Raw genomic sequence first — 56964 nt, 5'->3', positions numbered from 1 at the left:
GAGAGAAGGAAGTCTCTTTCCCCCAATCCTCAGTGTATGTGTATTGCATTTGAATCTTCATTTCCCCCACTAATGACCTCCATTTTCCTCTCTCCCCTCAGAGTGCTCATCTCTAGGAGGGAAGGTGGGGAGCCCAGGGGGTAGGAAGGACTCCTCTAACCAGTGTATTTAAAAACCAGGATCCCTCACCATGGTGGGTCCAACCCCTAGAAGTGCAGTTGATATAGCAGCTATGGTATCCTGCTGGAGGAGACTGGGGCTCTCAAATTGGGGGGGCGAGGGGCTCCAGGCTCATGCCACATGACCGTACAGTTTCTCAAAGACTGATTTGCACCTGAGCCTGAAATCATAGGCTTTAGAGAGGGAAGAGATGTTTAAGGCCACCTAAGCTACTCCTCTCAGATGGGAAATGAAATTTCAAATGGAAGCTCCCTGAGGGCAGGCTTTCACCATTAGCTCCAGATGTTCTTAACCCAGAAGAGTTTGTTTTTGAGTAGCTTGGTTGGCCTCATGACTCAAAATGAGCATTCCCTTCTCAGGGATAGAAGTTGGCCACACCATGGAGTGAGGGAGGCAGTAAAATTCCCCCTCCATCCCTACCCTCCCTCCTTTCTTCCATCAGCCCCTGTGACCTCAGGACTCAGATTCAAGAGGCCAGAATTGAGATTTCATTCTTACTTAGGACCTACCTGGACACTGAGGAACTCTCCAAGAAGGAAGGACAGTAGCATGCAAGACCCTCCTCCCCCACCCCAGCATCCTGGGGTAGGGGTAAATAAAGGGGTAAGTGAGAGGCAGAGGCAATGATTATGGGCCTTGAGAGCAACCCAGCTCCTCCATCCCCCACCACCATCTTGAATTTTAAAGGGCTATTCCAACCCTTATTTTACAGAAAACTGTAAACTAAGTTCCAGAGAGATTGGGTGAGTTGCCCAAGAGCAAAGCTCTGACCCCTGACCAGGGTCCTTCCCACTGTGCCATGCTGCTCTCCCAGGCAGAAGGCATTAGTCCTCAGGTCAAACCTAGCCAAAAACCAAGTCTCGGAGTAGGCTAGGGAGAATAGGAATTCCTTAGAATAGGAAAGGAAGAGAGGGGCACAGGACAAGTGAGTTGAGGGAATAATAAGATCCTAGATTTGGAGTTGGAAGGGACTATGTCCCTCCTTCTACAAAGAGGAAACTGAGGCAGAGAGAAAGGGAGGGTGATTGGCCCTCCTCATGAGAACTCCTAAGCCAGGTTTATCTGGATCCAAATCCAGGAGACTTTGCATTGTCAATGATGGGTCCTGGGGGAGATGTCGTGACCTGAAGGAACAAAATGACAGGCCAGTGAGATAGTTCTAGCCAAAACCCTCTGCCCATTCTCTCACAGAATATCTGTCACTCAGCGACAATGTGGGACTTTTTTTTCCCCATAGAATATTTATGTCTGTATATAATCAATAGAATGTCAGTTTGGAGAGGGAAAGATCCATTTGGACCCCGGACCCAGGTGAGAGAGCTGAATAAAACTTGGTGATAGATTGATCCACATCTTACACTCTCATTTGGCAAAAGAAAAATTAGGCCAAGAAAAGGACTTGCCCCAGGTGACACTGTGGGTTTCCTGGCTCCCAGACCAAGGCCCTGAATATTAGATCAGCTTAAATAGGGACACATTCACATACCCATGGACACAAGTGTAAATGGATTGAGTGTAATAATGAAGAGCTTGCTGGACTAGATGTCAGGAAGACGGGAGTTCAAATATTAACTCATATACCATGGACCTTGGACAAGTTATTTAACCTCTAGCTGCCTCAGTTTCCTCATCTGTAGAATGAAGATAAAAGCACCTGCCTCAAAGGATTATAGTGAGGAAAATGTGTCTAAGAGCCTGGTACACCCTACAGTCAACTGAATCATAGGCATTTCCCTCCTCCTCTACCAAATAAGGAGGATGAACTCTATGACCAGTGGTTAGATCTTTTCCAGTCCTAAACACAGCTTCCTACACACTAGTATTTCAGCCATGTTCACAGAGGGCCTCTTATGAACAGAGTTGGTGTTCTCCCTCCCATTAGCATCTATTCACGTACATAAACACAAATTTACTTGGCGGGGGGGGGGGGGCGGTGACACAGGGTTGAGGGGGAGAAAGGTTGATTTTTATCCCTGAATAGAGATGACACTTTTTCCCAGGCTCCCCCCACACACAGAGAATGTGATTTAGTCTTAGTTGGAAAGCTTGAGTTGGCAGCGGCTTGCCCAGGATAGAAAGAGTCTAGATGAGAGAGAAAGTTTCATTCTTCACTCTTCCCAGCTTGGAGCCTTTTGCCTGGCCTCTCCTCTCCTTTCCTCTCCTGTCCACCCACTGGGAATTAGAAACCTACATCCTTAAGAGACCCTTTGTTCTGCCCTATCCCCCACAATATCCATCTACAGGATATAGAAGCCCCTTCAAAGAGGATGAACTTTGTGGATTCCCTAAAGGATGACCTTCTGATCTTTAGGGAGAGAACTGGGGTGCTGTATGTTAAGGAGAGAATATATGGAATCCTCCTAGGTGGGAGAGAAATAGAGAATCACAAAAGTTCTAGAGAACTTCCATGGTCACCTAGACCATATAGCCACCATAACTCTCTTCCACCATACTGGCTACGTGGCCATCCAGTTTTACCTTGAGGGTGGAAGCAGTGGGAGGGGCCACCCACTACTCTGGGCTGAAGTCTGGGGTTAAAGTGGACAGAGCATGATCCTTGGAGGCAACAGCCCTGGGGTCCCACCCCAGTTCTGCCACTAATTTCCTCAGGGTATCTGGATCCCAATTTTTGTCATTTATAAAATGAGAACAGTTGGGCTGGGGAGGAGGGGGTCTTAAGCTCAGGATCCATGAACTTAAAATATTTTGGTAATAGCATTTCCATGTAATTAGTTTTCTTTGCAACCCTATGTATTTTATTTAATGACATAAGAGCATGATTCTGAGAAAGGTCTTGTCGGCTTCTCCAGATGGATAGCTCAAGAGGTCCGAGACAGTCCTGACGAGACATTCTTTAAGGTCTCTCAATTCTTGATCTGGGAAGCTTGAAGTTGCCTCTTTGCTACTTCCCTTCCCTGTTTCTTGTCCTGTCCCCTAGAACCAAGCAGAATAAATAAAATATGTCTTCCAGGAGTCAGAGACAGGTATGGCAAAGCCTGCCTTCCCACTAATATTTCGGATGTCAGTTGGACAGTAAGCCAGAGCCACAGGGAATTTGTCCAAGTCCCTCATTTAGCAGATGAAGAAATAGGGAGCCAGAAAGGGACTCGAACTGTCCAAAGTTCTGGTAAAAAAAAAATGTCAAAAGCTTTTCCAGGTTAACAGGGTTGGTTGGGATGGGGATGGAAAAATGAGGGAAGCAGATTCCCACTGCCCACTCTCTCAGAGAAGGCTCTGACCCTAGCATGATATTGGGGGTAGGGGGAGAAACAGGGTTCTGTTGTATATAGGCTAATGTTTCTCTCTAGCCCTCTCCAGGGAAAAGATAACCTTGCAGCATTCACCCCAGCATCCAAGTTCCTACCTGACCCTGTGCAACCCTCCAAGAAACAGATGGGTGATAGTATTCCCCCATTCCCAAAGGTCTCCCCATGTATGCCAATGCCCACCCCAAGGTGGACCACAGAATAAATAAGAGTAAAAAGGCCATAATAGGGCTGTGGTCCAGAAGATGGAGGGTTCCTGCGATCTCTCTAACAGGCCCTCAGGATGAGGAATGAGCCCCAGGTCCTGTTTCCTCTCCCCTACAGTTCCATGTTCCTTTGGAATATAGACTGGGATGGTCTGTGGAGTGGTCCCTGTGTTAATTTCTAGTGGAATGATACACCTCCCCATCCCACCCCCCCACCCCCGACTCCCTGTTCACACCCCTATCCCAAGCTCCCCTTCCCTTCCCTGGTCCCCAGTACTTGCCAGAGCATCTGGTCTTTCCTTCTCCTACTTCTTAGTGATCCCTGCCCAAAGTCAGCTTCCCAGAAGGAACCAAGGGCCACTTGGACTTTCTAGGCCTCTCTCCTGACAAGTGTTAAAAGAACCGTTTCCTATCGTTGTGGGTGTAAAAAGGGCCCACAACTGACTCCAGGTGTTAGCTGCCCACCTGATGCCCAACAGTCCCTTCCTGCCCATCCATTATCCAATATCCAGACTTTTTCCCTCCCTTCTCCCCTGCTGGTCTCTATACCTGCCTTGCCATGGCGGTAGGGAGTGGCAAAGAGAACCATCTACGGCCCTCCATCCTCTGGGGAAAAGTTCGATGTGCAAAACAGAGAGAGAAAAGAAAAGATATCTGTGGGTATCTGTGGGCTCACCTGGGTTGGTATTGGGGACATCCTGGGGGGGGTTCAAAGGTCCCCTTACCCCTGCCCCCTTCCTAAATTCTGATCATGCGGGGCTCCCTCTTTGAGAAGGGAGAGAGGAGGAAAGCAATCAGCTTCAGAAGCCAACTGCACCACCTTATTGCCCCCCCTTCCCTTTCCCAGCCCTCCCCCCCCCAATGAAAATCATGCAGCCTCAGGATGCCATCAGATTTCCCCTGCCTGCGCTGCCCTGGCTGCGGCTCCCTCAGACCCAGTCCCATCACCGTCGATGCCCCTCGTGCCATCCTTTCCGCCCACTGTCCCCTCCGCTTGACGGTAGGGATTGTCCAACAGGTAGTGGAATCGCGGGTAGTTTCTGAGCAGGTACTTGGGGGCATACATGTGTTCGCTGGGGTCGGCGGGAGGGTACACCTGCCTGGTGCCGTCGAACCAGCCGCCAGTGCGGATCAGCTCCCTGATGTAGTTGAGGTCCCTCTTGTCCTCATAGTCGCCCCAGCGGGGGAAGTCTCCGTTCTGGGCCGACACCATCTTGAAGTAGATGCCCTCGGGGGTGAAACACCAAGAGCAGTGCCAGCCTGCGAAGTGCAGCGGGCTGCCCAGGGACCACTGGACCAGGATGTGGCCCGTCCGGTTCTCGTACTGCCTGAAGCCCGGCATGGTGTAGTATTGCCGGCGCCTCAGCAGGATCCCGTCCGTCCCGTAGACGGTCAAGAGCATGTCGATGGTGCAGCCGGACACCACCTCCAGAGTCCCGGGCTGCTTCCAGAAGAAGCCGTAGAGCGACTTGCGCATGTGGAAGGCGAAGGGCTCGGTCCAGCCGTCGTAGAGCTTGAGGAAGAGGACCCCGTCCCGGGCCGGAATCTCGTCCGCGTCGTCGATGATGAAGACGTCGTCGGGCCGAAGGTTGCGCAAACGCGACACCCCGTCCTGGGTCAGGAAGGTCCGCAGGTAGTCGTCGGCGATCCACCCGTCCTGGCGGCCCCCCGGAGGGAAGTGGTCCAGGAAGACGTAGAGGACCTTGTGGCGGATGTACTCGAAGCTGCCGTTCCGCAGCATCTCTCTGAACTTGAGAGGCCGGGGCTCGCCGTAGGCCGTGAAGTTGGACTCGCAGACCACGAAGGCGTCCACCACGTCGCCCAGCTCATGGAACCGCACGTCCAGCAGGTCGAACTCGTGGTTGACGTTGATGGCGTTGATGACCCGCCGCGGGGTCTCCCGGGGCACCAGGCGCTCCTTGGTGGGCAGGTTGGAGTACTGCACCACGGTGGGCACCCCACAGCTCGGCCCGTGCCAGCCGGGCAGGCACACGCATTCCACCCACTTCCGACGTTTCATCCCCTTAGCCTTCCCCCCGGCCAGCCAGTTTCCGATGGTCAGGGGGCGGCGGGCCGTCCCCCCCGAGACAGAGCCGTCTCCGGTCTCCAGGGTCTCCTCGGGTGGGCCCGCCGTGGGCTTCTCCAGCATCTTGGTGCCTGGCTTGAAGCAAACCCCGCCCGCTTTGGTGCGCACAAAATACTCCGCCCTGTCCTCGGGGAGCACAAACTCCAGCCGGTGGAGCTCCTCGGGGGTCCCCACCGGGGGCAGAGGCTGCAGCAGGGGCGAATGGGAGTAGAGCGGAGTTCGCAGCAGCTCGGGCCCCACGTTCCCCCCGGGCTCCGGGCTGGCTTGAGGCGTGATGGGGGCATGGTTCCACAAGAAGTTGGCTACCAGGTTGGGGCTAAGGGAGGCCAGTTCCCGGGGAAAGGTGACATAAGACAAAGCTTTGAGGAAGTGCAGGAAGGAGATGAGGCAGAGGCCGGCCATACAGAGGGTCAGAAAGAGTTTATGACGTCTCATCTTCATCCTGCAGTGGGAAGGCAAACAGAGGAAATGGGATTTAGCAGGCTGAGGAGCTGAGCCGGGCAGGGAGAGCTGGGCCCTTAGGCGGGGAGAAGGTGGCCTGCCCCAGAGGTGAGGGAAGGAGCAGGGCTCTCCCACAGGCTGCCAAGTCTCACTGGTTAGTGGACAGAAAGTATCTGCTCCCCTCTGAAACTCTTTATAATGCAGAGTCCAGCCCCTACCTGTAGGGGAAAGCCTTCTGATTTATGCCATCCCCAACGAATGGCCAAAGGACTTCTTTGAAAGAAACCTGCCCGTGTTTGGAAACTCGTTGCAGGCTATCCTCTGGCACACACACACACACACCAGAAAGGACAGAATTTCTTTCGAAGTTATCTGACCCAACCATCCTCATTTTATCGGGGAGGTTCAGAGTGACTTCCTCAAGGTTTTGTGGGTAGTCCCCTTCCTTTCCTATGTTCAACTTAGCCCAGGAGTCTGATGTTCTGGGAAACTAGCCAGCCTCTTATGGGAAGGAAGACTGACCTTATCAGGCTGCTTCCAGGACTTTGTGACCCCCCCACCCCACCATTCCCCTTTATCTCCTTCAGGTCTCCTCCCCATATCTGCCACACCTCATCTCACCCTATAACTCCCATCTCTCTTTCTTTCCCCTTCCTAAGGCTTTACAAATCATATCCCTGCAGGCTGATGCATTATGGGAAAATCTTAGCTCTGACGATTCTGGGCAGTGAGGCTGTGACAAAGGAGAGCCCCTAAGGATGGCTTGCCTGAGCCAGAAAAGACCTGGAAAGTTCCTCACTTTCCTCATCTATCGAATGAAATAACCCTTTCTCCACCTGCCTCAGAGCTGGTTGCAAGGAAAATTTGCAAATTTGTAAATTGGCAAGTGCTTAAAAAATAATACGAGCCAACTTTCATTTCTATATCTAGAGTTTATATATTGATTGGAAAGCATTTTTACAGCATCATCTCATTTCAGGACTGACAACATCAAAAAGGAAGAATGTAGTACAAGTATAATGACTGTTCTTAGGGGGTGGCTAGGTGGTGCAGTGGCTAGAGCACTGGCCCTGGAGTCAGGAGGACCTGAGTTCAAATCTGACATCAGACACTTAATAATTACCTAGCTGTGTGGCCTTGGGCAAGCCACTTAACCCCTTGCCCAAAAAAAATGACTGTTCTCATTTTGGGGTTGTAGAAACTGAGAGCCCCACAGAGGAAGTTACTTGTCCAGTTTCCTAAATAATAAATATTCAAAGTAGGACTTGAACCTTGAACCAAGGCCCTTCTGGACTTCAAATCCAGAGATCCTGGGGTGGCTAGGTGGCGCAGTGGATAAAGCACCGGCCTTGGAGTCAGGAGTACCTGGGTTCAAATCTGGTCTCAGACACTTAATAATGACCTAGCTGTGTGGCCTTGGGCAAGCCACTGAACCCCATTTGCCTTGCCAAAAAAAAAAACCCTAAAAAAAAATCCAGAGATCTTTATAGGATAACTCCAACATCAGCACTCCCTGCCCTCATCACCCAAGTTCAAAATCTAAGGGTGCTCATCAACTTTCACCTTCACATCCCAAGAGATGGAAAAACTTTCTGATTCCTTCCCTGATATAATCCTATCCCTCTCCTCCTTTCTCCTCACTCCTGCCCCTTCAGGTCCCAATCACCTCTTATTGCACCTCCTTCCTGGTTTCCCTGCTTGCAAAGCTGCCAAAATAAGCTTTTGGAAACACTGATCTGATTGTTATCCCTCACCTCTACTCAAAAAACTTTCAATGGCTCCCCATTGTCACTAAGAAAACACAGACTATTTAACTTATAGGACATTGAAGGGAGTCCCCAGCCAGCATTCCTAGCATCCTTTGCTTCCACCCAAGTTGGACCACATGCTTAGTGGGCTTACTTTCCAGTCTTCCTGTCTGTGCCTTGCCTCTTCCAACTTTTAATCTCTTTCTTTTTGGTCTTGGTGACATCTTTCCCATTGTTCAATATACACAGCCCAGTAGCTACCTCAGAGACCCATACGATCCCAGGATCTCAGAGGTCACTTTGACTGACTTCTCACACAGCGTCCCTGCAGCATTCCCAACAAGAAGTCATCCAGTCTCTGTTTAAATGCTTCCATGGACAAGGAGGTCACTACACAATCACAGAATGTCCAAGTTGGAAAAGGTCCTAGAGGCTAATCAGCACCTGAATGGTTATCTCTTTTGCATTATCTCTTACAAGCTAACCAGCCCCTGGCAGAGCTGGCATAAAGGAAGCCACTCCCTTCCCAGGAAGCCCATTTCGCCTTTGGAAAGAAAGCTCCAACAGATAGAAGTATTTTCATTTTATCCAAGCTTAAATTGCATCTTTGCCATATCAATGCTCTGCTCTTTGGACTGCCTTTTGGTAACAAACAAGTTTAACTGCTGAGTGTCTCTCCCTCCTCAAATTTTCTGAAATTAACTATGTACCTATTGAATCCTCCAGAAGAATCTAAGTTCCCCAAAGAGTTTTTTGTATTGGTACAATACAAAATGATCTGAAAAGACAGAGCTTACTAGTGTTAAATGTTTAGAGAATTCAACTGGATAATCCTTTAGATTCCTGAAGACCACTCTCATGTCCATCTCAATCCTTCTTGTCTCCAGATTAAACATTCCCAATTCCTTCTACAGATCCTCAGACACCAAGATCTCAACCCGTCACTTGGTGGTCTCCAGTTTAGTTGAATGCATGACCATTATACAGAAGAGGCCTAGAGAAATGGAGCCATGTGGCCAAGGTTACTCAGTTGGCAAGTGACAGAGCCAGGACTCAGCCCAGAGTTCTTTACCCTGTCCCACAAGGCCCCGGTCAGCAGGAGCCTTTGGCCAGATGCCTTGGCTGAGAAAAAGGGAGCCAAGGGGCTGTCATTGGCTAAGAGCTCAGTCCATGGGGGTGGTCTTTCCTTCCTTCTGACACCGATGCTTCCTGTCTCCATTCCTCAAGAAAACCATGTAGACCCCAATTGGGTAATACATCTTATCTCGGTGTCTTAAAACAGGAATAGACCTTAACATTCATTTTGTTCAACCTCTTCATTTTACAAAGGAAGAAACTGACCAAGAGGGGAATCGATTTGCTGAACATCCTAAGCTGGGGGGCTAACCCAGATCTCAGGACAGGGTACTTCTGCCTCCTGAATGTTATTACCCTCTCCTGAACACTTGCACTTTATTCCTAAGCTCTCAGGACTAAAGGGGGCATGGGTACCACCAATGAACATCACATTTCTATGTTACTTGCTATCTTTCCCCATTAGAATGTTTCCTTCTGAGCCCTTGTGCTCCCAGGTCCCAGCCTAGAGTCAGTTTCTTAATAAATATGGTCATCCTGATTGATTGATACCAAAGCCCTGGAAACCCAAAGGGATTTGGTCAAGGTCACACAGCAGAGCCTACAACAGGGTTGGGATTCAAATCCAGGTCTCTGTATTTTACATCTGGTGTTTTTGCCCTTTCTAGGCTGCCCCTCTCTGCCTCTCCATACTTCTAGGCCTTTCCCTTCCCCAACCCATTTCTAGACTACTCCCCCACAGATCTCTCCTGCCCATCCCAATACAAAGCACTTCTTCCAAGCTTCCCTATCCCTACCGGCTTTAGCCCCTCTCCTCCTCCCCATCCCCCACAGCATCTTGCTCCAGGGTTGGCAGACTTTTCATTTTCCCACAGTGGGTTCTTATGTTGCTGGGAAAGAGAGTTCCCAGGGCTGTTGCCTGGTCCCTGACCACCCCAGGGCTGCCCCCCACCCCCCCTTTCTCCTACCACTTTAGCCAGAGCCTGCCTCCCCCTCCCTCCCTCCATCTTCTTGGCACTGTTTAGCCTTCCTTAGGACCCAGGAGACGCCCCACCCCAGCAGTGGACTGGGCTCGGCTGGGCTGAAGATACTAACTGGAAAGGTAGAAGTCAAAGGGCCTTAGCAAGAACCTAGACTGAGAAGTCCAAAGAACTACGGTAGAACTCGTTTACTAAGCAAGAAACTTTCTCTCTATGGGTCTCAGTTTCCTCATTTGCAAAAAAAAAAAATTAGGACCAAATGATGTCAACATTTCTTTCTAGCTGTGAAATGTACCTTCCCTAAGAGATCAAGAAGTCAATCTGAAATCCTCCTCAGTCACCAAGTCTATTCATCTTCCTCCACAGCACAGGTCTCACCCTGGGGTTCATGAACTTGCTTTTCAAACATTTTGATGACTGTATTTCATTTTTTGCAAGGCAAATGGGGCTAAGTGACTTGTCCAAGGTCTCACAGCTAGGTCATTATTAAGTGTCTGAGGTTGGATTTGAACTCAGGTCCTCATGTCTCCAGGGACGGTGCTCTATCCACTGTGCCACTTAGCTGCTGCCCCTTAATGACTGTATTTCAATAGAATTGGTTTCCTTAGTGTAATTTATAGCATGCAATTCTGAGGAGGGGGTCCATGGGCTTCATCAGCCTGGCTGTCAGAGGGGATCTATAGTGGATCCCTTCCCAATCTCTACCTCCAACTTGCAAGGACCCTGGCCCTAACTCCCTGGGATAATCTTCATGGACCTTACCAGATTGCCCCAAGAGTCTGGAACACTAGAAAGATAACTTCTACCCTCTTGGAATGGAAACTTCCTGGGCTTTCCTGATATGTTTCCAAGTTTAATGGATTGCTTAGAACAAAATCAGCTTAATAAACAATTTTTTATTTGATCATTTGGCAATATTGAATCTACACAATATTTTGCATATTCCCTCATTTGATCTAATCCATTCAATTAAATTACATTAAATTACATCGTTGCATGTACATATATTCTCTGCCTAGACTATATTATTTTCTTATCTTTTAAGAGTTTCCTCCATTTCATTTCCTTTCAAGTCAACAAATATTTTTAGAGTTCTTTATTTGTGTTAGGAATTACCTAGGAGATGTGGCACAAAGACAAAAAACGCAAACCATCCCCAATTTCATGGAACTTACACTCCAGATGGGGGAGGGGACCGTTCTTACTCCTCAAGGGAGTCCCTGGGGCAAGTGGTGTAGGACCCTGCCACTTCCTGAAGGCAGAGGTGGGGAGGGCCAAAAGAGACCACAGAAAAGGTGATCCATCAAAGGTACAAGATGGGAAGGAACAAAATGTTCCCTCATGCCACCCTTCATGCCACCTCCTCTTCCCAGCTCAGCTCAACACTCAGAGGGAGTGAGTGGTGGGAGAAGCCTCAGAGGACAAGGTGGGGGGGGACACTTAGAACCTATTACAAAGAACTGTCAGAGAAAGGGACCAGGTTCCAAGTAATTCTCCCCCTCTACCAACCCCCCAAAACATAGAACCTAGCTCATATGACCTGATAATAAAAGTTGATTTGGGTTGGGGTACAAAGCCAAGAAGTAAGCATGTTCCATGAAATTTAAACCTTTTGGCTGTCACCCTCCAGGCCCACATCCCACCACTCTGATCAGACCTTCTCTATTCTGCATCATTCACAGTCATATGGGATGTATAATTCTGAAGGGGAAGGAAGGAAAATATTGGGAAGAAGAGGGCTGGTCAGGAAAGACACCTCTGAACCTCCTCTCTCTAAAAAAAAAAGGGAAAATAAGTGATTAATTGATGATCTCAAAGAAATATAGAGAAATTATATTAGGTTCACAGAAGTGTACCTTAGTGACCATCAACCTTCTTATTTGACAGATAAAGAAACTGAGCCTCAGAGAAGTTCAGTGACTTGCCCAAGGTTACCCCATGTCCAATGTATTAAACCATGCCATTACTAAGGTGGTGATACCAAACAAAGAAAACAGAATCAGAACAGCAAGATCCTCTCAGATTCACTTTGTTCTCTCCCTCCTCTGTCCAGTGATGACCTCTGAGGTCCTTCCCAACTGCAGTTATCATCCTATGACATTTCTGGACCTCATATTCTTCCTGATTGTCCCTCTCAGTTCTCTTCTAGATAGGAAGCTATGGGCTGGGATTTCTTCAGTGTGTCCACATCCTTTATCATACAGCTCTCCACTCCTCTATGCTTTTCTTGGCTTCCTCTTATCTTATCTTGATCTCTATATTAATGACCCTGCAACCAGCCAGGTAAGCAACCTTAGCTGGGCTAGGCCCTAGGACAACAGACACGCAATCTATCAGCAAGTCAACAAGAATGACAACAAGAAATAATAGTAACACAATGGAGACGGGGTAGGGGAGGGATTCAGCTGTGACTTTTATGATGATAGATTAAGGAAGGAGGCAAGATTCTAAGATCATAGATTTAAAGCAATTGGAGCCACAGCATCCAATCCTGGAAGAAACTGAGCTCTGAAGATGTTAAGCTATTTCCCCAAGGTGACACAGGTATTAGTGAATGCAGGATTTGAATTCAGCTCCATGGATTGCTAAATTCAAATCTCTTTCACAATCCAATATGTAATCTAATGGGCTCACAATAGTGGTAAGAGCTCTTTACAATTTCAAGACTGGCATCATTCAGGAAGACCTGGGTTCAATTTCTGATGCTCTGATGCATTCCTGGAGTGCCCAACCCTTTCTGTTTATGCCCCATCCATCCCTTATATAGTATGCTGTATGTGTTGTCTCCGTCCACTAAAATGTAAGTTCCTGTCATCTTGATCACTATCTTGTCACCCAGATGGCTCCAAAGGAGAAAGTGAGGCTAGCTTCTCTAAGCCGCCCTCTCTCACTTAATTCTAATTCCCTTACAAGTCATGCCATCAACATCCTGATGATGGTCCTTTTTGAGAGTACTAGGAACTGTCCCCCCTGGGATAGTTCCAGTTGGCCAATGAAGCTCCTTCCCTCCGATGTAGAGGAAATGTTAAGAGAAATATGTTTTATCATTAATTAGACTGTTCCCTCTGAACTGACCATGTAAAGCCCAAGTCATACCATGATTCAAGCTACTGAGATGAAGTCCAAGAACTTTTTAGTAAAGTACCTTGCTACCTCTCAGTCCCGAGGAACAAGACAAGCCTCTCAACAAAACAATGAATTTATGCCCTAGCCTGAAAAGATTAGGTTTTTGAGCTACCACTCCTCATTTGGTTATCTCACCCTCAGCTTCTGAGTTATGGCCTCTATCAATGTATACCTAATCTTCCTGCCCTGTAAAAGCTCACTCAGTCCTCAGGCCAGTGAGTTACTTGTCTTCCTTTGGAAAGCTTAACTGCTACTGGGGAGCAACATTCCCAAACTCTCCTTCCCCATACCTTTCCCTATAGTTTATCCTCTTATGACCCATATAACGATTACTATGGCTACTGCATTTTCTTTCCCTTAGCTTCTGCTAACCACAGCAATATGTACATAAACTTTTTTGTCCCTAAATTCTTCTGGGTCAGTGGGTCTTTTAATTGAATTCTTTCATGTTTGCCTGAACTCCTGAAACCTTTAGCTTGTCACATTTTCCAGCAACACCTCTCTTCTCCTCTACTCTCCTCTTTCTTCTTCCTCTGTCTGCATAGACTAGTATACCCTTTCCCACAGGTGCTTATCCTAAAGGAATGTAAATTTTGATCCCTGAAATGTCACAAGAAAATCTTGGGATTTATGGACTAGATTTCTTTCTTAAGGACCATGTCTTAAACTCAGATCACTTTGGCTCTCATTGCTTGGGCAATAGTAAGTTCCAGCCCAAGTCTCACTTGATCATTACTTGAATTCTGATGGTTTGAATAGCAAGAGTAGATAACTGAGGATGATTTGCTTTTTAAAAAGGAGCTCAGGTCTTTAAGAATGTCATCAAGATATAATGTGAAAAATGATCTGAGGCTAGCTGGGAATGATCACAGATCTAAAGCTGAGAGGGATTTTGGGAGCCCTTGGGCAAGTTACTTAACTCTTATTGCCCCACATCCAGGGCCATCTCCATTTCTGATTCCTATCTGGCCACTGGACCCAGATGGCTCTGGAGGCAAAAATGAGGCTGGTGACTTAGCACAGCCCCCTTCACTCAAATCCAATTCACGTGCTCATCATGGCATCATCTCCATGTCTTTGAAAATGAAGCAGTTGGACCTGAATTCAAATCCAACCTCAGAAATTTAATACTTGCTTAGCTGTGTGGACCTTGTGCAAGTCACTTAACCCCATTGCCTTGCAAAAACAAAAACAAACAAAAAAAGAAAATGAAGGACAAACATTATTAGTCTAACCTCTGTATTTGTAAATTGTAATAAAAGGAGTCATAGGGGGATAAGTGATTTGTCCAAGGTCACAGAGGACTTAAATAGGAAAGTCAGGATTCAAATTTATAACTCCAAGTCAAACTTGTAACTTTAAGTTTGGCCACCACACTTTACTACCAACTGTAGATTTAAAAAAAATCTTTTTAGCTAAAAACAAGAAAGGAATGTTTAATTAAACACCTGTTGGCACCCACAGTGTTGAGCACTTCACTGAACACTTTACATATAGTATCTTATTTAATCCTCACATTGATCCTGGAAGGTGGGTACTAATATTATCCCCATTTTACAGCTGAGAAAATCGAGGCACACAGTGGTTAAGTAGAAGAATCGGACAGCTAAGGTATTGCAATAGAGCACCCAGCCCTGGAGTCAGAAGGATCTGAGTTCAAATCCAGACTCAAATACTTGACTCTTATTAGCTCTATGACCTTGGGCAAGTCACTTCACCCTGTTTGCCTCCTATCCAAGGACATCTACAAGCATCCAGATCCATATCTGACCCCTGGACCCAGATGTTTCTGGAGGAGAAAGTGAGGCTGACGATTTAACACAGTCCTTGTCCCATCCTCCCCCCACTCAAATCCAATTCACCACTTCCCAGAGGTCATTGGTCTTCCGTGAGGACAAAGGACAATCAACAACAGCAGTAAGCACCTGAGGCTATGTTTGCACTCCAGTCTTATGGAATCCAGGCTCAGCACTCAGAATGGGATCAAAAGAGGCAAAACAACTCTGGAGGGTGATTAATCAGGTGACACTTATAGAAACAAATGCAAAGTCAGACACTTAGATTCAAATAGTCAATTGTACAGAAGAATGGAGCAGCTAGATAGCGCCATAGCTCATAGAGTGCCAGACACTGGAGTCAGGAAGATTCATTTTCCTTATTTCAAATCAGACGCTGACCTTGGACAAGTCACTTTACCCTGGGTGCCTCAGTTTCCTCATCTATAAAATGAGCTAGAAAAGGAAATGGCAAGCCACTCCAGTATCTCTGTCAAGAAAACTCCAAATGGGATCTAAAGAGAGGAGATAGGCTAAATATCATTCCTCAAGGAAAAAAACTGGGGGTCTTAGTGGACAAAAAGTCCAAAAATCTGCAGGACTGGTCTTGGAATCAGAAAGACCTAGGTCTCTGATGCATCCTGACTATGGATTTAACTCCTCAGTGGTCCAAGATCCTCTCAAAGGCTTCAAGTTTTATTTCCCCATGGGGGTTCCTTCTACAGGTCTAGTCAGTGCTGTAGTAAGAGAGGCATTGTAGGCACAGCACATAGCAGGAGCCAGAATCCTGTTCTGGTCAGACCACAGCTGGAGGATTAGGTTCATTTCTGGGCATCATATTTTAGGAAAGACATTCCCAAGCTGGAGAGTGTCCAGTGTTACTAGATGAGTAGACAAGAGGGATGCCAGAGACATGGGACTCCAGGACGGCAGCAATGTGAGTAATGATGCTTGCACTATGTGGTTTTTTTTTTTATCCACATGTAAGCTGTGTGGATCCAATGAGAGCACAGTCAAGGTGGGGGAAGGAAGGGATTTCCAAAGTAGCAAGAAAGGATGATGGAGCATGAAGAAGTCAAAGAGGGAGGAGGGATTAAGGAACATATGATAGCCCAGAGGAAAGGGTTCCTCCACTGCTGTCCAACATTTGGGTCTATACTTAGTTTGTCAATTTATCAGGTTGGGAAATGACACAAGTCTGAGAGGGATAGAGTTATTCCATGACAGAATGGGGACTTCTCCCTCCAAAAGACTACTGGCTCCCACCACAGACTGAAGCTAACAATTCAAGTCAATAAGTGGTTAGTAAGCCCTGAAAATACTATGGATATAATTTTCTCACTTTATTTTTCTTAGTTTAATTTTTTTGCAGTATAAATAATATGACACTAATTTGCATGATTTCATATGTATAACTGATTACTTATCTTCTCAGTGGGAAAGGATTGGGAAGGAGGAAGAGAAAATCTAAAAAAAAGAGTGGCAAAAACAAATAATAAATTTGAAGATTAAAATGTGGAATGACCTATTTACAAAAAGGATTCTGGAGCAGGTGCTATGTCATCACAGAGACTACAAAGATAAACTGAAACAATCCTAGCCCTCCAGCCCTTCCTTCCATCAAGGAAATGAGAATAACTAAACACAAACTCTATCCACTGTAAATACAAAGTAATTTAGCAGGAGAGAGTTGGGGTACTAATAAGTGAAAGGATTAGGAGGGGCTTTGTGTGGGAAGAGGGGTCTAAGCTGATTCTTGAACTAAAGTCCCCAAAGGATCTGATCTAGAGATTCCAGGGGGGGAAAGAAGGGGAAGGACCAAAAAAGATTCAGGGCAGGAAGAAGAGCCCAGGCAAAGGTACTGCCCGATTTGTTGTAGTGGCTAGGGAGGTGAGAGCAGGATGATGTAAAATCAGACTAAATGGAGATCCTGGAGCCAGACTGGGAAGGGTTTTAAAAGCCATAAGAAAGAGCTTGCATTTTATCATAAGAATAGTTTCTAGAGTGGCTATTAAGAAGTCAGATCCCTGGGGTGGCTAGGTGGTGCAGTGGATAGAGCACCAGCCCTGGAGTCAGGAGGACCTGAGTTCAAATCCAACCTCAGACACAATAATTACCTAGTTGTGTGACCTTGGGCAAGTCACTTAACCCCATTGCCTTGCAAAAACCTAAAAAAAAAAGTCAGATCCCCAAAGGGTTGAGAAGTGAATGAGAGATGAGATAGTAGAGGCAAGAATAAACATTTCTTTCTAGGAGAAGAAAATAACAATAAAGATAGCCAGTATGGACAAAGTGCTTTGCAAATGATCTCACAATAAAGCTGGGAAGTGGATTGTTGTTATTACATGAGGCAAGAAAGAGATCAATGGAAAGTTCTGGACCCTGGTTCAAAAAATGACCTGCCAAGGGGGAAGGGATGGTTTATGAGAGTCAAAGGAGAAAATATTTGGTACATTGTAGGGGCATCATGGATATTTGTTCCTTTCCCTTTCCTAAGTATTGGATCCTGTATGAAAGCCCCAATGTTTGAGGGGACTTTCAAAAGCAATACAAATCAGCTGAGCAATGTGATTGCTTCAGAAGATGAGGAGACTTTAAAAATCATATAGCAATGTGGATTACCAATGGTCCAAGCACCTGGTTTTGAATCCTGGCTCTGTACAGAAGAGATGAATTCCAAACCTGCCTGTTATTATAACATGGGGAATTCACTTCCTCCCTCTAGGCCTCAGTTTCCACCTCTGTAAAATGAATTGATTGTTCTAAATAACCCCCAGGACCCCTTTTGACACAAAAACTATGACCTAAAAATTTCCCAAGGATTCCAGTTCTCCAGAAATAGAATGGGCTGACCCCAGAAGTAATGAGTTCTCTGTCATTGAATGAATAAAAGAGAAAGGAGATGACTGTTTGATGGGGATTTCTGTTTAGCTATGGGCTGGTCAGAGATGGCTCCATTTTACAGATGGGGAAATTATGGTTGAGATGGATCGTTGAGGTGCCCCCTGACTCTGTGAAGCTATGACATGCTAGGCTTAGTATTTTGGCACTTGGAGAACTTTATAAACTTGTATCATTTTCGTTACCAGGACTTCAGACACCCAATGTCAAGAGGATTTGCCAAAGAGGGGTGGGGTTTGCTCCCCTATGACAGAATCTATCAACATGATTTGGCCGGAATCTTTACAGAACATTTGAAGCATTCGGAAGGACAAGGATCCATTTCTCCTCCTGCCCTAGATACAGAAAAATGTCCACCACACCCAGCCTTTGCCCATGTCCTGCTGATATCAGCACCAGCCTCCCTCCCCTTCCTCCCATCCCTCCCCAGAGGATGCAGTACCAGCCTCTGGAAGATGGGACAATGGACAAAGGGTTCCTTTCAAAAGAGCACAGAGACCCCTCTCCATCTCCATCCTAGCTAGCCCCAGGCCTGTGCCCTCTACTCCTACCCTTGTCATCTCATCTGGTACCACCCTCTGGGGCACTGGAAAGGGTGCAAGAAAAAAGAGAGACATCTGACAGAATAACAAGGGGTGGGGGGGGGGGAGACAGACAGACAGTCAGAGGTACTCTGGAGCCTAGGGGTTATATTGGAAATTTCACCTCATTCTCCAATCTGGGATCCCTGAAGGAGAGAGGGAGGGAGGGAGAGAGAAGAGAGAAAGAGAGGAAAAAGAAGTAGAAGTAGTAAAAGAAAGAACACAATGGGTGCATTCAACCAATTGATCAACATGCATTAATTAGGCACCAACTATATACCTGCAACTGTTCTGGGTGATAGAGAAACAAAGGCAAAAAAAAGGTATAAGTCTCTCCCCTCAGTGATCTTGCACTCTATCAGTAGAGATGATGTTTATAAACATGGACAAGAAAGATCCCAAATAACCATTAGGCCAATCATTTGAGCAGGGGGTACCCTTAGCAACTTTGGAGGATGAGGAGAAGCTTCCTGTAGAAGGTGATGCTGTTCTGAGATTCTAGGCAGGGGAAGGGAGAAGGGAGACCTGTCCAAAGACTGAGTTGGAAAATGGAGTACCCTGTAGAAGGAAAAGCAAGACCAGGCTGACTAAAGCCAAGTGATCCAAGAAGAGAAGTGTATAAGTTTAGATAGGCAGGTTAGGGCTAGACTGTCAACGGAGGTTTATTAAGTGTCTACTTTATGCCAGAATCTCAAGTCCTAGGGATACTAAAAAAAGGTGAAAACAAATTAACAGGGGACAGCTAGATAGAGCAGTGGATTGAGCACTGACACCAATCAGTGGACCTGAATTCCAATCTAGCCTCAGACACTTAAAAATGTCCTAGTTGTGTGACCTTGGGCAAGTCACCTAACCCCATTGCCTTGCAAGAATAAAAAAAAAAAAGGGATATGGATGATCTGCCTAGAAAGAGAAGCCCAAAGGACAGAAACAGACAAGCTTTTTATTCAGACAGTTTTCTGTAGGGAAGATATGAGTTCAAATTTGAACTCAGACTATTTGTTACATGGAAGAATCTGAGCAAATTCCTTTAGTCTCTACCTCAATTTCTTCCCCTGCTCTACGAAGCAAATAATAAAACTTAGGTTCCAGGATTCTATTTGTTGAAGAGGATCATATTTATTAAAGAAAGTGCTTAGCAAATCTTAAAGCATGATATAAATGATGTTTTTATTGTCATGCCCAGAAGAGGGATTACATTTGTTTTCCTTGTCTTCAGGGGGCAGAAGTAGAATTTGGGTTGGGGAAGGGATGGATGGAGTTAGAGGCAGATTTTACCCAGATTTGAAAAGTGAACAATCAGAGTTGTGCCAAAGTAGAATGGAAGCTAATGAGCTCCCTGTCTATTGGACATGTTTCCAGATAGGATCTAGGGCGTTGAAGGAGAGATTCCTGCTTAAGGTTAGGAGAGAAGGCAGTTCTCTGGACAAGCTTGGGCATCGTAGATCAGGAGAGCTGTTTGGTGGAATTTTGTAGGTCAAATCTTATCTTATTTGCAAAAGGGAAGCTAGAGGGTGCAAAGAACCTCAGGGACAAAAAGCTTCACCCACCTAATGCTCAGGAAGTGGGTTTCTTAGGGAGAGCTCTGCCAGACCCCAAGGCAATTACTGTTATTGGTCTGTGTGGTTATGATTTTAAGGGTGATGCATTCAGACACTGTGTGTGTGTGTGTGTGTGTGTCTCCTTCCATCCCTCCCTCCTCCATTTCTCTTCCTTTCCTTCCTCCTTTCCCCTCCCCCTCTTTCCCGCTCTCCTTCCCACCCCCCTTTCCTCCCTCTCTCTCTCCTACTCTCTCTCTAACCTCCCTTTGATGCGGTCACTGACCCAGATCTCCTACTCCAGATGTGCACAGCAGCAAGGGGGGGGGGCAAGGAGAGCCCCACAGAGCTCAGATGCTGGGGCCATGTCTCAAGTGACCCCCTACCTTGTGGAGACCCAAGACAGTCTAGACTCTGGAATGAATTTCCTGCTACCCTTGCGGCTTCTTTGGTTCCAGTTAAAATCCCACCTTCTACAAGACTTTTCCAACCCTAATGTTACTGCCTTCCTGCTAATCGGTTCCTATTTATCCTGCATATTTGTTTCCAGTATACATTGGTTTACTTCTGGCCTCCCCCATTAGAGAGCAAGCCCACTGAGGGCAGGCATTTGCCCACTTTGGGATCTCCAGGGCTTAGCACATTGCTTATTGACTAACACACTCAGTTGTCTACATTTTCCCAACTTTCCCACAAACACACATGTTTACAAATGTCCTGTCCAGCTGAAATACAGAATCAACCAACTACCCAAGCCAGATAGGGCTATGACCACAAAGAAGGAAGCTCTGGGCTTAGACTTACAGAACGGGGTGTGGGGGTGTGGAGGGAAATTTGGGGTTCAGATCAGAGGACGCAGCTGGGAAGATCTTGGACCGGGGTGCACGTGGCAGGGGGGAGAGAACTTAATAACACTGAGAATTATAGAGTGCTTTTAAATTTGCAAATATCTTAATTATGTTATCTCATTTGACCCTTAGAATTTTCAAGGCATAGTATTTTTCAAGAACCCCATTCTAGGAGTCACTGGGGGCACAGTGGAGAGAACACCAGCCCTGGAGTCAGGAGGACCTGAGCTCAAATCCACCCTCAGAAACTTAATAATTGCCTGACTGTGTGACCTTGGGCAAGTCACTTAACCCCATTGCCTTGCCAAAAAAAAGAGAGAGAGAAAGAACCCTAATCTTGGTCAAAGGTTGATTTCTTAGTTATTGTGAGGAATGGAATATTCTCTCTCCATATATTAATTACACACTTTGAAAGACAAATGATTATATGATTAAAAGCCTTTTATGAGTTGTTTTATCAAAGGAAGCTTTTTTAATCCAGGAAAGAATGGGTCCTCTTTTGGACAAGATAGCATTCTAAAAACAATCCTTTTTTGTTTATTTTTAATTTAAGGCAATGGGATTAAGTGACTTGCCCAAGGCCACACAACTAGGTTGGATTTGAACTCAAGTCCTCCTGACTTGAGGCCAGCCCTCTATCCACTGCACCACCTACCTGCCCCAAGATAGCATTCTATAAGGATGATACTCTTTGAGATTTTGTGCAGTCTAATAGAATGGCCTCCAAGGAGGTTGAAAGGAGGCATAAATATTCTGGTCTTCCTCTGCTTGAGATAATGATCTTATATAGACGGCTTCCACCTTCTTGATAAATCTTAGGAGAATAAACTTCATGTCTAACATATTTTCTGTCATTTTATTTTAACCCTATATATTTAAGGTTGACAGAATACAGAAAATCAAAGCTTGGAAGGCTCTTAGAACAAGAAATGTCATAAATGGGAGAGAATTTAGAACACAAAATCTATCTAAAAGAGAAAGTATAGCATAGAATATCAGAGACATGCATATTTGCATCCATTCCTAGGTATAAGCCTAAAGCTCTCTTCCCTTCTGTGACTTCCCTTTCGAGGAATCAACCTACTTTATTTCCTTTCCTCTCAACTCAATTCTTTGCATTTCCTAGATCTGATTGGTACCTAGTTTTTTGAAAGTCATCTCCTCCATAGCACTGAAAGTTCCTTCAGGGCAAAGGTTGGTTTTTTTTTTTGGTCTCCTTTCTATGTATTTAGAGTTTAACATAGTATCACACAAAGTAACTAGTTAACTTGGGAAATGGCATAATCATATTTCATTCTCTCCCCAACTAGGAACAGCAATTGCCTCGACAACACTCCCAACAAGTGGTCACCAGGCCTTTGCTAGAAGACTCCCAGTCACAGACAACTCAGCACCTCTCAATTTCCCTGAACCTCAGTTCCCCATGTATAAAGTGAGACACTGAAGGGCAACTTGGTGTGGAACCCTGAGCAGAAATAAAACCTCTAGGTCTTAAGAAATTCTGTGACTTTGCACAAGTCCACCTGCCATCTCTGGGCCTCAGTTTCCCTATGTGTAAAATGAAGGAGGGAAAGGTCTTGATTAATAGTAAGGCTTCTTCACTCAGACCAACTTGACATAGACCCGGGGAGTCTAATCTCTGACTCTTAAGTAGACTAAAATGTCTTTGAGCAAGCCCCATTTCAGTTTCCCCAGGAGTAAAATGAAAGGGGGAGAGGGGTTGGAGTTGGACACAGCTCTGGGATGAGAGCATTCTTTGAGTCTAACTTCCGTGCCCTCCCCCACTAGATGCTAACCATCTTCCTCTTTTCACAGTCCTCAAAAAGCCTTAACATCCATAAATAACACAGCCTAACCCTATCACCTCCATCCATTAAACCACTGGCCTCCTTGTCTTTCGCTGGCATCCTCGTCTAGAGAGCAATGCCTGTTGATGCCAATCTCTGGTCAGGATGGGAGGAATCCTAGACTGAAAGTGCAAAGAGACCTACTCATTCAGACTCTTCCTACATGTGAGGAAAACAGACTAAAGGAAGGGAAATGTCTGAGTCACAGTAAGTAAATGAACTCAGGTCTCACTTACTTGCAAGTCCAACACTATCCACTATACTAAAAGGTAAGCAGCAGCAGCAGTAGTAGTAGTAGTAGCAGTAGTAGAAGACTGGAAAGGAGATGGTCTACTTACCAGTTATATATCCCTTGCTGTGCAAGTAAATCACTTCTCTGACCCAGTTTCCTCCTTTATAAAATGAAGGAGTTAGAATGAAGAAGCTCTAAAGTCCTCCCAGGTCTGACTTTCTCTACTCTAAGGTGGTGGTCAACCAAACCTGAAGAGAATATGAAGGCTCCTCCTTCCCATTCTACCCCAGTTAAAAGCTGTCTTCCTCTATTTGAATGCAAACTAACCCTCTACCACATAGAGGTCCAAAGAACAGCAAAAAACTAGTTCCTGCCCTTAAGCAAGTCACTGGCCCTCTCTAGAGAGAAATTGCTAAACAGGTAATCACCAGAGAACAGAGAAGGCAATTTGGAAGAAGGCATTGGCTGCTCAGAGGGACTGGAGGTAAATCTGAAAGGGAGCCCAGAAAGTCGGGTGGCAGCTCCTTCCAGGTCCATTGTCCAAGGGGCAACCTTGGGGTTGGTGAGTAGGGGCCAGATTGGCAGGTTGGGAAGGTAAAAACCACCAGACTTGGTAACAGATTGAATGGGTGGGGTGAGACTGAGATAAAGTATGATTTAAAACTTTTGAGTTTGGGGATGGGGGAGGAGGAGGAGTCATGTTTGGAAGGGTGGTGCTGGCTGGACAAGAGGCAGGGAGTAATTGGGAGGATCAGGGAGGGAACAGGGTGAAGTTGAAATGTTTATTAAGGGCTGAGCTCAGTAGAGAAAACTCCCAGATCTGACCAGGAAGCACAGTGGATAGATCATTGAACATGAAGTCTGGACAGACTTTTTAGCCTGTGACCCTGGACTAGTCATTTAACTTCTATTTGTCTCAATTCCTCAACTGTAAAAATGGGACTAAAAATTGCAACTATGTCCCTGGGTTGTTGTAAGGATAAAATGAAATAAGATTGGTAAGACGCTTAGTGATAATGTTAGTCCTTCATTTTTGAAGGAGACCAGGATATAGGGGAGGTGATGCCATGACAAGCAAGTGAATTGAATTGGGGGGGGGGGCTATGCTAAGTCAGAAGCCTCACTCTCCTGAAGAGCCATCAGAATCCACTGGCCAGACATGACTCGATGACTGGAGATGGCTGTATGGCAATCAGGGTCTCACTCAGGATCACAGTGTCTAAGGATGGGTTTGGACTCAGGTCTCCAGACTCCAGAGTTGGTGCTATGCCTTGGCACCTGTCTTTGCAATTTTCTTACATTCTCTTTCTTGCCATGTACTTTGATCTAGGGACACCAGCCTCCTGGCTGTTCCACAAACAAGATCCTTAAACTCTCAGATATGAGCATTTTCTCTGGCTGTCTCCCAAGTCTAGAACATTCTTCCTCCTTATCTCTGCCTCCTGGCTTCCTTCAAGTCCCAACGAAAATTCCCCCTTCTACAGGAAGTCTTCCCTAACCTCTCTTAAAGCTAATGTCCTCCCACTCTTTCCTCTTCCTTCTGGTTTAGTTTGTTTGTCCATATTGGCTTGCTTGTTGGCACCACCATGGTCATGTAAGCTTCCTGTGGGCAAGAACTGTCCGTGCCTCTTTTTGTATACTTAGAGCTTAACACATTGTTGGTTCTTGTTCTCCATTATCGAAGAAGACCAAAATGAAGTCCCAAACTGACCCGTAGGAGGTACTTCATGTTTATGGACTGCTTAATAAATTCTCGTTCCCTTCCCTTGTTCACTTTGGCAGTCCAGTTTCTGGGATCTATCCCAGTTTGGTTTCAGATATTCCAAAATATGAATGTGTCCATGTTTGGAGGTGAGGAGTATATGCGTGCGTTGTGCGGAACATTTATGGGACCCTTGGCAAATCCAACCATCTTATTGAACCTCATTTTCTTAATCTGTCAAAAGAGCATTCATTGTCATTCAAATGTTATTAATAGCATTCATGACTCCTACTTCACAGGGATTGGGGGAAGAGCTTTGTAACCCTAAAAATGGGGCGGCTAGGTGGCGCAATGGATAAAGCACCAGCCCTGGAGTCAGGAGTACCTGGGTTCAAATTCGGTCTCAGACATTTAATAATGACCTAGCTGTGTGGCCTTGGGCAAGCCACTGAACCCCGTTTGCCTTGCAAAAAAACTAAAAAAATATATAAAGTTGTAACCCTAAAAATGATGTAGAAACAGGGCAATGCTCATCACAAACTGTGTCTTTGAATGAGACCAACCTGGCTCTCAAGCAACATCCCTCATGGTCCCCTCCACTCCCCCTTGACCACATCAGTTTCTCTGCCAGGTAGTTTGCTATCATTGGAGGGAAGAACACTAGAATTGGGAGTTGGGAAGCCCTGCCTGGCAGCAGGGGCATGTCAGCACCCACTCCCCTGGAGTCAGTTCTGATGTTTCAAGAAGATGTTAAGAGGACAATGGAGCCAGGCTAATACAGTAGAGATCTGTACATCAAGCAAGGGACTGGACAAGATGACTTCAAAGATCTTTTCCTTTGGAAGAGAAAGGTCCTCCAGAATCTGACTCCCAACTACTTTTCTGCTCTGACTTCCTATAACTCCTCTCCACAGTCCATTCCATTCCAACTGTGCTGCTAGTGGGGTCTCCTACCCAACATTCATCTCCCACTTTCAGGATTTGGCAAGCAAATGGCCCACACCTGGAAGGCCCTCCCTCCTCTTCACCTTTATAGAAACCTGAACTACTTTCAAAGCTCAGGTCAAAATCACTTAGCCCTTTTTCCTTATTGATATTATTTTTATTTATATATACATGGAAACAAAATAAAAAATGTTCATAAAAATATACGTAAAATTTTATATATATATTTGCATAAGCAGTGTGGAAACTCCCTTCTATTAACACAGATGTGCATCTTCTCTGGAGCTAAAGTCTTAGAGAACAGCCAATATGGATGGAACAGTGATAAGACTGGAACCTAGGTCTTCAGGCTGAGGCTGATTCTCAACCCATTATAACATACCTATGACTTGTCTTGCAAAGCTGAACTATAAACTCTCGGAGGGCAAAGAAAGTTTCTGTTTTGTGTTTGCATCCCCAGCCCCTTACACAGTATCTAGCACAAATTTGACCCTTTGTGAACGTTTGCTGATCCACCTACATCAGGGAGAAATAAAGGATAATCTGCCCAGCTCCTGGCTAAAACATGGAGCTGTTCGCCTCCCTCCTGGGTTATTAAGGGGATCTAGGAGGAGAAATGTAATTATTTATCACCTGTAGGAGCTGCTCAACCAGAAAATCTGAATAAAAAGGTCTTTATTTTTCCTAGAGAGGCAGCAAAGCTCAGTGGATGTTGTGCTGGACTCTATCCATTCTACCCATCCCTATTAGAAAGTAAGCTCCTGGTGGAGCAGAGGATAGGGCACTAGCACTGGAGTCAGGAGGACTTGAGATCAAATCTGAGATCAAATACTTAATAATTACCTAGCTGTGTGACCTTGGGCAAGTCACTTAACCCCATTGCCTTGCAAAACAAAAACAAAAAAAGAAAGTAAGCTCTCTGAGAGCAGAGAATGTTTTGTCTTTTCCCCAGCAACCCCAAAGAGCCAAGCACAACTGGCCAGAGACTTCACAGAAAACAACCAATTGACTCAAAGTCAGAGGAAACAAAGTCAGGGTCACAAAGCTAGTAAGTACTAGACTTTTTTGTCTAATACTTACTAGCTTTGTGACCCTGGGCAAGTCACTTCATTTTTCTAGACTTCAGGACTAAATTTCAGCTGGTGGCAATGCCCTCTGACTTGGTAACGTGAATTTCTACACTGGGCTTGCTCAGATCCTCCTTGGGTTTTCTGCCCCTTCTGCTGCTCCCTTCTTCCTTATCAATTCTAAGGACTCCTCCCCAGCTGGAAAACTGCCAAAGAAGAGAGAACCCACTTTAGACTGACAGTAGTCTTCCTTCCTTCCCAGAAGGACTCATTCCCAGAAGGAGAGCCAGAAGGTCATTTCAGGAACTTTGAGTTGCCAAAGTGTTGGGACAGAAAGTACAGGGTTATTGGTTTCATAGACCCCTTCCATCTGTGAATTTGTCTAGTTTCTTTGAACTAATCAGAGCATTCAGGGTCCCTAAAAGATTATCATTTAATAGATTGGGAAATCGAGGAAGTGCAGTCCATGTGTCAGGTCACATAAACAGGATTAGAATCCAGATCCCTGGCTCTGGAGTTAAGTCTAGGTTCAACTCCTATTTCTCATTGCTATGCCTGTGACCTTGGACAAGGTAATTGAACCTTCATGTGACTCAGTTTTCTCATCTGTCAAAAGAGAACTTGATGGCATCGGAAGTCTTTCCTGGGTAATCAGTCTAGATCTATGATTGTTTGAACTTTGTCACCTGGACTAAATCTCCTCTCTGGGCCTCAGTTTCCACCTCTGTAAACTGAAGGACTTGGTTTCCATAGCCTCTAAAATCTCTTCCAGCACTAAATCATAAGGCTGAATGAGAAGACTTCAGATTCGAGCTCAAGACCAGTTCAGAATATTTTTATATTTGGCCCCAATCCATTCCCCTCTGCCCCTATCCCTGAATCTTGTCTTACCCTGTAGAAGGGAAACCTTGAGGGCAGGGACCTTAGGAGACTCACTCAAGGGTAGGGGAGTTCACAGGGTGCTATCTCAGCACAGTAGGTGCCTAATAAATGCTGATGTTTAGTTGCCTGTTCCCAGCAAAACAGTGCATGGGGTCACAGTGCTGGTAGACAAAGGGTGAACCTATTACCCAGCTCAGAAGAGAAAAACAGAAAGAAACCTGAGGATGGTTTCCTAGTGCTGCAAAAACAGAGTAGAGGACTGGAGAGTGGCCAGCATTCCCTTGTGAACAGTACAAGAGGGAAGGAGGGAAGACCAGATGTATTCTGGTCCCTGTGGGAAAACTGAGGTGAGCTGGGAGGGGCTGGGACCAGAGAGCCAGGGGTTCTGGACTTTGGAGAAGAGTTTAGTTAAGATAAAAGGCATTTTAAAAAAAGGCATCTGAGGAAGGTGAGGCAGCCAGGAAAGGTAGGGAGAGGCAAAGGGTGGGGATGGGTTATTCTCTGCAGCAGAGGAGAGCAGAGCAGATCTGACTCGGGAAGAAGTTGAGAAAAGCTCCTGGAAAAGCATCAGGGATAAAATGCAAAGATAACTGGATTGGGGCAACTAGGTGGCTCAATGCATGGAGCACAAGCCCTAGAGTTGAGAGGACCTGGGTTCAAATCTATACTCAAGATACTTACTGGCTGTGTGACTCTGGACAAGTCACTTAACCCTGTTTGCTTCAGACCCCCACCCCCCAAAAAAGATACTGGTTTGTGGGAGAGGACATGGGTTCAAATCCATACTCAAGATACTTACAGGCTGTATGACCCTGGATAAGTCATTTAACTCTGCCTCACCAAAAAAAAAATATTGGTTTGTGGGAGAGGACATGGGTTCAAATCTATACTCATGATACTTACTGGCTGTGTGACATTGGACAAGCCACTTAACCCTGTGTGCCTCACCAAAAAAAAAAAAACCCCCACTGACTCGGGGGAGAGGATCTGGGTTCAGATCTTCTCTCTATCACCTACTGCCTTAGCCAAATCTGAGCTTCAGTCCCTTGTCAATAGAGAAATGTGATCATCAGGATCTCCAAACTGGGATTTCCTGTATAATTCCTGATATTTGATTTTATGCATTTGAAGATGTGAAGGGGTTCATGGTTCAAAGGTTATACACCCATGAATCTTGGATCCTGGGGCCAGAATGCCCACTCTGACCCAAGCAGCCCTGTGGGGGAACCTTGGCTTAAATAACCAGGATTTGGACCCTTTGTCTTTCATTCTTTCCATAATACCATGCTCCTGTGGAGTCTCGACTGACTCATCTGAACACTGGGGAGAAAATTATAGTGCTCTGTGCTTCTTAGCAGTTAATAAGGCAAGATGGTGCAGTGGATAGGGCCCTGGACTTGCTGACCAGAAGATTTAACTCAACATTCATTAGGCTTGTGACCCTGGGCAAGGGAGTTAATCTTTCTGCCTCAGTTTCCCTATCTACAAAATAGAGATAATATTCCCTCCTTTCCAGGGTTGCTATAAAGATCGACTAAATTAACAAGTGGACAATCTTTTGTATATAATTACTAGCCCATACTATTCTTTCACCTCCTGTCCCATGTTCCTTTCATTCCCCAGATGCCTATTGCCTCCCTAATTCCACTGCAGATAAATAATGCAAATATAGACTCAACCTGTGAATCAGCATCCATCTCCTTTGGAGACTCAGTTTCCTTAACTGTCCAATAAGGAGAAAAATCATAAGTGCATGAACCCCAACACCAACAAGGGACTCATGGAAGCTCTGAGGAGCCAGAAATTCAGGGCTCCCCCCCAGTTTTGTGACTTGGAGCCCCAGAGAGGGAAAGTGATTTGCTCACGGTTACATTTGTTCAGTCGTGTCTTACTCTTTGTGATACCATTTGGGGTTTTCTTGGCAGAGACACTGGAAACAAATGGTTTGCCATTTCTTTCTCCAGCTCTTTTTACAGATGAGGAAATTAAGATAAACAAGATTGACTTCCTAAGGTTATACATACAGTAAATACATGTCTTAGTAAATGACAGATGTGAACTTAATCCCTCCTGACTCCAGGGCCAACACTCTCTCCACTTGGCCACTAAGTTACTCTTTATAGCTATTAAATAGTTGAGGTTGAATTTGAACCCAGACCTTCTCAATTCCAAACCCAGTTGTCTGATATGCCATATTAGCTCTTGAATTTGGTCAACTTGTCAGCTCCTACCTGGTGTAGCGGCAGCTATTACAATATCCCAGTGGTTAGTTATCTGACTTCTATTTGAATACCTCTGGCTACAGGGAGCTCATTACCTTACAAGAAAATCTGGGGGCAGCTAGGTGGCATAGCGGATAGAGCACCAGCCCTGGAGTCAGGGGGACCTGAGTTCAAATATGACCTCAGACACTTAATAATTACTTAGCTGTGTGGCCTTGGACAAGTCACTTAACTCTATTTGCCTTGCAAAAATCTAAAAAAAAAAATTTTGGTCCATTTGCAGGGGGAAGTTAGTCCTTCTGCTGAACTGAAATTTATCTCCCTAATACCTACTTGGCTGGTCTTACTTTCCCTCTCAAGTCACACAGGGTTATTCTCTTTCTTGGAACCAACAATCACACCCTTCCTGACTCCACCCTTCCCAGTGGTTCCTCCTATTATCTCTGTCCCCCAGAGGCACTTGAATCGGTCAACATCTTCCACTGGGTCCTACTGAAAGGGATTCTTTACAATATCCCACCAAGTCTTATTCAGTCTCCAAAGGGCCACCTTCAATAACGGGGAACTCATTACCTGATGCCGTATGACCTAGGGTAAGTCATTGGACCTCCTTGTGCCTCAGTTGCTTCATCTTTAAAATGAGGGATTTAGACTGAATAAGTCTTTTTGTGCTTGAAAGCCATGACAAAGTATGTCATTCATACCGCATGGGGACCCTGTGTAGGTACAAGACTCATCCATAACGACAAAGCCAAATCCAATCCCATGATGCCTCTCAGCTCCTTCCCACATTGCCCTAGTCCTTTCTGGGGACCAAGAATAGGACCATCCTCCTTCTCCCTCTACTCACTTGTTAAAGCTGCCTTGTGCTTCCCCTAAGACTTTTCATTGTTTTCTTACAATTCATCCCCCATAGCAAAACATACAGTCTATTCACCATCCTCTCTTCCTCATACAGAACTCCAATCTGCCCCCTACCCCAGACCTGCCACCTCATACACCTTCCTAATGGTGCATCTAATGGTGCTGGACCTGGATGTAGGGAGAACCGAGTTCAAATCCAGCCTCAGTCACGTACTAGTGAAACCTTGGGCAAGTCATTGAAATGCTGCCTGCCTCAGTCTCCTCATCAGTAAAATGAGATCAAGAATAGCACTTCCTTTCTTGGGCTACTGTGAGGATCCATTGAATTAATATGGTACAGTCCTTAATGCCATATAAATTCTCATTCTCCCCTTTTCACTCTCATCAGTCTAAAATATCGATCTTATCTGATCACTCACCAGTTTCGGATCACTCAGTGGCTTCCCATTGCTCCCTGGATCCAGTTTCCAGTCTGTTGCCCGGTTTCTAAAGCTTGTCTGGTCCCACCTGACCAAAGTTTTTGGGTTTCTTTCCTACCTCAACTTCTCATCACGGCTTCTCCAAGTCCTTCAGTCAGGCTGGCTCTCTCAATGTCCCCAGAACATATTATATCACATTCATGCCCACCTCCAAATGTTGATTCCTTCAGCCTCCCCCTCCAGGAAGCCTTCCTGACTAACCCAGCCCACACTACTCACTCCTTTCCCTGAACCAACAGTCTCACTCACCATCTGGAATGGCATCACTTTCAGACTGGGGAAAGCACCACTTTAGGAGGAAGGAAAGGTTAGGGGTATGACCCAAGCTCCCCACTGAGATCCTGGAGGAGCACCAGGCCTGGGGATCAGGAATACCTATGCTGGGGAGGCAGAGCCAAAATGACAGAGTGAAGGAATACCTACCCTGGAATTTCTAACTCTGTGACCTTAGACAAGTCACTTCTCTGAGTCTCAGATCCCTGATGACAAGAGTCCCTATAGGACCAGAGGTCTAGACCTAGACCCTAGAAACCAAGTGAGAGCCTAACCAATCCCCTCATTTCACAGAAGAGGACATTGAGGCCTAGAGAGGTGAAGGTACCTGCTTCAGGCGACATTTGAACCCAGATCCTCTGACTTCAGGGGAAAGTTTGCAAAGTGCTCTACAGTTTAAATGTCAATGGGTGTTTCCTCTTTGTTTCCCTCCCTGGCACCAGGGACATAGGGTAAGAAGGCAGCAGGTGAGGCAGAGCTGGGCTTCACCTCTGATTGGGAAGGATAGAGGACATATACCTGGTGTCTACACCAAGTGAGGGCCAGGTGTATATACTCAACGTTTCCCAAACAGAGGTGAGGCTCAGCCAGATGTCTACATTCAACCCTTCCCAATTTGAGATGAGGCTCAGTTCTGCCTTACCTGCCAGCCTTTCACAGTCCATCCCTGCCTGGCACCTCGGACAGCACCTCGGACAGGGCTGACCCAGTAAGGAAAACCACCAATGAGAGAATTGATAAGCTTCCTGTGGACCAAGGGGAGAATTGTTTTAATTACCTCAGAGCTTCCTGTCTCCTTTCCCAATGAGAACAAATGTTCTTTGGCAAGAAAAATAGTAACCCAGGAGAAACCCAAGATATGGCTTCTTCACAGTGAATAATGATAGCTAGAACTTCGCCCCTGTTCATTGTGAGCCAGGATCTGTTACAATTATCAGCTCATTTGAGTCTCCCAACAAGCCCGTGAGATGGATGCTATTATTCCCATTTTACAGGTGGGGGAACTGAGGCAGATAGAAGTAAAGGGACTTGCCCAAGGTCATCCAGTTAGGAAGTGTCTGAGGCCAGAGAAGAACTGGGATCTTCCAGCCTCCAGGCCCAGAGCTCTCTCCATGGTGCCACCAGGTTAGGAACAGAATCCCAGAAGCTAGGATTCTCCAAATTTATACAAAATACTCGTCCAGGATGACCCTTCCGTTTCTCAAATTAGGACCCAGGATTCAAACTCTGACACACTGTGTGTGTCCTTGACCAAGTATCTTAACCTCTCAGTACTTTAGGACACTCTAAACTGCAGCACAAAAGTCTATTTGATGACCTCCATTCTAGAGGGCAATTCCTCTACCGGTGAAATCAAAGGTTCAGGTCCTCCCCACTCCCCCCCCCTTCTTCTCTTCCCTCTCTTTCTCTATTAAATCCCCAGAGGGCAGAACTAGAAGCAATGAGGAGGAGTTTTAAGAGTTTTAAGTTCAATGTTGGGAGGAGAAACTTTCACTAAACAAACAAACAAAACCAAACAGCTGCTTAAAAGGATGAGTTATTTGGAAAGGTAGTGAGTTCCCTGTCATTGGAAGTATTCAAGCACAGACTGGGTGACCAGGATCTAGGGTCCCTCATTTGGCAGGTGTCACAGAGGGCTTTCCAGGTTTGTATAGACCACTCAGCTCCTTTTGGAAATCCCGACATTCCGGTGATCTCTTTATGAGTAGAGGCCAAGGGCCACCCATTTGGGATTTTTGGTAGAGCTGGGGAAAGGTCAAGTCAAAGTTGATTCTGTGCCCTTTTGGGAGAGAGAATGTCCTCCCTAACCCCATCTGGAGCAGAGAATGGGTAGTGGGGCAGAATCTGACTCAACAGGAGATGGCAGTGGGAGAGGGGGAAAGAAACACGGAGCCTCAAATGGTTCTTGAGTGAGGAGGCAGGAACAGTCATCGGACCTGGAGCTTGGTGGGGGACCCTTTCACACAGAGAGAGAGAGAGCCTCAGAGATGGAGAGCCCAATTTCCCTGAGTTGTCTCTGAATTCTGGCTCTGAAAGCAGATATGGCCAGGCGGTGTGAGCTAGAGAGGAAGGGAGGCCAGCCAGCTGGGAGGACAGCTGACTGTCCTCCTTTCCCTGGCTGCTCTGGGTTGATGTCACAAGCCTTGGGCTTCCTGCTCTATGGGTTTCTGGATCTTTCACATAAAGGTGGAAGCTCCTTCCCATCTGAGTCCCTGGGACTCTCTCTCTCTCTCTCTCTCTCTCTCTGGGACTGGACTATCCTTTTAATTCTTCCTTCCCTTCCTGGCCCTTCCTCCATGGACACAAGGACCTGGTGGGGGAGGGGGAATCCAGGCTCAACCTTGGGAATAGTGAAAATCCCTAATCTCCCCAGGAGAGTCAGCTGCAGATGCAGACCCATGTCTCACCCCCTCAGCCCACCCCACCCCAATTCTCCCCAAGCAGCTCCAAGACTGCGGTGCCAAGGCAGCTTAGAGCCCTCTGAGTGGGGAAGATGAGGAGGGAGCCGGGGAGCTTTCCCTTTTGCCTCCACACCCCCTCCCCCAGAAGAGGTTCTCCACAGCCATCTCCCCCCACCCCCAGCCCCAGCCCCAGGCTGCTGCAGGTTTGGCTCACGAGCCCATCCATGGCCCTGAGAGGGGTTGGGGGGGAGGGTGCCAAGCAGATGGGCTTCCTGCTGCATCCACCAACATGGGGAGGGGAAGATGGGGAAGGGCTAAGGGCAAAGCCATCTCCCCCATCCCCCACTGCAAGCTCCGGGCTCTTTTCTCCTCTCAGTCCCATGGTCCGGACAGAGGCCCCAGTCACAGCCTAGCCGGGCTGGTGGGGAAGGGGGGGGGGTCTCCGCTAAAGGCCGGAGGCTCCCCCCACTCCCATTTAAGATGGGGATTTGAAGCGCATGATTTCTCAGCCCCTGGTCCCCTCGCCCCCCTCCCAGGCGCCCCTAACCCTCAGCCCAGGTGAGGGAGGGTGGGGGGGGGCTTCCTGATGGACGAAGGTAAGGGGAAGAGGGGCTGCGGGGAGCCTCCGGGAGCTTCCCGCAGGGAGGTGGAAGGGGGAGGAGGAGGAAAGGCCTAGGAGGCCCGCAGGAAATGGGGAAGGGAGATCGGGGTCCGAGGTGGGGCTGGGGCGGCCGGGGCGGGGGGCACGGACTCACCCACGGGCCGCCGGCTCTCAGCAGCTGCAGCGGCGGCTCCCGGGCGCCCCGGGCCCCGGGCGGGGGGATGCGGCCAGCGGGCGCCGCAGCGGCAGCCTGCCCTCGGCCCACCATGGCTGGCTCCGGCGCCGGCCGCCCCCTGGCATCGCGGGGCCGCCCGCCCCTCGGGCTGGGGAGCCCCGCCGAGCGGACCCCGGGCCGGGGCGGGAGCGAGGGCCCGCACCGAGGAGCGGGGGCCGCCCAGGGATGGAGACAACCGGCCCCCGGCACCGGCCGCGACCTCCCACATCAATGGATGGAGAGCCCGGCCCGCCCCTCCCTCTGTGCCACCCCCTCCTCCCCCTCCCCCCGGGCGCAAGCCGCAGGCCGGGCGCCCCCGGAGCGGGGGTCCCCGCCTTCCTCCTTCCTTCCCCGCCCGCCCGGGCTGGGGGCCACTCGGGCCCCCGGCTCCCTCTGGCGCGCGGCGGGGGGCGGCGGCGGGGGGCAGCGCCTTCTCAGCCTGGGAGCCGGGCGCTCTCTCCCGCCGACCCCCTCCAGCCGCCTCTGCTCCGCTCCCCCACCCCCCTCCTCCACCCGGCCCCGCCCCCCGGGCCGGCCTTGGGGTGTGCGCAGGTATCTGCTGCCTCCGCTTCCAGCCCCGCCCAGCCAGCGGGGAAGCCGAGCACGTTCCTTCTCCCCCGGCCCATGCCTTGCCCCTCCCTCCTCTGCGCCCCCCCTCCCGGAGTGGAGGCTGTACAAAGGAATGCCTTGTGTGAGGGTCAGAGTCGGGGTCTCAGCCGGAGGAGAACGGGGCCTGAGACGGCTGGGGGGGGGGCTTGGGGGAGGGTCTGCCCTAGGTAGCCAGTGGGACCTCCCCGCCCAGTCCCAGGTCCGCCCCGGGAGGAGGGAGCGCTCTCTCGGGACCATCCAGCCTCCTCCCCTCCAAGCCCGCCTCCTCCCTCCAAGCCCGCCTCCAGGCTGCCGAAAGCCGGGCAGGGGTCGCCTGGGCTGCTCCGGATTGGCAGTCAGTGGGCTGCTTCCCTAGTCGCCTGCGCTCGGGGGCGGGGGCCGGTGGAGAGCCAGAGCTGGACCCGGGTCTGCCATCTGCGCCACTTAGGCGCAAATCAGCCCGACAGACACTCCTGAGGCTCCGGCTATTTGCTGGGGTGTGTGTGTGTGGGGGGGGGGGGTGCTACGCGGAGAGCAACATTTGGAGTCCTGGGTCCCGGGGTCGCATATCAGCCCTGGGCTCTCTAATTCACACCGGGCAAGTCAAGTCCTGCTTCAGGAATGACAGGGTCAGGCTAGATGAAATCGGAGTCTGCCACTTAGAGCTTTGAGCTCGGGAATAGCCACTGCGCTTCCCTGCCCCTAGGAGCTGCGGACTGTCTGAGTTCTGAGATCCTGCCATTAGGACCCGCCAAGGAGCCTGTCCCCTTCCTTGGGGGAATGGGGGGGGGAGGCTTTGGGGAGCAAGACACTAGAATTGGGGACTGGGCAGGAAGAGGGGTCTGGTGGACCGCCTGAGGCTGGAAGCAGAAAGGTCCAACTGGCTGCATGGGCAGCTCCGGCCTAGGCGCACTCATGGGATGGATGGATGACTCTCAAAGTATTTATGAAGTGCTTTCTGTTTGCCAAATGCTGTGGTCCCTTTGAGTAGAGAGAAGGAATAACAAGCCAGCTTCTGTTTTCAAGGAGAGAAAGGATGGCGAGAACTGACAAAGTCTTTAGACCTCAGGGGTCTAACCCCACCCCCCTTATTTTACAGATGAGAAGACTCGGGCACAAAGTGAAGGACTTGCCCAGGATCACATGCACTAAGTGGCCAACTCAGGATCTGAACCCAGAGCAGCTGGCGGCTGGAACAACCTCTCCATCCCTAAAATAGACCCCATCTTTTTCCCTCCCAGGCTTCATGGTTGACATCTTGCAGAATGTAATACCAAATTCAAAGCCTCTCTCCTACCCATCCCTCCGCGATTTCATTCAATATTTAAGCAACCATCAGAAGAGGTCTCTCCAGATTTCTGCCCTGCCCTCCCCCAACTGCCTCATATTTATTTGCTATATATTATTTTATTTATTTTCTTGTATATTTTATGTCTTTCTATAGATTTCTCTATTGCATATTCTTCCCTCCAAGAATGTAAACTCCCTGAGGGCAGGGATTGCTTGACCTTTGTCTTTGTCATTCCAGCACCGAGTACAGCCAGTGTCTGGCACACAGTAGGTGCTGAAGGAAAGCTTATGGATTGAGTGACTGATGAGCCCATTTCTGGACTTCCCTACAAGCTTCCCTGTGTCTTTCAACGGCACCGCCTTGATGGCCCAGGCTCAGCACCCATTCTCATTTTCATCTCCTGCTCTCCTATCACCAAATCCCTTCCCCTCCTCTGCCTAATAAACACCATACATACTGACTCACTAATTTCTAGTTGCTCTTCCTTCTTTCTGTTCCATGAATGTCTCTTCAACCCCCTGTGGAGGACATCTGGGAGGGCACTGCCAAGAGCATGTCTCCCACGGAACAAGCAGGCAAGGATGAGTTGTCCTCTGCATGGTTGGAGGAATGGAGGATGCCCACAATGATGAAGTCACATCAATCTATTCAAGCCCAGCTCCTTTCCATTCCCACAGCTGCCATGCTAGGGCAGCCCTGCTTCTGTATCTCATGTGGCAAAAGCCCCACAGGACCACCTAGCTGAAGGGAACCTTGAAGACCAACCAGCCCAACCTTCTCATTTTATAGAAGAAACAGGCACAGATGATTTGAAAAACTTATCTCAAGAGGTAGCATGCTCTCTCTGTCTCTCTGCCCATTTTAAGTTTCTTAGAACGGGGATTGTCTTACTGGTTTTTTTTAATAAGCTCCTAGCATAAAGTCTGGCACACAGTAGGGGCTTAATAAATGTTTGTTGATTGCTTGATGGATGTATTTCTTTTGAATGTTTTTTTATATCTACTTTTATTGGTCTCTTTTCTCTCTCCCAATAACATGGAAGATTGTTGACTGATTTCTGTGTGTCCCATCATGTTGGACACAGAAGTTGTTTATCCTCCACACTCAAAGAAGACCAATGATATCAAGAAGGTGATGCCATAACATAGAAGTGAATTGGATTTCAGTGAGGAAGGACCGAGGAAAGTTACCAGCTTCACAGTCTCCTCCTGAGCCATCTGGGACCAAGTGGCCAGCAATGAATCTGGAGGACTGGAGATGGCCACAAAGCAGTGGGAGACTATGACCTTTTTAAGCTGAAGTCTTTCCCGGGTCTTCTTTTGTCTGAGACAGAGCTCATTCAGCGATTAAGGCTAGGTAAGAAATGAGGCAAAGAATGGCCTCTTTTACCTAGTCAAAAAAAATATCAGTCTAGGAGGAGCTCTCAGGGTTTTGGCCAAAAGAGAAACAATTGCTATTAACACTCATTCTGAGTCATCTGAGTTCAAATAATGACCAAGTGAACCTTGGACTGGGGGACCTGTGAGTACCAGAGTAATCTGGGTCCAAGGTATGGTTCTTAAAAGAATTCTAGCCCTGCAAAACCCAAGATATCTTTCCAGATTTCATAGATCAAGATTTACATTCCTTTGTGCAAAGCACCCTCAGTAAAGGTATGCTATCTCTCTGTAAACAGAGGGACTAGAGGGACAGGAGAAAAGGAGGGAGGGAGGGAGGAAGAAAGGACAGAAGGAAGGAAGGAAGGACTTTGTCCTTAATTCTCTAAGAAGACCATCAGGAAGATGTCATGACTTGCAAGTGATTGTATTTAAGAGAGAGAGGGCTGTGCAAAGTCACCAGCCTCATTTTCTATTCCCAAAACCATCTGGGTCCAGTGATCAGACATACATCAGAAGGACTGGAGATGCTTCTGAATGCAGTCTTGGTCTTGTAAAAGTAATTAATGGGGGTGGCTAGGTGGTGCAGTGGATAGAGTACCAGCCCTGGAGTCAGGAGGACCTGAGTTCAAATCCCATTTCAGATACTTAATAATTACCTAGCTGTGTGGCCTTGGGCAAGTTACTTAACCCCATTGCCTTGCAAAAACTAAAAAAAAAAGTAATTAGCAATGAAAGACTTAGTAACTCTGATCAGTATAATGATCTACCATAACTCAAAAGAATTCATAATGTAAAATGTGATCCACTTTCAGGTGGAGACCCAGGCTGAAAGACCCAGAGTGTAGACTAAAGAAAACTTTTCTTCTCAGAACCCAGCTAATGTGGAAATGTTTTGCATGACTTCATACTTATAATGAATATTATATTTCTTGCCTATAATGGATGAAGCCAGAGTGGAGAGAGAAAGACATTTTGGAACTGAAAATAAAAATTGTTTTTAAAAGAAAGAAAAATAAAATGAATGTCCTTAGATCAGGGATGCTAAATCCTTCTCGAGTCACAACTTTGTTTTCGCAGCCTGCTTAGCACATCCATCTCTTCTCAGAGTCAGGTTTTTAAATTCTTAAAATAAAATGCATAAGATGACAAAGAAAACAATGATATTTAAAATGTGGTTATCAAATGTATTTTCAGAAAACAAGTTCATGAGAACTCCTTCCTAAGAACCTAGAACAATGTAAAAGCTGGAGAGGACTTTAGAACATAGAATATCAGAGCACTTGTCCAATCTCTTAATCTTACATTGGGGGCAAACAGAAGGGGAGGGAGATTCAAAGAGAATAAAATATGAGCTCCCACCTACATTTTCAGCCTTAATTTAAAATCCCTCTACATCATGATAGACCTAGTCAAGCTGCCTTCCTAACTATTCTGCAAGGAGTGTATTTCATCTCCAGCTTCAGCCATTCCACAAATGGCCCCTCAGGATTAGAATTCCTCCCTTCTCAGAATATCACCTGTTTCAAAGCTCAACTCAGGAGGCCTTTTCTGATCCTGCCTTACCTTAACCACCACCCTCTGATGTCTCTGTCTCTGCTTCTGTCTCTTTTGTCTCTCTGTGTCTCCTCTGTCTGACACACACTCTCTTTGTCTCTGTTTCTGTCTTTCTGTCTCTCTCTCCTTTCCCCTCCCTCCTCCTTTATCCCTCTTCATTCTCCTTCCACCCTCTCTCTGCCTTCTTTGTCTCTCTGTCTCTTCTGTCTGACACACACACACACACACACACACACACACACACACACACACACACACACACACACACACACAAACTCTGTCTCTGTCTCTGTCTCTCTCTCCTCTCTCTCTGTCTCTGTCTCTTTCTTTCCTCTCTCTCTTTCCTCTCTGTCTCTCCTTTTCCCCTCCCTCCTCCTTTATCCCTTTTCTTTCTCCTTCCCCCCTCTCTCTCTGCCTCCTGTCTCTCAAAATTACTTTGTATTTGTGACTAACCCAAAATTACTTTGTATTTATTTGCTTACTGAATAGAATCATAGGTGTGCCAAGAGCTATGCAAAGCTCCAAGCGAGCCCTCATTCTTAGTGTCTAAGTCATATCTTTTTATCCCCAGAATGCTAATAGACTACTAGATCTAAAGCTGAGAGACTCACAAAAACCATCAAGTCCAAGTCCCTCATTTTACAGTTGAGGAAACTAGGAAAGAAATGACTTGCCCAAGGTCACATGAACAGTGCCGGTGCTAGGATATGAAACTAAGTTCTCAGCATCCTTCCTATTTATTCACTATAGAAAGTCAGTTCCCTAAGGAGAGAGAGGGCTTCTCGTTTTCTGTCTCTGCCTCAGTCTCCCCAACTCCTGGAGCCTTTGAATCTTGGCTGAGCTGACCTGGAGGCAGGGACTCCTGAGGGCACCAGACCTCCCCTGGCTCTTTCCAAGCACAACCTTTCTCTTCCCTTTTCTTCAGTGAAACCTGTGCCGGCCTTGGGCAGGCTGAATTGTCTTCATCTCCCCAGGCTCTGGGGCTGGAGTTTGCTTCAGGCAAGTCACAATACCCTGACTGTCCTTCTGAATGGGGCTCTCACAGATAAAATTTCACTTTTGACTCCCAGCATGTCCTAGCAAATGTCTGGCTAGCTTCCCAAGGGCCTCTCTCCTCCTCATCTCCCCGCCTTTGTCTACTTTTTTTTGGACAGAGAGAGACGTACAGGGAAGGGAAGTGACTAACCCAAAGGCACAAGATGGTAGAACTTCAACCAGAGCTAGTACTCTACTTTTGCCGCTGTCTCCTAGGACCTAGGGATCATAGGATCAAAGATCAAGAGCCTGAAGGGCCCTCAGAGGCCATCCAGTCCAATCCCTCATTTTACAGATGAGGAAACTGAGGCAGAGGGAAGTTCAGTGATTTGTGCCAAATCACCCCACTAGTGCCAAAGGTGGAATTTGGCCTCAAGTCCTTGGGGTCCCTTCCAGCAAATGAACCTCCCTCCTCTTACACACCCACCCATCTTACTCATTAGACCAGTCAAAGAGAGGAAATAGGAGAGAAAGTACACTTCCCCATTTATCTCTTCTTCACCCTAGTCATCTCCTTGACCCACTCTTCCCCCTACATCTTCCTTATTTCATTTTCTTTAGGCCTTTCTTTTTCCTTCTCTAAATTCAGTTCAATCTAACCAACATTTATGAAGTACCTATAGGCCATAGAAACTATACTAGGTGCTATACAGAGAACAAAATGAAACATTTCCTGCCCTCAAGAGATTTACATTTTTTCCCCCCTGCACAGTGTCTGGCTTACAGAAGACACTTTAAAAATACTGGTCGGTTCATTGACTGACCCCTTTACTTCTCTTTCTTTTCTGCCCCTTACCTTCCTTGAAAGGTAGCGGAGTGAAATGAAAAGAGTGCTCAAGATGGAGTCAAAAGATCTGAGTTCAAATTCTGACCCCGGTACTCATTACCTTGAAAGGGTAGCTTCTCTAAGCTTCTTTTTTCTTTTTAAAATGAAAAGATGGATGTGATGCCTTCCAATTATAAAAACTATGGTCCTTCATATCTCTCATTTGAATTAAAGTTCCTATACAGGTTATCTTTTCCAAAGAATGTAAGGTGGTAAATCTAGAACCCAGCCCTTCCTGTTTCTAGATCCACTGTTCTCTCCAAAATACCAGTGCTGCCTCTCTGTGATAATATGAACATAAAACAATAGTGCTTTCCTGACAAATAAAGGATGTTATTATTTATTATTTATTCAGAGGGTCATGAAAGAATGGATTTAGAGGGGCAGCTAGGTGGCACAGTGGATAGATTATCTGCCCTGGAGTCAGGAAGACCTGAGCTTAAATCTGGCTGCAGACACTTATTATACCTAGCTGTGTGACCTTGGGTAAGCCACTTAACACCATTATCTTGCAAAAGCCTAAAAAAAAAAAAAATGGATTTAGAGCTTAAAAAGCTCCTCAGGGCAGCTGGGATAGAGAACTGACCCTGGAGTCAGGAGGACATGAGTTCAAATCCAACTTCAGACATGTGATAATAGCTGTGTGATCTTGGGCAAGTCACTTTACCCCATTGCCTCCCCCCACACACAAAGGACTTCAGTCCTATCCCTCCTTCAATTTACAGATTAATTAGAATAATAACATTTATGTAGAACTTTAATATGTATAATGCACTTTAAATATCTCATTTGATACTCAAAAGAACCCTGTGAGACAGGCACTTTATCCCCATTTTATAGATGAGGAAACTGAGGTCCAGAGAGTTTCTAACAGGCAGGGACCCATTTTTATTTTTGCCTCTGGGTCCTCGATGCTTGTCATAAAGAAGGTATTTAATAACTGTTTGTTGATTGATGCCTTTTCCCATTCCCCATTTCTCCCTCTCCTCTTTCCCAGCCCCCACCTTCCCTCCATTGTTCTTAGATCAGTTTTCTTCTTGCCTTCTCCTTCTCCCACAGCCCTCCCTTGGGAGACAAACCTGTGGCATTCCAGGGCCTTTATTCTCCAGGGCGATCCCCTTAGAAAGCAAGTCTTTCTCAGTGGGTGGTCTCCCCCCAACCCCCAAGGCAGGAGGGGGCCAGCGCTGGTGGGATGACAAAGGGGAGAAATGCTTGGCAGACAGATACAAGATTAGAGATGTGGCCGGGTTTCATTTTACTGCCCTCTAAGGTCCTTATCTACCTGAAAACATGTTCAGGAACACTGGCTCAGTCTGGGAACCTGTCTGGCTCTGGAGCGCTCCCTCCAACTCTCCCCACACTCCCTCCCTCTCTCATGCTTGGGCTGCACAAAGCATTAGTCACCCATCACAACCTCCCCTCCAACCTTCCCATGTCCACCCCAGAGCCCTCCAGCTGCATGAAACCTGAGTTCCCAACGTCAGTCTCACTTCTGGTCTTTATTTGAGGTGAATAAGATAATTATCAATCACTGAGGGAGGCAGAGAAGAGGAGTCACCTGGACTAAGTTCCCTTCCTTGGCCTCAGTTTTCCCACCTATAAAATGAGGGAATGAGGTTTCTTGGAACTCAAGGTTTAGCAACCTATGATCTTCATAATGACTTCAGAATGATCCATTACCTGAATGAAAACCAACATTGATTTGAATGTTCCCATGATCACACGGCCGCTAGGCTTTTGGGAGAGAATGTGGGACCTAGAGGCGGGAAGACCTGGCTTCGAAAATACCTTTGGACACTGAGTATCAAATCCCAGTCAGTCATTCAGTCAATAAGCAAACTAGGCACTGTGCCAAGCACGGGGGTTCGAATTGTGGGAAATGATTATTAATAATTCATATTTCGGGAAGATTCAGAGTTCCCCCTTTTCTCCCAAAGTCCTGATTTTAAGTTGTTTTTTTTTAAGGAAATTACTCATAAGGAGATAGCATGGACTCTCCTCCATCTGAGTCAGAGCCCACCCAACCTTGCCAGGATCCAAGGGAAGACATTCTTTGAATAACCCAAAGTGATGGGTGGTCTGCTCTAAAGATGTCATGTGATGTGATATGATGTTTGTCTTTCATTTTCGAAGAAGACCATGACATCAGGGAAGTGAGGCCAAGACTAGCAAATGAATTGGATTTGAGTGGGGTGGGGAGTGTGCTAAGTCACCAGCCTCACTTTCTCCTCCAGAGTCATCTGGGTCCAATGGCAGACATAAATTGAGATGACTGGAGCTGACCTTGGATTCAGAGCAATCTTTCCCTAGCAAAGAGATACTTCATTTTAATATAGTCCACCTCAAATTACATTAACCAATTAGAGTTGCTTGCTGTTTGATGGGACCCCTTGTTTTGAAGGGCATGTAAGCCGTCAGCCCACTGCCATGATTATCTTTGGTCCAAGAGAGACAGCCAAATGACCCTTCTTTTATTAATGACTTGCTGGTCTCCTTAATAAAATGATTAAATTACCCAGAAACTCTGGTTCTTGAACCTTTTTTTTTTTTAGGTTTTTGCAAGGCAATGGGGTTAAGTGGCTTGCCCAAGTTCACACAGCTAGGTAATTATTAAGTGTCTGAGGCTGGATTTGAACTCAGGTACTCCTGACTCCAGGGCCGGTGCTCTATCTACTGTGCCACCTAGCTGCCCCATTCTTGAACCTTTTTAAACACTAAAGAAAGTCCTCAGGGAGCTCCCAAACCCATTGGCAAGTTCCTGGAAAATGTAGGCTCATTATAAATACATATTGATTCAGTAATAATGACATTGGGCAAGTCATTTTACTATCTTTGGGGCCAAAGTGGAAGAATTCACAGGATCATTGAATTAGGGCTGGAATGAATTTATAGAGGCCATTGAGTCTAGTTTTCTCATTCTACAGATGGGGAAACTGAGATCCAGAGATATTAAGTTATTTGTCTGCTAGAAAAATTTGTAGATTTTGTCCACCTGAACCCAAGCCTTCCTGAATCCAGTTCAGGGTCTTTATCCTCCATGTTCTGCTGGTCACATATCCACAAAAAGCACAAGAGATAAGATCATATATTTAGAATCCTAAAGTACCTTAGAAGTCATTTGGGCCAGTGCTCTTTATTAAGTATTCATTGTACCGGTAAGAAAATTGAGACCTGGAGATTTTAAGTAACTTGCCCCATTTGTCACATTGAAAAATTCCTGGATGTGGAATCAATTAATTCCATGCTGGAAGGAATTTTAGAGCCATATATTCCAGCCACTTCATTTTACTAATGAAGAAACATTAGGTCCAGGGAGTTCAATGATTTACCCAAAATCATACAGATAAGCAAATATTAGAGCAAGTATCTGAACCTAGGTCTTTTTCTCTTGATGCAATCTAAGAACTAATTAGCATTTTCCCACTGCTGGTTTATAATAATGTAGGAGATCTGATCAAGGCTTTAAAAAAGCTCTTTCCTCATTGAACCTGTGCAATTGAATTTTTGGACCCAAGTGTAGGACTTTACATATACACTGTTTTCTCCCATTAGAATATAAGCTTCTTGTGGCGGCTAGGTGGCACAGTGGATAGAGTACCGGCCCTGGAGTCAGGAGGACCTGAGTTCAAACCCTGCCTCAGACACTTCATAATGACCTAGCTGTGTGGCTTTGGGCAAGCCACTTAACCCCAATTACCTTGCAAAAAAAAAAACAAACTTAAAAAAGAATATAAGCCCCTTGAGGGTAAGGACTGTTTCTGCTTTTTCTTTATAATGCTGCTGGTGCATTGATAAATGCTTGTTAATTAACTTTATTACAGTAAGGTCAGTCAATTGCTCTAAACATCTCAAGACTCTTATTACAGACTCTAGAGCTGACTAGGCTTCAGAGTCTACCTAGTCCTACAGAGATGGAGAAACTGAATGGAAGGGATGTGACATCCAAAATAAAAAAATAGAATAATTTCCAAATCAGCATTAGTTCTTGAAAAGTTTGATAGAATTCTTGAACAAATGTATGAGTTGCCAGGGGATTTTTTTCCCCTTTAATAGCTCCTTAAGATCTCTATTAAATAGTCTTGTTTTTTAAAATATTTTTGAAGGTAGTTGTCCTTTTTCCTACTGTTTTCTCAGTTTCATGGGCACAAATCTGTGCATAGTAAGTTCTGGATAATTCTTTTTATTTTCTGGTGATATTGTGATTTCATCTCATTCATTTTTGATTTTGTTGATTCTTTAAAAGTGAAATTGTCTAAAAGTTTATTCATTTTTTTACTCTTTTATAAAGTTGGCTTTTAGTTTTTATTATTTCCATAGTGTTTTTGGTTTCTAATTTATCTGTTTCTCTTCTAATTTTCAAGTGTCTTTCTTTTAAAAAAAATTAATTAATTAATTGATTGATTTAAGGCAATGGGATTAAGTGATTTGCCCAAGGTCATACAACAGGACAGCTAGTAGGTGGTGCAGTGGACAGAGTACTATCCCTGAAGTCAGGAGGACCTGCGTTCAAATCCAGTCTCAGTCAACTTAATAATTACCTAGTTGCATAACCTTGGGCAAGTCACTTAACTCCATTACCTTAAATAAAAGTTAAAAAAAAAGAATTTATCAGTGTCCCACAGCTGGGTAATTATTAAGTGTCTGAGGCTGCATTTGAACTCAGGTCCTCCTGATTCCAGGGCTGGTGCTCTCTATCCACTGTGCCACCTAGCCGCCCCAATTTCTTTCTTTTACGCATATTTAAGATTTGTTTATTTCTTGGATTTCTCATTTTTTAAATGCACATTAATTTCATTTGGCATCATTTTTACTTTAGGTAATGGCTTATGTTACTTAGCCTTAATCACTGACTAGATGTTGCCTCAGTCAACCAAGAACTGCTAAAGACCTTAGCTTAATAGGCCAGGGTCTCCCACTGCATCCAGGGCCATCTCCAGTCATCCTGGGTACTGGACCCAGATGTCTCCAGAAGAGAAAGTGAGGCTGGTGACTTTGCATTCCCCCCCTCTCAATTAAATCCAATTCACTTGCTTGTCATGGCATCACCTCCCTGATGTCATGGTCTTCCCCTAGAATGAAGGAGAAACAGCAATAACTTTTACTAATGAATGACTTTTAGGGATATAATTTTTCCTCTAAGAAATCTTTGCCTCAGAAATTCTGATATGTTATCTCATTATCACTGTGATTCACATAATTGTTGATTGTTTTATAATTTATTCTTGATTCACCCATTATTATGATTTCATTATTACACATCAATTTGTGTTTTTTCTTTGTGCTTTCTATACTGGTTACTATTTTAATTGGGTTATAGTCTGTAAAGGTTATATTTAGTATTTCTACCTTTTTGCATTTATTTGCAACTTCTCTGTGCCCTAATGCATGGTTAGTTTTTATAAAATTTCATGGGGTACTAAGAAAGTGCATTCTTTTGCATTTCCATTCAAAAAGTTGCCTAAGTCCTTTAACTGTAATTTCTCCAGAATTTTACTGAAATCTATATTTTCCTTTTTATTCATCTTTCTATTAGATTTCCCCAACTCTGAGAAAAGAATGTTAAAAGTATCCTCCTATTATTGGGTCAGTAGCTAGGCCTTTTTAAAATTTAGATACTTTTTCCTTTTAGCATAACATTGCCTTCTTATTTCCATATTATGAAGTTTTGTTTTAACTTTGTTGAGTGTTTTTCCCCCCAAGGCAATGGGGTTAAGTGGCTTGCCCAAGGTCACACAGCTAGGTAATTATTAAGTGTCTGAGGATGGATTTGAACTCAGGTCCTCCTGACTCCAGGACCAGTGCTCTATCCACTGTGCCACCTAGCCACCCCAGAGGAAGGTGTTTCTGAATCTCAAAAAAAAAATTATCTTTTGTAAAGATTCAAACAGGAAGTAAGAATTCAATAATTCTACATAACTCTTGTCACCTGTTATCATCTTAGTCTTATGCCTTTGGTGATCTGTCTCTTTCCAAGGAATTGCTCCTAGATGCCATCCTTGTATAAGCTGGTTTTGTTTTTTTGTTTTTCCTTAGGTTTTTGCAAGGCAAATGGCTAAGTGTCTTGCCCAAGGCCACACAGCTAGGTAATTATTAAGTTATAAGCTAGTTTTACCTAAATTTTATTGTTGCTGTGGAGGGTTGATTGGAAGGGGAAGGAGTATACTGGACAATAAATGAAATGTAAAAGCAAAAGGCATCAGTAAATTTTAATTTTTAAAAATTAACATTAAATCTTTTAAAATAACTATCTTTACAGAACTCATCCTTCTTATTTCTTAAATTTTTTTCAAAACACTCAAATTCTTTTCTCAAGTACCATTTTGTTAATTGGCTTTTGATAACAAGTTATAATATCTTATGTTACTCCCTGGAGGTTGAGGTTCCATTCAGTTCTGACACTGTCTAAAAGACCCTCTTAGCCCTGAAATTTTCTATTTTCAGTCTTCACCCCCCTCTGACTTCTGTTTTTTCTGAGATCCTTTTTTTTTTAGGTTTTTGCAAGGCAAATGGGGTTAAGTGACTTGCCCAAGGCCACACAGCTAGGTCATTATTGTGTCTGTGGTCAAATTTGAACTCAGGTCCTCCTGACTCCAGGGCTGGTGCTCTATCCACTGTACCACCTAGCCACCCCCTAAGATCCTTTCCAACTCCAAAATCCTATGTTTAAAGGATTCTGCCAACTTAGACATTTCATGTTCCAAGGTACTTTCCAGTTTTTAGATTCAAGGTCCAAAGGACTCCCAGCTCTCTATTCTAAGATCTGTCCCATTTCTAAAGTTACCCACTAGCCCTGACTTCTTCATTCTATGTGTTTCCCAGAGAAATGCTTATTCATGTTTTTTCTAAGGTCCCTTGCTTGTCTCTAACCAGGATGAGAATCCAGGTCCCTGACCCCCAAACTTATGTTCTATTCTGCCCCTTCAGCTTCTTGACACATCTCCCTTCCCCACCCGACCCCCCAAAACGTCTCTCTAGGGGTTTTCATCCTGTCTCTTTCATCTTCCTAGTCTTTATAATTCAGTTGCCTCAAGGGACCTGGATTGTTGATTGAGTGTGGGAGCAAGAAGAAATATAGGGGGAAATCTGGAGATCCTGCCTCTAGGGGAGCAAAAATAACATTTCTAACTTGGAAAACTGCCTAAGAATAGATCAAAGGCTTCACGTAGGTGTATGTAAATTGTATGCAAATTATTATATGACTCTTTCCTAGGACTTTCTATCTACATATTGCCTATGATTGAATGAATGGAGCCCTGCTCAGCTTCAAGACAAGAGCTGGGATTTTCTCTTCTCTGCTTTGCATTTTTGGTGTCATTTTGGAAAAGTCACTGAATCTCTATCACCCTCAGCTTTCTTACCTGGATTGGTGATCAAAACAGTTCTGATAAATACTTAAGATTCATTAAGATAGAGAGACTTTAGAGATCACCAAGTCCAACAGCTCCATTTTTACAGATGAGGAAACTGAGGGTCATTTGAAACCTAAGAGACAGTAAGTTACTTGCTCGAAGTCACATTGATTTGGAACCCTTGGGATCATAGATCTTGAGACTGGGTTTGAGGAATTGGGTACTGGAATTGGAAAGATAAAACTGAAACACCAAGTGTGCAGAGTTGTAAAAAGTTTTAAATGTGAAAGAAGAAATTTCAAGAGGTTGGGGAGGGAGGGCTAGAAGGTTAGCTCCCTCATCTAGGAGGGAGCCTTGAATGAAGCTAAGAATATTGCTATGACCCAAGGTGAGGGAGGAGAGCAGAGGGCTCTTGATGTGGGAGAGCCTCTGCAAAAGCTAAAATGAAATCCTGTGTGTGAGGGAACAGTCAGAACAGCTGTGACTGGACAGCCTGGGGAGATAGACTGGAATCAACTGTGAAGGATTTAACGGACAAACAAAGGGGTTTGAATCTGATTTTAGAGGAAATAGGGAGCCACCGAAGGATTTTGAGGAGGGGAGTGATGTGGAAGGACCCTAACATGAGAAACTAGGGCTTGGGAATACCAGGAAAAGGAGAAAGGAAGTTCAGAACAAAGTCTTAGACCTTGGCAAGGAGTCTTGGGCGTGCTGGTCTTTAGGCTTAAGGAACGGGGGGAAGGGAGCTCAGCAATGTTCCAGCCCTGGCGCTTGGTCCCTCTAGGTTACACCAACCTCTCTGCATATCCTGACCAGGGGAATGCCAGGGCCCTTCTTTACCCCTTTGCTAGGTTAGCCTGATGAGACATTCAGGACCATGGATTTTATAACAAAAGGGTCGAACCTCTCTTAGGTTCGAATGATGAAGGAGATACCCTCTGGATTGGCCTTCAAGGCCTCAGTAACAGAAGAGTTTTGTATAGAAGTTTGGGGGATAGAAGAGCCTTAGAAAAGAAAGAATGAAGGGTGAGAGAGACTTAGGCAAGGGAGTGAGAGTGAATTGGGAACAGAAGCACGCTGCCTCAAGAGAGACTAGGTCAAACAATACAGATTTTTTTGGGGGGGGAAGATAATTCTATTAAATGCAGGACATCAGGTAAGTTACTCTCCTCTGGGGCCTCAGTTTCCTTTTCTGTAAAATAAGAAGGTTGGATTAGAAGTTCATTGAGATCCCTCTCAATTTTGGTGATGAAATCACAAGTCAAGACCAAAAAACCAAAACCAAAACCCCCATTTTGAGGAGAGAGGGGATGCAACCTGTGATTTTATGAATGTAAGAAACAGAAATGGAGACTCCATCTACTAATGCAGATTGGGAACAGCTCCATAGTTTACAAAGTCATGACCTTCATGTATAATAATGGGTTCCGACATTCTCCAATTGTTGGAGTGTTTCTGCTATTCCAGATAGAGTAACTCCAATCTCTTTGCATAGAGTGGTTCTTTTCTCCCTTTTTATATTTTTAGGACTGAGTCTCAGCAATAGAATTAGGAGGTCAAATGGAATCAGCAGTCTTGTGACTCAAAATGCTTCTTGCACATTGAGTTCCCTGCCTTCAGCCTCTCCTCTCCTTAATCCGCCCTCCCCACTATGGCTAAATCTACCTGCCGCAAGCTTAGTACTAACCAACTCACTCCCCAACTTAAGAAGGTCCAGGAGCTCCCTCTGGCCCAGAGGATCAAATACAAACTCCCTCATCTGGCATGTTAAGCTCATTACCTGGTCCCAACCTCTCCTTATGGATTTATTATTCTAGATATTTCCTTTCAGGCATAGTTTTATCCAGCTGAGTTGGCCTTGAAGTTGCTCTCCCTCCTCCACACCTGTGCAACCCTCCCACCTCACTTCTGCCTCTTAGGATCTCTGATTTTTTCCCAAGCTCAGCTCCAGGCCCCACCCCACCCCACCTCCTTCATTCAGCTTTTCCTATGTCCACTCCTCCCTTCCCCAAGTTATCTTAGATCTATTTTTTTTAATCTGTTGGGCATCTGTATCCATGTTCCTTGAAGGCACAGAATATTTCATTCATTGGTCTCCTATTCTAAGTTCCTAATAAAACTTTATGTAATAATGCATAATATTACATACTGTATTGTATATGATATTATGACATAACATAATAATGTGTAATATTATTTATTAAAATACTAATATACTAATAATAAAACTTTAAGATTTACAAAACACTCATTTGATTCTCACAAACAGCCTGGAAGGTAGGTGCTATTATTATCCTCATGATACAGATGAAGAAACTAAGGCAGTAACTCATCCAGGGTTATATAGCTAAGAAGTGTCTGAGGCTGGATTGGAGCTCATATCTTCCTGACTCCATGTCCTATGTTCTATTCATTGCATCCCTACCCATCTGTCTTGCACCACGAGTGTCACATAGATAAATCTGCTTCTTGTTTGATTGACATTACCATGTTTCTATCTAGTACCCTTGCACCAGGCATCATTGTTACCAACCAAGGGTTAGAATGTCTGTTTTGCCATAGCCCACCAGTATTCGTCTTTATTATTTTTTTGACAAAGTTCAAAATTAAGGGAAAATATTTTAAGGTTGTCTAGATTTAACTTTATCTGAATGTGGACTTGAGTATGTGTTTTTGTTAGTTTGGTTATTTGGTTTATGATTTCATTGATATTTTGATGAAGAAATTCCATCTATCAATACTATTGAGAAGGCACTTTGACTTCGGGGGCAATGAACTAACTTCTGAGGCAAGAAAGGAGATTCAAATTCAGGTCATGGATTGTACTTGTTATTTGACTCTGGGCAATTAATTTAACCTCAATGTTCACCTCAACATAGAAAATGGCTTTTAGAAATTGTCTACTATCCCTTGCCTTCCAAAGAAGTATATATCAATAAGTTTTCTAGATGATGCATGTCTTTATCTGATGTGTTTACTTCAGATGATTTCCCAGTCTACTTCCTTTCATTTAATTTTAGCCATGTTTCTTTTTGTTGTACAATAACCTTTTAACCTCATTTAGTCAGACTCCCTGATTTCATCTTCAAAAACTCTCCTGAATTTTCAGCATATTACTGAATGATATGTTTATCTTCTCTGAACCCAGCTCCTCTTCTGATGCCATCCAATTTGGGGTCCCAAAGCATCTGTTTCACAAGGGAGTAGGAGAAAGGAATATACAGGGTTTCCCTTTGCATTACAGCTTAGGAGTTAAAGAGAGAAATAACTTTTAACCAGAGCAATCTATTAATACTTACAGGAAGTATTGCTAATAATATGTAATAATAACAGCAACAATAGTGAACAGTTCTAATTGCTCTAAATCACTAATTACTAGAGAAATGCAAATTAAAGCTTCTCTGAGATACCACCTCACACCTCTCAGACTGGCCAATATGTCCAGAAAGGACAATGATCAATGTGGGAAGGGATGTGGGAAATCTGGGACATTATTACATCGTTGGTGGAGCTGGGAACTTATCCAACTGTTCTGGAGAGCAATTTGGAACTACGCCCAAAGGACGACAAAAATGTGCATGCCCTTTAATCCAGCAATACCACTACTGGGTCTATACCCTGAAGAGATGATGAAAAAGGGTAAAAACATCACTTGTACAAAAATATTCATAGTAGCCCTGCTTGTTGTGGCAAAGAATTGGAAATTAAATGAATGTCCTTCAATTGGGGAATGGCTTAGCAAATTGTGGTATATGTATGTCATGGAACACTTTGTTCAATTAGAAACCAGGAGGGATGGGAAGCCTGGAGGGATTTGCATGAACTGATGCTGAGTGAGATGAGCAGAACCACCCTAACAGCAATATGAGGGTGATGGTCAACCTTAGTGGACTTGCTCATTCCATCAGTGCAACAATCAAGCACAATTTGGGGGTATCTGTGATGGAGAATGCTAACTGTATCCAGAGAAAGAATTGTGGAGTCTGAACAAATACCAAACACTATTACCTTTAATTTTTTAAAAATCCATTATCTTATTATGTAATTTTGCTATCTCATACTTTATGTTTCTTCCTTAAGGATGTGATTACTCTCTCATCACACTCATCTTGGATCAATGTATACCATGGAAACAATGGAAAGACTAACAGACTGCCTTCTGTGGGGGTGGGGGAGGGAAGCAAGAATGGGGGGGAATTGTAAAACAAAATAAATAAAAACTTTCTAAAATAAAAAAAATAGTGAGCATTTCTATAGTGCCTACTATGTACTAGACACAATATTTAATCATTATGACAACCCCAGGTCCACTATTATCTCCATTTTACAATTAACAAAACTAAGGCAAACAAAGGTTAAGTTACTTGCCCAAGGTCACATAGCTAATAAGAATATGGGGTCAAATATGAATTCAGTTCTTGAAAGAGATCAGAACAACCTAGTTAGGGATTTTCACTTGCTAACACATATTTCTAGTTGGTCTTAATGAAGCACCCCTTGGACCTGTAAGTAATATAATAATTTTCTATTTGGGGTAATTTCAGCTCTGCTTAAGTGGTTAAGCAGTTTTTCTTCAAATGATTCTCTTGGAGGGAGAGACCCAACTGGGTATTAATAGACAAAAGGACTTGGAAAACCAGCTCCTTTATTGAAAAGTTCAATAGTTGGGTTAATTGGAGAAGGCAGGACTCAGAGTACCCCTCAGTTGGGTAATGACAGAGCAAATTATAGTGGATGAATATAATGAAATATCATTACACCATAAAAAATTACTTAAGAGACAACTTCAGAGAAATCTAGGAAGACATAGAAATGGATGCAAAATGTGATGACTAGAACCAGGAGAACACTTTCTACAATCCCAATGACATTCTTTTTTTTTTAAGGTTTGTTTTTTTTTTGCAAGGCAAATGAGGTTAAGTGGCTTGCCCAAGACCACACACACAGCTAGGTCATTATTAAGTGTCTGAGACCGGATTTGAACCCAGGTACTCCTGACTCCAGGGCCGGTGCTTTATCCACTACGCCACCTAGCCGCCCCTCCCAATGACATTCTAAAGATGAATAATTTTGAAAGACTCAAGAACTCTGATAAAAGCAGTGACCAGTCACAATTCAAGAGAACTAGTAATATGCAATAATAATAATAATGATGGCAACAAAAACAGGCAGTATTTCTATAGTGTCTTACAAATACTTGATCATAACACCCTGGGATGTAAGCACCACCAATTTACAGTTAAGGAAACTGAGGCAAATGGAGGTTAAGGAACTTGCCCATAGCTAATAATATTTTCTTCTGAGAAAGGGAGTGATGAGCCACTCAAGGCGTAGAATGAAATTGGCATTTTTGGATGCCGCCAAGGTGAGAATTTGTTTTGTTTATTATAAACATTTATTTATTTATGTAGCTATTTATTTATTTGTTTGTTCATTTAGGGTTTTTTTTTTAAGGTTTTTGCAAGGCAATGGGATTAAGTGGCTTGCTCAAGGCCAAACAGCTAGGTCATTCTTAAGTGTCTGAGGCTGGATTTGACTCAGGGACTCCTGACTCCAGGGCAGGTGCTCTATTCACTGCCTCACCTAGCTGCCCCGATTATGAATATTTATAACAAGGATTTTGTTTTTCTTTTTAAAAATTTTTGATGGGGGGGTGTAGGAAGGTGAGAAAATAAATGTGTGTTAATTGAAAAAAGTAAAATGCAATCAAAGCTATGAAAAAACAAAACTGAGCGCAGAGACGTGTCAGCCATAGGATGTATTTTTCAACATAAGTATTTATAATGCATCTATTATAGGCCAACCATTGAACTTAAGAAAAAACTGACTTCTGAGAATAGTTTAGTAGAGAATCAGAATGGTAAAGAAAAAAGAGAACTGACTTTCCCGTGAGGATCTGATTTTGAATCCTGCTTCTACCACTGACTTTGGCTAAGTCACTCAGCCTCTCTGGAACTCAGCTTCCCCATCTATAAAATTAAGGGGCTAATAATCCCTTCTAGCTTGTGATCTCATGATCTCCAAGACAGACGGGGAATTACTGCTAACATACAAACTCGGGAGCCCTTTCCTTGCAAAAGACTTTTGAGGAAACATAACTTCCTCCTCTGTTTGTAAAGATCAGTGATTAAAAATTAGAGATGAGGGATAGATATGAGAATGTGGTCCCTGGCTTTGGCTTAATTTAACAAGCTTATTGGAGGAGGGAAGAACCAAGAAGTTCTTAAAACAGTCAGTCCTCTTTCTCCAACCCAGAGGACTAGGGCAGGTGGAAGAGAGAGGCCAGGAGTTGAGCCAGGGAGCTCAGGGAAAGATGGCGGCACCTTAGACCCATCCTGTCTATTCAAAGTTGTCCCTTTCCCTCTACTGAATTCAGGGCTCTTTGTCTTTCTTTATATATCCCTAGCACATCTGCCACCGTAAAATGTATTCACTTAGAAGTGTTTATTGAGTTGATTTGTCAATACCCATTTGTCCGAACTGTCCCTCTGCCTACCATCCCACCCTGTCTGATCCTCCCCATCCTCCTTTGCCCAACCGAAATACGTGTCCCTTGGTGTTGAAGCTCTCACATCTTAGGTCCTTGCTGAGAGAACTTACCAAATTCTGTCCAATCTTATCAGATCTTAACTTTCTGTGTCCTGAACCCCAAGATACTCTGCTCCCTTTTTGTGCCTATGGGGTGGGGAAGGACCTCTGCAGGAATTACATTCTCCACTTTTGAGCCTTCTACAGGCTGACACAGAAGGAATAATAGCTCAATAATAAGAACAAATTTCCATTAACACTGTTGGAGGATTGTGGGTCCAATTTTATACATATGGAAACTAGGACTCAGGAAGGGGAAGTAATTCCCCATGATAAACCAGGGAGTGAGTGACATATGAGGAGTAAATACATTTATGAAAATATCCTTGGACTGACATGGACACACCAGTATACAAAAATGTGTAAAAGCCAAGATCTACACATGCAAGGGAAGCTTGTTCTCCCAAGGAATTACTTCTATGTCACAGCATAAAAATCTTAGAATGCTAGAACTGGGGGGGACCTTAAGCATGGACTGTCTGACAGAGCTCAGAGGGAGCTTAGAACATGAAATGTCAGCGTTGGAAAGGAGAATGTCACGGCTGGGAGAGAGAAATGATCTTGTCCAGTTCTGTTCTTTTATAGAGAAGGAAACTGAGGTTCAGAGAAAGAAAATGACTTATTTATCATTCCAAGGGCAGTTAGAGGCAGACAATAGCTAGAAGCAAGGCTTCCTGGTCACCATGCTCATGGTCCTTCACCTTCCTACCCCGTACATCCCACACTCCACCATGACTCTGTGTTTTAAACACACACACACACACACACACACACACACACACACACACACACACACACGGAAAAGCAAACTCACCAACATTGACTCACCAGCAAAGCATATCATAGCAACCTTCACTCCCCCACTGTGACCACCCGCCGGGCAAGAAGAGCTGAGCCAAGTCGTGTGGTGCCCTTCAGTTTCTAGAACTTGCATTCTGGGCCAAGGCTGGGGTGGAGGAGGGAGGGGCTGGGGAGGAGGTAGCTCTCATCTGCAGAAGAATATGAACTTTGGAATTTCTTTCCTTGTCTCTCTTCATGTGTAGTCACACGGGCTAGACGAGGTGGGAGTTCCCAGCCTCATCTGGATAGGCTGGGTAGCAAGTGACTGGACAGGGGAATTTTTGTTGTTGGATTTCTCTTTAGAGGTTTTTTTGTTGTTGAGGTTTTTTTTTTGGCCTCAGTTAAAAAAAAAATGGAAATAAACAGAGAGGCCAGAGGGCCCTTGAGCTTGGAGCCAGCCTTGTAGGTGGACTTATGGGAGGGAATTCTCCCACAAATTCCTGGGTTGGGCAGCTGAGCAGGAAACAGACAAAGGCCTTGGTCCTAGCCTTCTGCCCCCACAACTGAGATGATGCCAAGACTGGTGAACTGAAGGAGAGGATGGATCCGCAGATCCAAGAGCCCTCAGGCTGGAAATGGCTCCAGAGGTCAATTGGGCTGACCTCTACCTGCACAGAAGTTCCTCCCTTCAATGCCCATCAAGGAGTAAGAGAAGGAACTCTGCATCTGGAGGCTTTTCAGCTTTCCCATAGACTAGCTGTTGGGACATTGGCTATGTTATTGACCCTTTCTGTGCCTTGGTTCACAAAATGAAAGTATTAGGTGGAATGACTCCAGAAAATCCCAGAGTTGGAAGGAACTGAAGACCCTCTGGAGTCTTACCTCTATTTGGACAAGGCAACATCCCCCAAAGACATAAAATAAAATAAAGGGGTCCAACGGATGGCCTTCTGATCTCTGTAGCTATCAATACTATATGGGTATAGAGCTTTCTACCTCCCAGCTCTTACTGTCAGATCCCATGAGTCTTTACTCCTAAGGGATCATCATAGTTTGCTTGAAGACAGTCAATGTTGGGGAATTCACTGTCAACT

At 45.2% G+C, this 56964-nt stretch overlaps 1 protein-coding gene across 1 annotated transcript; it reads right to left on the bottom strand.

The window, feature by feature from the left end:
• Positions 1-4535: 4535 nt before the first annotated feature.
• MGAT3 (beta-1,4-mannosyl-glycoprotein 4-beta-N-acetylglucosaminyltransferase) lies at positions 4536-33655 on the bottom strand. The gene is made up of 2 exons (XM_074226971.1): positions 31907-33655; positions 4536-6180 (listed from the first exon to the last, which is right to left on the bottom strand). Exon 2 carries the CDS (start codon positions 6177-6179, stop codon positions 4542-4544), a length of 1638 nt encoding a protein of 545 aa, XP_074083072.1. The 5' UTR covers position 6180; positions 31907-33655; the 3' UTR covers positions 4536-4541.
• Between the last annotated feature and the right edge of the window lie 23309 nt (positions 33656-56964).

This window comes from Macrotis lagotis, chromosome 2, assembly GCF_037893015.1.
Source record: "Macrotis lagotis isolate mMagLag1 chromosome 2, bilby.v1.9.chrom.fasta, whole genome shotgun sequence".
Taxonomy (NCBI): domain Eukaryota; kingdom Metazoa; phylum Chordata; class Mammalia; order Peramelemorphia; family Peramelidae; genus Macrotis; species Macrotis lagotis.
The sequence above is the reverse complement of the archived record's forward strand: the minus strand, read 5'-3'. Positions and strand labels throughout refer to the sequence as shown.

Coding starts and splice junctions, on each gene's coding strand:
- MGAT3 (XM_074226971.1), bottom strand. CDS start 6,179: ATGAAGATGAGACGTCATAAACTCTTTCTGACCCTCTGTATGGCCGGC.